Raw genomic sequence first — 72,089 nt, forward strand, 5'->3', positions numbered from 1 at the left:
CAACCAATGAATTAAATTCTTCCAGCTGCTGTGATTGGTTCAGGGAAGGTCTATGCTCCAAAATGTTCCAGTGAAACTAAATCTGGGGAGTTTTACAGAACTATGGGTAAAAGAAAAAAATTATCTTGACCAGGAACTGCTGGGGTTACTATACAGAGATAATATCTAAAAGGAAAGTAGAGCTGAAATATGGCAGGGGGTGGGAGGAAGAGAGTACTGGAGTGAGACAGAGAGAGAGCAGACCTGGTGTTGGGTATTTTAATTACACGAGCCAATAATTTTATTCTTTGTTTAAGTCAGTATGAGTTGGATTTTTCTGTCACTTGCACTGAATGAGTCATAAGACAAAAATCTATCCAGATGTGATCATGTTCAAAATGGGACAGTTTACCAAATGTGAGGCCCTCCTATGTGCCAGGTATTCTGCTGGTCCCTGGGGACATGCACAGACCAATAAGATAGGGCTTCTCTATAAAACGATGCTGCTCCAAACACTTGAACTTATTTCCACCCTTCTAGTGACACTTATGGAATCTATTTTTTTTTCTAAAGCAAAATATACTTTTATAAAGATTTTTGCACATAAGGGGAAAAGACAGGAGGAGAGAATCCTGATTGTGTATTGTTACTATAAGGCAAACATATTTCTTAACTCCTCAAAAAATAGCTAGCACTTCAATAAAATTTTCTTTCTGGACAGACAAAAAAAAGAGGGGCCATTATTATTTAAATCACAGCCTTAGGCAGCAATCCTTGAAGAGAAAGGAACATCCAGGGCCAAAGACTATTCACAGAACTACTCAGCTGAAGCTGTAGTTACATATTCATTCTGATGGAATATTAGATAATCAAAAATATTAGATTGCACTGCTAGGTGCACATAGATTGTATACACACACACACACATACATACATATATATAATATACGAAGGAGTAAATATTTTGGATTATTGCTGGCTTGTACATGAAGAGGTTTATCTGCTTAAGATTTCTCTTGACCGTTTCAATAAGATACACATACATACACACACCCCACACCGATGAAAAAGCATGGTTATCCTCAAGCTCTATTTAATAGAAATTTTATATTTTAAAGCCCCTCAAAACCACCGCAAAGGATGACTCAAATATTTTTAATAAAACAGATCATTTTCTCTTTTTCCGGAAGAAAGGGAGCAGCAGAGATTGCCAGTAATGAGTAGTACTCAATGGGTCCAATGAGTTCACGCACACAGAAGTATGGGTAGTGCAGTGTGGTGAGGAAATACTGTCATTTAGAGAATTATAATGAGCAGAGCTTCTCATTGTTCCAAGTCAGAGGTCATCAAGATCTATGTCCATCTATGAGAGGTGGTCTTATGACTGATTTTCTTCATCCCCACCACCCCTCAACCCTTCTAGTAGGTACTCTCCACTCCCTCACTCCCTGACAGAAAGTCAAGTGGACAGGGAAGTCCATTGTATTCACTGTTATTGCCTCTTTTCTATGCAGAGTTCCCTGGGTTCCTCGAGCAATGGGTGATACCACTTCCTCCACAGACTCAGCCATGGGTGTCCCACTATAGATTATGTCCTGAACTTCAAGTCCTTTAGGAATCAGCTGTTTCTAATCATGCCTTGAGCCATTTCCACCCAGGACACACCTACAGGGGCAGGGGAGGTTACTGGTACAGAGGTTCTTATACTGGTCATGCATGGTGTCCCGAATTAGTGTTCCACTAGGCTGATTAAGGCCATGGCATTGAATCACTGTCACCAGTGTAAGCTCTCATCCCTTATAGTCAACTGTACCTTGGGATTTAATTATCCTTGCTGGCCATCTGGCCTCCCTCAGGGCTTTTGAGGCCCAGCAGGCCATTTGACAACTTTGAATCTGAAAGTAAAGGAATCTGAGCTGGACACTGACAGATTTGGGGAGTGCTATGAGACCCCGTCTATCCACAGAACCAGAGCTTAACCGCACAAAACCCCAGTTATCTCCTCCTCTTAGCACATGGGAGTCTACTTCCTTTACATTTATATCACACAGGGGCTATTCTGGGATTTTGTTGCCCCTATCCCCCCAAAGAAGCCAGCTCCAAAGGTGAACTGACATTTTCATCACTAGAAAAATTCCAACAATTTTTAAGTAACCTGTTTCCAGTTTAAAAGAAAATAGCACAATATATGTATTGTACATTTTTTAAAGAATCAGATAGAATCAAAAACATTTAATATTGAAACTATGATGAATGCAGGTTTTAGACAATTAAGAAATAAATCTCAACAGTTCCTGAAATCCATAATATAAATACGAGGCCCAATTAACAAAGCATTACAATTAACAGAAGCCAGAGTACAAGATCATTTGTTCCATTTATGATGTATTCACATGCACATTGCAGGATCTTAAGAATTTTACAGTAGCCATAACCTTTGCCTCTGGGAACCTCTAATATTAAATTGAAAGAATGCCGTTGTCATGACCACCACAGTGTAAATCTGACACTCCTCACTATTAACATTTTCTCAGATAATGTTTGCATTCCTTGCCTCTTTCATTGTGGGTATTGGGGGAAGGGGAGTATTAATGCAGAAAAGAACAAGTTGGGGAATACAAAAGCATGGGATTGAAATTTGTGAACCACATTCAGGAAACAATGACTTTGGTTGGAGCAGTGGTTTCCATAGGCTGTGACTAGGTGTCTGACTCTTTAAACTTCCCACTGACACACAAGAAGTGGGCATCAAGTGCATAGGCCATGATCTTCTTAGATACTACTATTTGTGTTTTAGGTTTCTTGCTGGCCATCCTCATAATTTGGCATCTTCTTTTTTAGTTATAGGTATATTAGCATCACCTACTAGGGAGCTATCAACTTTGGGTCTCGTTTTTAAGGTGACCTTGAATATTTCCTTTTATCTGTAAGGATTTCTATAATAAGTTAGGACATATGGGCTTTGTAACAAGACCGGTGGGTTCAAATCCCTGCCCTGTCACTTACTTGCTCTATGACCTTGGGTCACGTAACTAACCCCTCTATGCCTTAGTTTTCTCAACAGTAACAGTTAATAGAATTTCCCTCATAAGCTTACTTTGAGGATTAAATGCACTAATACAGGTATTGGTAAGCTTCTTCTATAAAGAGCCAGATAATCAACAGTTTAGGGTTTGCAGGACATATGGTCTCTGCTGCAAACACTCAAATATGCCACTGTAGAGTGAAAAATAGCCCTAGACAGTACATAAATGATTTGGTGTGGTTATCGTCTAATAAAACTTGATTTATGAAAATAGGCAGTGGGATGATTGGCTTGCAGGACATAGTTTGCTAATCTCTGGAATACTTGTGCACCAATACTTGGTTTGGTCCGTTATAAGAATGGTAAATATTACCTTTTTGAAATTGTCATCCTCCTCCTCATTCTATGTATACCCTCATTCCACAAAGGACTAAAAACCTTATTATGGCTAATTTTACAGTATAGCTCTCAGAGTGTTATGTAGGCTCTGCTGTCACATATATGCATTTCCTAACTCAGCGTCTCTAACCTTCCATTAAAGTCCTTCTAAATGCAGAGGGCAGTCAATTCCCATGTCATTGTTCTTAAGCTGGCAATAACTCTAAAAGTAGAGCGTGTCTTTCAAGTGTCATATTTAATCTAAAAAATTCCTGTGAATTTTGCATTTTACTCCATAGTATGTGTTTCCTTTCAAACAAAAAATGGTGGTTTAAATCATTTGTCATTGAGTAAGATGCTTACCAAGTATCTGGTTTTTCATGACATGTACATTTATACCAGTTTGAGAAACGTGGCCTGTGATGACAGGAACTTAAAATGTGAGGCAGGGACGCCTGGGTGGCTCAGTGGGTTGAGCGTCCGACTCTTGACTCTGATGTCGGCTTGGGCCGAGCAAGGAGGCTGCTTGAGATTCTCTCTCTCTCCCTCTCTCAGCCCCTTCCCTCTGCCCCTGCTTGAAAATAAACAAACAAATATTTAGGAAATAAGATAAAATGCGAGGCAGTTATCTCCTTAGAGATGAATAGCCTTGGAGTTCTATGTGGCTGTTAGATCTTTCTCAAACACAGAGATGGATTAAAGTTAGGAGATAGGGACACGAAAGAATTCATGGAAATTTCAGAGAACTCCATTTATTTCCTCCCACCTGGTAGGTGACTAAGTGCATGTCTTGGCTCCTGCAGCCACAGAAATCTGCACATGCCCACCAGGCTGTGACTGACAGAAACTGTTTGTGGTTGATTTAAGAAATAAAGTCATGAGAAGTAAAATAAACAGAGTAATTTTTGTGTAAGAGATCACTGTTAAGTTGAAGTATATAAAATGTTTAATATTTGTCCGTTTTTGAAATATAAAAGTAGCAGTTTCTATGGTTCAACCTAATATTTCCCCAAAGCTTATTAACCAACAATGTGCATAGCAGTTTTTTTAAGTGAAATATTATAACTGTAAATCATAAGAAAAACACTTTCAGATTCTTTAAAAAAAAGTACACGCAGGATGAAGAATGTGGAAATAGAAAGTAAAAGTTAGTGGATAATGCTAAAGACAATTTTATTTTTTGTAGCCTATGGGGTTGCATTGTGATCATGGTTGATAGAATCCTTTCAGACAATTCTGAGAAGCAATCCTGTGGGTGCTTGTTGATCCAGCAGGTGTTAAGAAATAAAACATCAGGACCAGAAGAATAAACCTTGAGCGCTGCACAAAAGTACTTGGAAAGAAGACGTCCCCTGTGCTCTTTATGGCCATAAGCAAAGTGCATTTATTTAACCACTTTATCAGTATGAGATGGAAAGAAAGCAGATGTTGTTTTACTCCTCTTCTGCTATCATCAATTGCCAGATGATTCTCTGCAGCTATATGATGAATTTCTCTTAGCATCACCATTTCCCTTGGTAGGCAGCTTAGTGTCCATGGCAGAGTTTTCAGATTCCTTTCTTTAAGACAAGATGTACTCTTTACTAACACTCATTTAAAGCCCAGTCTTTATCTCAAATCTTAAGTCATATGCATGGGTGGAACCACCCAGAGACAGAGAGAGTGACCAAACTCAACAACATCAATGATCTATGAAGAACACAAGCATGATTTAGGCTTTGAACTCTGAAAGTTATGTTGCAAGTCAAGACTTTTGTCATGAGTCATCCCTACCTGCTTCTTTACATTTTAAATTCCCAGATCTGGATCTGGATTGTGAGGAAAAGAGAAACGGAAGCTCAGACGTATGTGTTTGGGTAACTGAGGAAAGCAGAATGTTCCCAAGCACACATGAGTGTTTCTGCACTTAGTTTGGTATACCTTATATAGCCTTGAATTTCAGATTTGCTGCCTTCATTCTGTCTTAAATTTTATAACTTGAAGTTTCAACTGACTAGGCAGAGAAAAACAAAACAACCAAACCAAGTTCAGAAGGACATATGAACATTAAAGTTTTTCTAAGGGAAACCTAACTGTCAAGCTTACAAGTAGTTTGGCTTCACATGTCATCAGAAATTTGATCCAAATGGAAAACATTTTCTAACTTAAAATATTAAGCATACACAGAAATTGAGAGAATAGTAAACTACCTAGATTCGACAATTTTCAAAAACCTTCCATCCTTGCTTTACCTTTTTATATTTTTATATTTTATATTTAAAATATATTAAAATATAAAATATAAAATTATAAAAATATTAAAATATTTATATTTTTATATTTTGAATATTTCATGTATTTTTGAGAGAGACAGACACAGAGCTTGAGTGAGGGAGGGGCAGACAGAGAGGAAGACACAGAATCTGAAGCAGGCTCCAGGCTCCAAGTTCTCAGCACAGAGCCCGATGTGGGGCTCAAACCCATGGACGGTGAGATCATGACCTGAGCCGAAGATGGACGCCCAATCAACTGAGCCACCCAGGTGCCCCTTGTTGAAGTATTTTAAAGCAAATCACAGTCCCATGTCATTCTACTTCATATATACTTCAGTATGCATCTCCTAAGAATTAAAGATAGTTTCATAACTAAAGTGCTACTTGGGCAAAATTTTAAATGACAATTTATCTCTAAAAAATAAAACTTGTATTTACTGTTTAAATTTATTTTTTTACTATTTCTTTTTGAGAAGTGGGGGGAGGGCAGAGAAAGAGGGAGACACAGAATCCAAATCAGACTCCAGGCTCTGAGCTGTCAGCACAGAGCCCAACGCGGGGCTCAAACTCACCAACTGTGAGATCATGACCTGAGTTGAAGTAGGACACTTAACCCACTGAGCCACCCAGGCACCCCTGTGAGTAAGTTTAAAATTTGCTACATTGCAAATATGAATATGATTATTCATTCAGTATGAATATGAAGTGCTAAAACTAAAAAGAAGATAAAGGTAAAATAAAATAAGGTATATGGAAGGTCCTATCCTAATCATAAATTCAACCCCTGCTTCACAGGGGCCAGCAGGAGGGAAACTCTAACAGTCACCAGATTCAGGGTACATAATGGGGAAATATCACTATTGCTCTGGAGAACCTAGTTTTTCCTCTTTCTAAGGTTTGTGAGGAAATTCTCCTGGTTATCTTCATGAAGAAGGCAGTATGAGATTTATCGGACAATATAGTTTGCAAAATCCCCACAATAAACACAAAAGAGGTTCTGTGCTGCCCCTTATTAGAGTGCCCTTGTTGCAGCTAAGGCACAATGCTCAAGTCCAGGTGAGTAAAAGCCATCCAACAAGGCCCCAGAGCCGTGCGCCCGGTCCATCTGGTGGCCCCCACCCCAAGGTACAGCATAAAAACCATTCATTTCAAATAAGCTTTTGATCTCCTTCAGATTCCCATCGTCTCAGTTCCTCATTAATAATACAGCCCTAATTTTAAAAACTCAAATCCAGCTGTTACTACTTTTAAGTGCTGTTATCCACAGCAAGTCAATGTGACACCAAATGTGTCTTCCACGTTCATTCATTATGTGTGAATTTGGCCCATCCACTGGATATTTTTTCCTCCTGTTATTCAAGGGGGTTGCAAATGCCAAAAGCAATCAATCTATGAAGCAAATCGATGTGAACAGCTTTCAGGGAGAAGAGCTAACCCTGCAGCGATCTGCGATCAGTGATCTGTAATTCTTTTTGAAATAGCAGCTGAGCCCGTCTATGGATCTAATAACTAAGGTACCGATGCACTAAAGGATCTGTCGCCCTTCAGCTTTAAAAAAAAAAAAAAAAATTCTCTTACTTGAGGCTAGCTTCAGGGTTTCCAAGCTGCAGGAACAGCTTTGAGGCTCGGGCGGCGGTCCTGCTTGGTCAGCCGTAGGGACCGGCAGGTCCCAGACTCCTCGGCTCCCTCTCACTTGCATGCTGCCGCATTGATCCCAGTAAGCACTCTGGCTCCTCAACATCCTACTATCTACCATCAATAGCTCCTTGGAGGGGGCAAAAATGCAGTTTCTTTGTGTCTTTAGTATATAGCTCATCATGCTTTTCAAGATTTCCTCCTGGCTTCCGCTAACAGCCTTTGCTTGCTTCCTACAGTTCTGTTCATCCGCAGCTAAATCAACCTGTTTGATGTCGCCATGTCTCAGGAATCCAACCAGAAAACATGTGGAAATCATACATGTAGGTGAGCCAACATCAAGGAACAATAAGAGAAAAACCATCTCAATAAACAGGAAGGAATTTTGAATGCACAAAATATTTTCTTGTCAAACTAAAAAAAAACAAACAAAAATATTTTGGGATATTTAAACATAACCACAATGGTAAAATATGTCCCGCTCCCACATTGCTTATTTTCCTGGGTATAACATTCCTATTTTAAAATTGTAGGAACAGATCCAAGAAACAAATGTCTTTGAAAATTCCATTTTACAGAAGCATCACTGTATACATTTAAGCTTTTTCTTCCTACTGAAAATTATTGCAAACAGCATGAAAAATGTCAACGCAGGAAACAGAATAAAAGTAATGGATGGTCTTTAAAAAACAGAGGGATAAAAATGTTCCTGAAATACTATGCTCAAGTGACTAATGTTAATAGTTAAGTGAAATTATTCCCTACAGGCAAGAAAATAAGTAAGATGCCTATGGAGTAACATATAAAATAACAGGAGCAGGGAAAATAAAGTTAGAAAAGTCAGTAATATTTCTAGATGATTTTAGGAAGTTGGCAGAGAAAATATCTAACAGTAGGATAAATTTTGTTAATATTGCCCAGGAATGGAAGATTTCTGTTTCTTTTTCCAATATACTGAAAATAATTGTTAGGTGTTTTGTTGTTCTTGGCCTAAAATATTCAGGTTATTATCTCTTTCCTGTGTCACTTTGCAGAAATGTTAATTCCTATTCTCTTACTCTCTTTCCGACATATACTCATCTGAACTTCTTTTTAGATTTCTACTGGTGATTAACAGTATTTTAAGTTTCCTAAATTCCGTCCTTTATTTGGAGTCCTTATCATTAAAAAATCTAAATGCTGAATCCTACTTTCCTACATTTGCTTTCCTAAATTCAAAACAGCAAGCATCTCACACATGCCTCACCATTACTCCATTTAATTGAAGGCTCCTTGTTAGTATCGTGTTCAGTACCCAGGGAGTCCCAGTACCATACAATCAAGGAATTCACAATTAAATTACAAAAAAATTTGAGGCTAACATGCAGATACTTGCCTGGAGGCGGTGACCTTCAAGCTCCCTGTTAAAGAACAGGAGAGATTTAGGTGTAGAGGACAGAGGAGGCTATTCCAAATAGAAAGTTTGATAGGTAGACCACTCAGCTGCAGAGGGGACACTAGAGGGATGCCTGGCAGAGAGAGAAGGAGAAGCAAATTTTCTTTGCTTAGGATCGATGACCATAAATGCCATCTTGCTGACAAAGTCCAGTGCAAGCTCTAGGAGGTGTTGTATTCGACACACCTTCTTTAGTTCCACCTGGGGAAAGCAGTGTCACTTCCTCACCTAAGGCACCCAAAACCACACAGAATAAACAGGCCCCAGAGACCAGGGTGCATGAGGAGCCACTCCAGGGAAGGTCTAGGCATGATTAAAACGTTTGGTAATAAAATGCTCCACACCACTTTAGATACTACATTGCCCTGACTACCTAGCTCTTCCAATACAGAGAGCACTTCTGGAACTCATCAGCATTTCCATCCACCATGGCAGAGTCTTTTTTATCCTAATTAAGGGCTTCCAATTCTTAATTACCTAAATCTCTCTGGGGAAGTCTCAATATACAAATCACAGATTGATTTGTTTGTGGTGGGACAAAATGACTGTGCATTCCCTTTAGTTTAAAGTTTTCTTCTAAATACCTATAAGAATCTATGATTGGGGTCATACTTTATATCAAATAGTAGCATATTACAGGAGGAGAAATTCTCAATGACCCAATCCATGCTCATATGGACATGGTACCAAGTTTTACAATCAGGTTCCAAGATTGGAATAGAGAGGAATAAGGATTAGAGAAGAGCCTTTAATTTACTACTTGGTACTCTAATTTGGAGTAATAAATGAGTGTGAATATTCACTCTACCTTAAAAATTAAGCCCCAAATCCCACATATATTGGGGGGGTGTTCTCAAGCTATAATTGACATATAAAATCATGTAAATTTGAAGTGTATAATGTACCCTAGGGTAGCAACTGTCAAACATACAAAACAGTATATATTGTTAGCTCTAGTCACCATGTACAGACATTAGCTCTCCAGACTTACTCATCTTACAACTCAAAGTTGTACCCTTTGACCAATATCTCTCTATTCCCTCCTGCCACTCAGCCCTGGCAACCACCATTCTATTCTCTGTTTCTATCAATTCCATGTTTTTAGATTCCACATTTAAGTGAGATCACATTTAAGTGAGTCAGTATTTCTTTCTCTGACTTATTTCACTTAGCATAATGCCCTTAAGGTCCATCCATGTTGTCACCAATGGCAGTATTTTCATCTTTATGAATATTACATTTTATTCATATGTATATGATATATATATATATATATATATATATATATATACACACACACATATATACACACCACATTTTCTTTTTTAAAAATTTTTAGTAATCTTTATTTTTCAGAGAGAGACAGAGTGTGAGTAGGGGAGGAACAGAGAGGGAGGTATATATCACATTTTCTTTATCCATCCATCTGTTGGTAGACACTTAGGTTGTTTCCACATCTTAGCTATGTGAATAATGCTGCTGTGCACAAAAGGGTACAGGTATCTCTTCCAAGTAATTTCATTTCCTTCAGTATATACCCAGAAGTGGGATTACTGGATCATATTACAGTTTTATTTTTAATTTTTTGAGGAACCTCCATATTGTTTTCTATAATGGCTGCACCAGTTTACATTCCCACCAACAGTGCACCATGGTTTCCTTTTCTCCACATCCTCCCCAGAATTTATTATCTCTTATCTTTTTTACAATAGTCATTCTAACAGGTGTGAGTTGATATTTCATTATGGTTTTGGTTTGTATTTCCCTAATGATTAGTGATGTTGAGTACCTTTTTCTATACTTGTTGGTCATTTGTATGTCTTCTTTGGAAAAATGTCTATTCAAGTTTTCTGCCAATTTTTAAATTGGATTGAGTTTTTTTTGTTGTTGTTGTTGCTATTGGTTAGAAGTTCTTCATATATTGTTGATAATAACCAACTCAGGTATATAGTTTTGCAAATATTTTCTTCCATTCCACAGATTGCCTTTTAATTCAGTTAATTGTTTATTTTGTTGTGCAGAAGCCTGTAGTTTGATGTAATCTCACTTTTTGATTGCTGCTTTTGTTGCCTGTGCTTTTGTCATATCCAAAAATCATAGCCAAGACTGTTGTCGAGGAGATTTTTCTTTAGCTTTTGTTCTAGGAGTTTTATGGTTTCAAGTCTTACATTTAAGTCCTTAATCCATTTTGAGTTAATTTTTAGTAGTTGTGTAAGATAGGGTTCCAATTTCATTCTTTGCATGTGGATATTCAGTTTTCCCAATACCATTTATCGAAGAGACTGTCTTTTCCCTATTGAGTATTCTTGGCTTCCTTATCAAATATTATTTGACCATATATATATGGATTTATTTCTGGGATCTCTGTTCTGTTCCATTGGTATATGTATCTGTATGCTATCACCATACTGTTTCAATTACTGTAGCTTTGTAACATAGCTTGAAATTAGGAAGTGTGATCCCTCCAACTTTGTTCTTTCTCAAGATTTCTTTGGCTACTCAGGATTGTTTATGATTCCATACAAATTTTAGGATTTTTTTCTCTTTCTGTGAAAAATGCCATTGGAATTTTGATAGGAGTTTCATTGGATCTATAGACCACTTTGGGTAAAATGGACATTTTATTTTTTTATTTTATTTATTTTAATTTTTAATATATGAAATTTATTGTCAGATTGGTTTCCATACAACATCCAGTGCTCATCCCAAAAGATGTCCTCTTCAGTACCCATCAGCCACCCTTCCCTCCCTCCCACCCCCCATCAACCCTCAGTTTTTTCTCAGTTTTTAAGAGTCTCTTATGCTTTGGCTGTCTCCCACTCTAACCTCTTTTTTTTTTCTTCCTCTCCCCCATGGACTTCTGTTAAGTTTCTCAGGATCCACATAAGAGTGAAAACATATAGTATCTGTCTTTCTCTGTATGGCTTATTTCACTTAGCATCACACTCTCCAGTTCCATCCACGTTACTACAAAGGGCCATATTTCATTCTTTCTCATTGCCACGTAGTACTCCATTGTGTACATAAACCACAATTTCTTTATCCATTCATCAGTTGATGGACATTTAGGCTCTTTCCATAATTTGGCTATTGTTGAGAGTGCTGCTATAAACATTGGGGTACAAGTGCCCCTATGCATCAGTACTCCTGTATCCCTTGGGTAAATTCCTAGCAGTGCTACTGCTGGGTCAGAGGGTAGATCTATTTTTAATTTTTTGAGGAAACTCCACACTGTTTTCCAGAGTGGCTGTACCAGTTTGCATTCCCACCAACAGTGCAAGAGGGTTCCTGTTTCTCCACATCCTCTCCAGCATCTATAGTCTACTGATTTGTTCATTTTGGCCACTCTAACTGGCGTGAGGTGTGGTTTTGATTTGTATTTCCCTGATGAGGAGCGACGTTGAGCATCTTTTCATGTGCCTGTTGGCCATCTGGATGTCTTCTTTAGAGAAGTGTCTATTCATGTTTTCTGCCCATTTCTTCACTGGATTGTTTTTCGGGTGTGGCGTTTGGTGAGTTCTTTATAGATTTTGGATACTAGCCCTTTTTCCAATATGTCATTTGCAAATATCTTTTCCCATTCTGTTGGTTGCCTTTTAGTTTTGTTGATTGTTTCCTTTGCTGTGCAGAAGGTTTTTATCTTCACAAGGTCCCAATAGTTCATTTTTGCTTTTAATTCCCTTGCCTTTGGGGATGTGTCGAGTAAGAAATTGCTGAGGCTGAGGTCAGAGAGGTCTTTTCCTGCTTTCTCCTCTAGGGTTTTGATGGTTTCCTGTCTCACATTCAGGTCCTTTATCCATAAAATGGACATTTTAATATGAACTCTTCTGATCCATGAACATGGGTTATCTATGGGATATAAACTTATGTCAATCTCTTTAATTGACGTCTTATAGTTTTATGTATAGATCTTTCATTTCCTTGGTTAAATTTATTGCTACGTATTTTATTTTTTTGCATGCTATTGTAAATGGGCTCATCCACTCATTTTTTTTTCAAGATAGTTAATTGTTAGTATAGAAATGCAACTGATTTTTGTATGTTGATTTTGTATCCTAAAACTTTACCCAATTCATTTATTAGGTCTAATCGTTTTTTGAGAGTCCTTAGGATTTTTTATATACAAAATCGTGTCATCAGCAGAGATAATTTTAATGTTTTCTTTCTGATCTGGTTGCCTTTTATTTCTTTTTCTTGCCTAATTGCTCTGGCTAGGACTTACAGTATTATGTTGAATAAGAGTGATGAGAGTGGGCACCTTTGTCTTGTTCTTGACTTTAGAGGGAAGCCTTTTAACCTTTTAAACTGAATATGTTAGTTGTGAGATCATATATGGCCTTTATTATGTTGAGCTATGTTCCTTATATACCCAAGTTTGTTGAGAATTTTCATCATGAAAGGATGTTGAATTTTGTCAAATGCTTTTTCTGCATCTGTTGAGATGATTATATGATTTTTGTCCATAATTTTGTTAATCTGGGGTATCACATTTACTGACTTCCATATGTTGAATCATCCTTGCAATCTCAGGGATAAATCTCACTTGATCATGATGTATGATCCTTTCAATGTGCTGCTGAATTTGGTTTCCTAATATTTTTTTTTAAGTTTTGCATCTATATTCCTCAAGGATATTGGCTTATAGTTTTCTTTTCTCTTAGTACCCTTATCTGGCTTTGGTATCAAGGTAATTCTGTCCTCATAAAATAAATTTGGGAGGGCTTTCTTCCCTTCAATTTTTGGAAGAGTTTGAGAATAACTGGCATACATTCTTTTTTAAATGTTCAGTAGGATTCAACTGAAGGCATCTGTCCTGAGCTTTTCCTTGTTGGGAGGTTTTTGATTACTGAGTCAATCTCCTTATTTATTATTGGTATATTCAAACTTTCTGTTTCTTCATGATTCAGACTTGGTAGATTTATGTTTCTAGAAATTTATTATTTCTTCTACATTGTCCAATTGGCAGGCATATCATTTTTTTTAATGTTTATTTATTCAGAGAAAGGGTATACACAAACAAGGGAAAAGCAGAGAGAGGGGAGGAGAGAGAGAATCCCAAGCAGGCTTCAGGCTGTCAGTGTAGAGCCTGATGCAGGGCTCAGTCCCACAAACTATGAGCTGAGCTGAAATCAAGAGTTGGACACTTAACCAACTGAGCCACCCAGACACCCCTTTAGTAGTCTATTATTATCCTCTATATTTCTGTGATATCAGTTGCAATGCCTCCTCCATTTATAATTGTATTTGAATCCTCTTTTTCTGTTGGAAAGTCTAGTTAACGATTTGTCAATTTTGTTTATATTAAAGAAAATCAACTCAGTTTGTTGACCTTTTCTTCAAAAAAATTTTTTTAATGTTTATTTTTGAGAGAGAGATAGAGTGAGAGAGAGAGAAAGAAAGAGCATGAGTGGGGGAGGGGAAGAGAGAGAGGGAGACACAGGATCTGAAGCAGGCGCTAGGCTCCGAGCTGTCAGCACAGAGCCCGATGTGGGGCTTGAACTCACAAACTGCGAGATCATGACCTGAGCCAAATTTGGATGCTAAACCAACTGAGCCATCCAGGGGCCCTAATCTTTCTATCATTATTCTATTCTCTATCTTATTTCTTCTCTGGTCTTTATTATCTTCTTCCTTCTGCTAACTTCGTTGTGTATTTGAGATATTTGTTGTTTTTTTTCTTAACGTAGTTATTTATCACTATAACCTTCCCTCAGCATTGCTCTTGCTATATAAGTTTTGGTATGCTGTGTTTCCATTTTTGTTTTTTTTAATGTGTTGATTTCCCTTTTAATTTAATCTTTGACTCATTGGTTGTTCAGGAGTGAGTTTAATTTCCACATATTTATGATTTTTTCGTCTTTTCCCCTGTTACTAATTTCTAGCTTCATACCACTGTGGTTGAAATTATACCAAATATCTTTTCCAATTTTTAAAAATTTGCTAAGACTTGTTATGTGTCCAAATATGTGATCTATCCTGGAGAATATTCTGTGTGTTCTTGAAAAGAATATATATTCTGCTGCTATTTTATGGAATAGTCTATATATGTCTTTTAGGTCCATTTGTTTTATAGTGTTGTTCAATTTAGTTGTTTCCTTATCGATTTTCTGTCTAGATGATCTATCCACTGTTGAAAGTGGAGTATTAAAGTCCCTACTATTACTGTATTGTTGTCTATTACTCCTTTCAGATCTATTAGTATTTGTTCAATGTATTTATGTGCTCTGATGTTCAGTGTATATATATTTACAATTGTTTTCTCTTTTTGATGAATTGACCCCTTTATCATTACAAAATGACCTAGGACTCTTGTTACGGGTGTTAACAAAGCCTTTTTTACCTAATAAAAGTATGGCTACCCTGCTCCTTTTTGGTTTCCCTTTGCATGGAATAGATTTTTCATCTGTTCACTTTGAGCTTATGTGTGTCCTTGAAGCTGAAGTGAGTCTGTTGTAAGCAGCATATAGATGAATCTTTTTTTTTTAAACCATTCATCGACTCTATGCCATTTGATTGGAGAACTTTACCCATGTACATTTTAAATAATTATGGGTAGATAAGAACTCACTATTGCCATCTTGTTAATTGTTTTCTGGCTGGTTTGTAGTTCTTTTGTTCCTTTCTTCTGTGATTGCTGTGTTCCTTTATGAAATAACGCTTTTTCTATAGTGGTATACTTAGATTCCCTTTTTATTTTGTGTTTATTTACTATAGGTTTTTATTCTGTGATTACCCTTCAGCTTACTTGAGACGTCTTAAACTGATAACAGTTTAACTTTGAGCACATACAAAAACTCTTTTATTTCCTTCCCCACATTTTGTGTTGATGTCACACTTCACATCTTTTTATATTATGTATCCATTAATAATTGTAATTATATCTGTTCCTAATACTTTTGTGCTTAAGCCTTTATACTAAAGTGGTTAAGACATCACCATATAACATTAGATAACATTAGAGTAACTGAATCTATATACTTGCCTTTGCCAGTGCTTTTAAAAATTTTTATGTTTTCACATTACTATTGGTGCCCTTTTGTTTCAACTTGAAGAACTTCTTTCAGCATTTCTTAGGCAGATTTAGTGATGATGAATTCCTTCAACCCTTGTTTGGAAAGTCTTTCTCTCACCCTTATTTCTGAAGGACAAATTTGATGGATAACATATTCTTGGTTGGAAATTTCTTCCTTTCAACACTTTGAATATATCATTCCATTCTCTTCTGGCCTGCAAAGGCTCAGCTGAGAAATCTGCTTATGGGCGTCCCCATGTATAAGATAATTTTGTTTTCTCCTGCTGCTTTTAAAATTATTTCTTTTCTTTGATTTTAAATGGTTTTGTTATAATGTATCTTGGAAAAAATTTTGATTTGAAACTTTGAGGTGACTTAATAGCTTCATGAACTTGGATGTCCAAATCTCTCCTCAAGTTTATATTCTTAGCCATTAATTCTTTTTTTAAAAAATATTTATTTATTTGAGAGAGACAGTGGGGGGTGCACAGAATCTGAAGCAGGCTCCAGGAACTGAGCTGTTAGCACAGAGCCCGACATGGGACTCAAACTCACAGAGTGTGAGATCGTGACCAGAGCTGGCCAGAAGCTTAACCGACTGAGTCACCCATGTGCCCCTTAGCCATTAATTCTTTAAATAAGCTTTTCATCTCTTTCTCCAACTCTTTTTCTGGACTCCAATGATATGTAGATTGTTTTTTCTTAATAGTGTCTATAAGACCTGTAGGCTTTCTTCATTCCTTTTCATTCTTTTCTCTTCTTTGATTAGATAATTTCAAATGACTTGTCTTTGAGCTCAGTGGTTCTTCTGCTTAATCTAGTAGTCTGCTGCTGAGGCTTTCAATTGAATAATTTAGTTCAGTGACTGTATTCTTCAGCTCCAAAGTTTGTTTCGTTCTGTTCTCTCTCTTTGTTGAAATTCCCATTTTGTTCTTATATTGTTTTCTTAACATCATTAAGTTGTTTATGTTTTCTCTTGTAACTTTCTGAATATCTTTAGAACAATTATTTTGAATTCTTTGTTGGGAAATTCCTGTATCTCCATTTCCTTGGGGCCAGTTATTGGAGGTTTACTGTATTCCTTTGGTGGAGTCATTTTTACCTGATTCTTCATGATCCCAGTAGTCTTGTATAGGTGTCTGTGTATTTGAAAAAGCAGTCACTCCTTCTAGGCTTTCTGGACTAAGTTTGGTAAGGAATGACTTTTACCGATAGGTTGGGGCATGTTGGAGCATTCTGTGACCCTGGGTCTACTGATGCAGGCCACCAAGAGCTGGGGTGTGTTGTAGCACCAGATTGGGGAGGATATATTGACCAGCCTTTTGTGGTCCACAACAATTAGATGGTCTTTATTGAGCACTTTAGTAGTGGGGGCTGTCAGGATCCTCAGCAGTGCCTCCAGGTATAGTGGCTAGGAATGAGGGCAAGCAGGAGTAGTACCTGGAGCTGGAGCTTTGCATATGTTTGGTAGTAGGGGCCATCTACAGGTGCCTGTGTAGTGGTAGGGGCTAAGAGCAAACACATGTAGTGATGAGGGCCAGAGCAACTAGCAAGGGTCAGGGCCAACTATAAACACACTGGTAGCTGTGGTGGTACTGGCTGTTGGTAGGTACTACTGTGACTTCAGTCCTCCCTGGGTGAGCCCATCACAGCGGAAGCCAGTGACAGTTGCCAGGCTGGTGGCAAGCAAATGCATAGCTGGAGGGATCAGCCCTGGGTATGCACACTGTTGTGAAAGTCAGCTGTGGAGGTGTAGTATAATGTCCTACACTCACATAGCCACAGAGGCCTGGGCTTCCAGTGTGGTTCCCAGTCTCTGATGAGAATGGGAATGGGGAGGGAGCAGGGTGGACTCAGGTGGCTGGTGTCAGCCAACACAAATACCTGTGGGGTAAAAGCTCATGAAATCTGCAGGGGGTCTATGGCAGCTTTGTGGACTGTTGAGTTTCTTCGGTGGCAAAAGATGCTGAGGTCATTTGCAGAGCACATCACTGTGAAACTCAGTTATTCCCTCAGTATGGTCAATACTGGTAGATCCTGCTTTTCTTCATTCCTAGCTGTCTCTGTTTCAGCTTTGCTAATCTCTGGTTGGAGTGAAACTGAAGTGGGACCTTCATGTAGTATCTTGAAAATCTGGGGAAACTGGTTGCTCATCATGTTCTTCCTTTCCACAAAAGAGGAAATCTTTCTCATTAGGGAGTTCCTCTTGGTGCTCATCAAGGCTGGCTTGGTGGCTGAGATGATGCAGGCAAAATGAAGCTATTCGTCCTTCTCTTCGTGTGCTGTTATTTTCAAGGTTTTTGCTCTACTATGTTGCCAAAGTTTCTTAAGTTGAATCCAGAGCTCTCCCAAAGCTGGATTTTGAGATATAGCTTTTTAATTGGTCTTTGTTGGGAAGATGGAGTCTGGGGTATCCTATTCTGCCATGTTGGTGACAGCATTCTGGAACTTGGTCATTTCTTCTTCTCAGGGAGAACAGAGTCCTTCCATGTAGAATCTGACACCCAGAAGCCTACATATTTTTTCAGTTGTTGCAGAGTATGGTGAATATCCTGGAAAATCTGTTTTTCTAAGGGGCACTTTCTAAGTTCTCATGAGGACAAAAAGATCTTCCGTAAGCCCAGAACTGCAGTTCCAACTGCTTCACCAACAATTCTCTCCATTCTGGCATAGCTTGAGGTCTATTGGACTATTTGTCTTACAGTGAAAACTTTATCAGTCTTTTTGCCATTTTTCCAGCTAGCCAATATCAAGGACATTTGCCTTCTGAGTTAAAATGAGTAGCAAGACACAAGACTATTTTCAATTCTGGGCACTATTCCAAAAACATAGAAATTGGGAATGATTCTCTTGAGAGATTTCTAAGTATTGCAGGTATCATTTGGACATCAGCTATATATCCTGATACTTATTTCTAGTTGAAATAGTAAGACATTATATACCAACTCCTCTTAAACTTGGCCTACCAAGGGCCTCACTTCTAGATACTATCATTTTGGGTAGCAGTTCCTTTTAAAAAATTGACTGTAAGACACTCAGTAATGATAACCAACATCAGTTATCTGCATGATAACTTTAGTCATAGTATCACATATTTTAGTACTAGATGTGTTGGAGCTGCATACAGTTATTATGATTCAGTCATCCTAATAATCCGTTATTCATTTTTTCCAGCTCTCATTTAATGGTCACTAATGAAAACATAATAAACACAGAGCTCCTAGCAATAAATATGTCCTGGGGAACTCAGTTCCTTGGCTTTTGCCTTGGCTTACCATCTAAAAATGCCTGTGACTCAGATAGTCTTCCACTAATACTGGTTTTCAGCTCTGTTTCTATTGTGTGATCAAGACATTGGATGTGTCCAGATCCAAGGGCCTTTCTCTCTCCAGTCTAATCAGTATGAAAAACATCCAACGTAGTAAATGCCACTTTAATTATAAGCTTGTTCCAACTGGATTAGAATCAAAATAAGCATGCTTAAGACAAAAACTGTATCTGAAAGGCAAAATTAGTAATTGAACTTCTGAGATAAAAATGGACTTCTATTTAATGATTAGTGATTTTCTTTTCTAATTCTTATTTTAATACTCTCGCTTCCACCATAAACCTATACTACCCTCCAATCCCATACGTTATGTATTAAGTAATTCAGTTCCCTTTTTAATTGTCTTTTATTTACCTTTCTCACATCACTTTGGGTTTACTGACTCCCCACTTCAGGGCATCCCAAGTTTTAGATGCAGATGCTAAGCACTGCAGAGAAGCCCTAACTGTAGAGGTTAGTACGTAGAAACTAGTACGTGGTGACTTTAGAGTTAGACTTAGTTTCAAATTCTGACTCCAACACTTAGTAATAGTATAGCTTGCACACAGTATTTACGTCTCTAAGCTTCCATTTCCTAAGTCACAAAACAGGAAGAAATCACATTTATTTCACAGGCTGGTTTTAAGAATAAATAAACTAATATAGGTCATGCCCTTGGCAAAAGACTGCCAAATTCTATAAGGTCACCTGACAAATGCTACTTATTGATGGGAGTAAAAGCATGCTCATCAGATCTATCTGTACATCTGGAATCAGCATGACTTGAGTTCAAATTCAGATCTGGCTCCTGAGAGTTACAAGACCTTGGTCAAATTGATTAATTTCTCTTTGCTCTGTTGTCTCTTTTGCAAAAGGGGAATAAAAACACCTGTCTCATAGGAATAATTTCTAGGATCTATGTTGATTAATACAAGCTTCTCACTAAAAGATCAGTATCAGGCTATACAGTATCAGGCTTTGTACATACAGAATAAAGTGACCATCATACATCTTCCTCTGAAATACCCTGATAATGAGAATGAAACATGACTGTCATCTTGTAAAGGTTTCCAGGGGCAGTTACTCTTGTATCCCATGGCCATAACTATCACCTTCTTTTCAAATCATTCAGTAACAGATTTTTTTACTTTACATGAGGTTCTCTGTGATTAGAATAGGTAGAGTTTTCTCGCTTTGTATTCACTCTACAGATGCAGATTATAATAGGAAGGAAACCAGTATAGCTGAGCTTAGGTTGAGGCTGATAACAGATTCCAGAAACCACAGTGGCCTATTGTTGATAATGTTGAAGAACTAGATGCTTCAGATGCTTCAGGATTCCTTTTTCTATGTAGATATAAAAATACTACTTAGGAACCAACTACATTTTAACAGGCTATGTAAAAAAGAACAAGTAAGCTATTTATTTTACCATTAGCAAAGGGCCTTGTCGTAGGTTGTATGACTGTCCCCATTTGCTGCTGCTCTCAGTGAGGTGACTATACGTTTGCATTTCCATTAATATCAGGTTTCATTTAGCTTGATCTGGCCAATGAAATGTGAGCAGTACGCCCCTTCCAAACAGAAGCTTTAAGAGCCACTGCTAATTCTTTGCTCTTGAGAATTCCTTCAAAGAATCCTAATGGTTCCTTTATGTGGGTCAGAAGTACGTGATGGTCACTGGACTTGACTGGTCTCTTCTAAGCAATGCTGCAAAGATCAGTACAGTAGATCTAGCACTTCACTTTAGAATGAAGAAACACTCTGTTTTCAGTCAACACAAACTTGTACACAAGTGTATGTGTACACACACATATGCCTCATATACATTTATTTTTTCTAGACCATTGAGTAAATTTCCCTGCCTTTTGTTACCTTATGTGAGATAATTTAACTTCTTAATGCAGTTGGAAAATGTGGTGCAAATGATACTGTAGTAAATGAAAGAACTTCATCAACTTCTAATTAGAAATTGAATCACTATGTGAATAGCATAATAAAATAGCCTGCTTTTAGTAATCTACAACAGAAATTGGTTCACAGAAGACTTTACTGAAAGGATAAGATTTAAAAGCTCTAATTAAATTTATTTTAAGATCTATCTCCTTAACTGCCAGACCAGCACTGTCCGATAGAACTTTTCATAATGACAGAAGAATCCTCTATTTCTACTGCCCAATATGGTATCCACTAGCCACATGTGGCAGTTGAGCATTGGAAATATGCTAGTACAACTGAGGAACTGAACTTTAATTAAACTTATACTTAAATTTAAATAATCACTTATAGTTAATAGCTACTGGATTGGGCGTTCCACCCTAGACCTTACATTGGAACATTATCTTTTCCTAATAATTGAAAAACTCTTTCATGTTACTATATTTGGCACTAAGAAACATGTATGTGTATATATGTGTGCATGTGTATATGTATGTACATATCTGTATCTTTCTAGTTATCTCTCTATGCAAGTATACCCTTTTATATTCAGGCACTCATATCACCGTAGATGCAAGAAAATATTGCCTGATCTGTTTCAGACTCAAATGGGTACTCTCAATTCAGAGCTAATCAGCTTCATGGAGCAAATATTATAATAAGGCTTTTCCCGATAGTCCTAATATGCAAGCAGATAGTCCCACATCCTAGAATCGTAAGTCAAAGACATTCTTATTTGGTTCATCAATTGACCTAGAAAGAAATACTCCCAAATTATCCTGACAACTTCCAATATTGTACTTCTAAATCTCTATACTTTAGCTTTTTATCTTTATACTGGAAATTAGATTTCCAATTTCCTCAAACAAGCAGATTTGGTTTGCCCCAGTCGCTGAATTGAAACTGAACTATAGTTCCATCTCACTATACAATTAAATAAGAAGCTTGTGCCCCATTTTCAAAAGATTCACCTCACTGCAAAGGTATAATACTCTGGGGTCTACTGTAATGGTTAAGACCATGGGGTTTGGAATAGTAATTCTTGATATAATTATTTGTGAAGACTGGAGGCTCATGTATTATTAGGGACACTTGGACACTGATTCTTTTCACTTTCTATGGCTTTGCCTTACTTGGTGAACTCTCTTAGGGGCTAGAGGTAAGGAAATCCTCTTCAAGACAGGCCGTGCTGGTCACTGCCTGGAGAGGTTCTTTATCCTTGGCTAATTAACTAAGACATTTAATCTATCCTTAATGAGGGTGTGGTGTGTTCTTTCCCTTTTAATTATAGAGCACCAGAAAGACCTGGCTCTACTTCTTAATCACAATATGAGAATTAATTCATCTATAGGACTTAGCATAGCAAATAACTAATATCATTCTCCCAATAATTGGTGATTGATGTTGTTTTGTTTTTATTGAATTTTAAAATTAAATGTAATTTTACTCAAAGAACAACGACAAAACTTCTAAGGAGCATAATATCTTTCGGAATAAAGTAAAAGACTATTAGATAGAAAGAGATAAAGCTACACCAAGCATATTGATACCAAAAGTATTACCAAATGTAAAGTTTTATAGTTTTCTATTAAAAAACAAAATATGATGTGGGACATCTGGGTGTTTGAATTGGTTGAGCATCCCACTCTTGACTTTGGCTCAGATTATGACCTCACGTTTTGTGATTTTGAGCCCCATGTTGGGCTCTCTGCTGACAGTGCTGAGTCAGCTTGGGATTCTCTCTCCCTCTCTCTGCTCCTCCCCCACTCAAGCTCGCTCATGTGTGCTCTCTCTCTCTCTCTCTCTCAAAATAAATAAATAAAAACGTAAAAAGAAATATGAAATGACTAAGTTAATCAGGATCCCTTCTACAGACAAGCCAGGCATTACCAACCTTGACTTTTATCCATCTGAGGATAGGAAATTAATGAAAGAATATAAAGAAGGAAAGTTGAGGCACTGAGGTTTCCATATGTTTGTGGTTGTTCATGTGGCAGAACATAAAATTTCTCCCAGATTATGTCTCGAGTTCCCTCAGCTAAATTAGGGTATATTCATAAACCTCTAAGGTACTTGCCCCCATGAGCAGTGGGTCCCACAGGGAGCTCCCTGTGTGGTCTCAGAGATCCTCTCTGAAGACCAGAGGCAGAGAGTGCTAGTCATCAAGTCTTCTCACAATAGAGAAGTCATGCCACCAGTAGGATTAGCCTCAAATATACCAGATAACACATTTGAGTCAGATTTTCTTAACTTGGAAACTAAGACAGTATTAAAAATGTATTAACTCTATCCTGAAAAAGATATCCAAAGTGGCTGACCAGCATCAGCACCTGACTTAAGCAATGAAGAATTCAAATTTATAGCAAGACAATACTAAAACATGGGAGTAGATATTTTGCAATATTTAATGTAAACTATCAATCTTATATTACTCGTTTTTAATATAGCATACAAATCCAGATTATTTATTTCTTGGGGCACCTGGCTGGCTCAGTGGGTAGAGCATGCAACTTGGTCTGAGTGTCATGAGGTTGAACTCTATGTTGGGCATAAACTTTACTTTAAAAAAAGATTATTTCTCAAGATATAAATGGAGCAGAAATCAGAACATGGATTTATCAGGAATAGGTTACATATTGGTTGTATCTTTATTCCCCAGGGAAAAAATGTAAAACTGTGCAGCTAAAGCATCAACTTGATTGCTTAATGATGGTTAACATTTAAGAATTTGCTCTGGGGGAAATAAAGTGGAAATTTAAATAGTGTTGCAACTTGCCATTACTGCAGTGTTTCTCTATTTCCAAATGAGGACACAAGCGGAAAATGATGGGGGGGCACCTGCTCGTACATATTATATTCAGTCAAATCCTCTTCCCTTATTGCTTCCGTAGATACATGCTGCTTTAACTGCATAGATGGCTTTGTTATTAAGCTGTTAGTCTAAATTTTTCCTATTTAGCAAATATTTCTGTAGTTCTTGGAAACAAAATGTCTACATGTGCATTTAGATACAAAGATATTTTTACCAATCAGGATAGCAATTTATTCCAAGCTGCAGAGTCACCCCCTCTAAGGAAATATTGACTCCTCTCATTATTGATAATGTACACACTTCCTCTCTTGCCAGATGACATTCTGGTCTAGCCCTTTACTTCTGAACCCCAGCAAAGGGTCTACAATCCTGTGAGATGAGTCTAATTATGTTTTAGGGCATATTCGAGTGCCAGCAATAAACAAAATAAGAGCCCACCCATAATAACAACAGCAATCGTCAGAACAGCCATTTAAATTAACACCTTTAATCAAGCAACCTAAACATCATAATGCAAAAGTAGAATAGAATTTAAATTTAAATCAACATTCTACCCCATGAAAATCAGGGAGGTGGGAGTGAAATTGACAAAAATACTTTTACTTTACCCATGTAAACATCAGACTGTTTTTCTCCCTAGGCTTGCTTTTCTTTCTTTGGCATGACAGTTCTGATTCTTCAGCCTCCCCATGAAGAAGAGAAAAATTCCCTTGAAGCTGAACTAAATTCATCAGCAAATGAAATTACATTCATTTGATAAAATGCTAAATGGAAAAAGGCAGGTTTATTTTAAGCCGTCAACAGGCTGTTGTAGTTAATCATGCACAGTGCAGAAGACAGGAGTTTGGTTGCTAAGAAAATGGTTGGCATGTTTCCACGAGATCCATGTGATGTGAAATGCATCTGCTCGCTTTAACAGTGAAATAGAAAAAAATAAAATAAACACTGCAGGGTATATTTGGTGAGTCACTATGGAACACAAGGCCAAAATAACTTCTGTGTTGTCAGTTTATTTTATACAACCTTATTATGATGTTAGCCTTTTCTTATAATTCAAAAAATTTCAATTTAATAGTGATATTTTGTTAGAAAATTGATAAATATTGATTGTAGAGAAATTAGAAAATATGAAATCTGCCACATCACATGTAAATACAAATATCAATATCTAATGCCTGGTGCATGCATCGTAGGGGCTCAATATTTATTTGGTGAATGTATATTTTATTTACATATACGGGATCATAATGTATACACTTTTACAACCTGTTTTTTGTTCATTAATTTATCATATTTTTATGTTATTAAATATTCTTTAACATTATTTTAATAGTTTCATTATTATAGGACACATAGTTGTTGCCTTGTAAAACTTTTGTAATATTCAGGAACCAAAAACAAGCATCTCCCCAGATGAGAATAACATTATGGTGCTGATGAAATCTGAATATGTTCAAGATTTGCTGCTTGGATGTCACACATTTCTCTGATTATTATGACAGTAGGGTCTCAGCTATTTGGATCCTGTGTAATTCTACCATTTTTACCACCATATACAGACCTTTGCTACTTAGACACTACTTCCTGTAAGCATGCAGGCATAATAATTTGAGAGAGAATAGCCAAAGATAGCAATATTCTTGGCATCGTCCTGCACATCATAATGGTCCTCAGAGTGAAGTAACCATGGACATCTATGTCCACAGCATCTTCAAGATAGCTATAGGGGCGCCTGGGTGGCTCAGTCTGTTGGGCGTCCGACTTCGGCTCAGGTCATGATCTCGCAGTTCATGGGTTTGAGCCCCGCATCAGGCTCTGTGCTGACAGCTCAGAGCCTGGAGCCTGTTTCATATTCTGTGTCTCCCTCTCTCTCTCTGACCCACCCCTGTTCATGCTCTCTGTCTCAAAAATCAATAAACGTTAAAAAAAATTAAAAAAAAAAAAGATAGCTACAGTGGACAAAGAAGACAGGCCAAAAGAACAGTATTCATGTACAATGTAGAAAAATATATTAGTTAAGAAAACTATTGGTGACTTGGTACACAAGGCTGAGAAGTTCAAAACAGAAAAATGAGAAGCAGAGAAACGTAATTGACATCTGAGAACTCACTTAAATCCACTGCCTTCACTAAGGACAAAATGGAAAACAGGAAAATTAAAGGCAAAAACAATAATAGAGGACAAACAGAAAAGGTTCTTGAAGACTCAGTAAAATGATCAACTGGCTAAACAAGAACTAGCCTGCTGAGAAAAAAGAATTTGAGTATCAGCAGGAATATTGGAGAATTCCAATATTGTGCAAGTTCATCATCACAAGGAACAGGGCTCCTCTGTCAAAATGTGCCTCATCTGAACCCACTATCAAAAAGTGTGACTGTGCTGACCAGAAAGAAAGCATGTTCTACAGATTTGTTGCAAAACTTAAATATGTGGCAAGTCAGTTCAGTGGCAGTTTAAAACACTAGTTAAATACAATACAGAGCTACAACAAATAATCCTAAAATTTGTATGGAACCACAAAAGACCTTGAATAGGCAAAACAATCTTGAGAAAGCACGAAGCTGGAGATACCATCTTCCCTGATTTTAAATATACTGCAAAGCTATAGTAATCAAAACAGTAATCAAAATGGTACTGGCACATAAATAGACAAAATAAATCAATAGAAGAGGATAGAGAGACCTATGGTCAATCTATGACAAAGGAGGCAAGAATATACAATGGGAAAAAGAGTCTCTTTAGTAAAAAATGTCAGAAAAACTTGACATTACGTGCAAAAGAAGGAAACTGACATTTTCTTTTTTTTTTTAATATGAAACTTATTGTCAAATTGGTTTCCATACAACACCCAGTGCTCATCCCAACAGGTGCCCTCCTCAATTCCCATCACCCACTTTCCCCTCCCTCCCACCACCCATCAACCCTCAGTTTATTCTCAGTTTTTAAGAGTCTTGTATGGTTTGCCTCCCTCCCTCTTTTTTTTTTCCTTCCCCTCCCCCATGGTCTTCTGTTAAGTTTCTCAGGATCCACATAAGAGTGTAAACATATGGTATCTATCTTTCTTTGCCTGACTTATTTCACTTAGCATAACACTCTCTAGTTCCATCCACGTTGCTACGAAAGGCCACATTTCATTCTTTCTCATTGCCAAGTAGTATTCCATTGTATATGTAAAGCACAACTTCTTTATCCATTCATCAGTTGATGGACATTTAGGCTCTTTCCATAGTTTGGCTATTGTTGAAAGTGCTGCTATAAACTGACATTTTCTTATACCACATACAAAATAAATTCAAATGCACTAAAGGCTTAATACAAGACCAGAAAACATAAAACTATTAGAAGGAAACATAGGCAATAGCTTTTTGACATTGGTTTTAGCAATATTTTTTTGGATATGTCTCCTCATGCAGGGACAACAAAAGTGAAAATAAACAAATGAGATTATATTAAAGTAAAAAGCTTTTGCAAAACAAAAGAAATCATCACAAAAAGAAAAGGCAACCTACCAAATGAGAGAAGATATTTGCAAATGATATATCTGATAAGAACTTAACATCCAAAATATATAATTAACTCATACAATTCAACACAAAAAACAAGCCAATTATCAGGCAGAGGACCTGAATAGCCGATTCTCCATAGAAGACCTGCAGATGGCCAATAGGCACATGAAAAGATGTTCCACATCACCAACCATGAGGGAAATACAAGTCAAAACCACAATGAGATATCACCTCATACCAGTCAGGATGGCTATTATCAAAAGAGAGAAAAAATAACAAGTGTTGGCAGGATGTGAAGAAAAGGGAACCCTCATGTACTGTTGGTGGGAATGTATATTGGCGCAACCACTGTGGAAAACAGTGCGAGGTTCATCCAAAAATTAAAAATACAACTATCATATGATTCAGTAATTCTACTTCTGGGTATTTATCTGAAAAAAATGAAAACATTAATTCAAAAAGATATATGCACAACTATGTTTATTGCAGTATTATTCATAGTAGACAAGATATGGAAACAAACTAAATGCCCACTGATAGATAAATGGTATGTATGGAATATTACTAAGTCATAAAAAATTGAAATATTTTGTGACAACATGAATGGACCTAGAGAGTACTATGCTAGGTGAAATAAGTCAGAGAAAGACAATAACCACATGACTTCACTTATATGTGAAATCTAAAAAGCAAAACAAAACAAAACAACACAGACTCATAAATACAGAGAAGTGATGGTTGCCCAAAGGGAGGTGGTAGGGAGGAGGTACGAAATAGGTGAAGGGGATTAAGCAGCAGCCTTCCAGTTATAAACAAGATAAAGGGATGTGATGTATAGCACAGGGACTATAGTCAGTAATATTGTAACAACTTGTGAGGTTTTTAAAATTTATTTTTAATGAACCCCATTTTTTTAGTATATTTGACACACAAAGTTACATTAGTTTCAAGTGTACAACTTAGTGATTGGACCAGTTTATACATTATGCTATGTTCACCACAAGTGTAAGCTACCATCTGTCTCATGGAACAACTTTGTATGACAGATGGTGCCTAACCTTACTGTGATGCCACCTTGTAATGCATGTAAATATCGAATCACACTATGTACACCTGAAACTAATACAATATTGTATGTCAATTATTCAATAAAATGTTTTAATAAACCTTAAGTAACATATTGTATTTAAACTGTGAATTTTGGGGCGCCTGGGTGGCGCAGTTGGTTAAGCGTCTGACTTCAGCCAGGTCACGATCTCGCGGTCCGTGAGTTCAAGCCCCGCGTCAGGCTCTGGGCTGATGGCTCGGAGCCTGGAGCCTGTTTCCGATTCTGTGTCTCCCTCTCTCTCTGCCCCTCCCCCGTTCATGCTCTGTCTCTCTCTGTCCCAAAAATAAATAAACGTTGAAAAAAAATTTTTTTTTAAATAAAAAAAAAACTGTGAATTAAGCAGTAAAGATAAAAAGATTTAGACATATAACATAGCGCAAACAAAATAGAAGTTTGCTTAACTGTCTAAGGCAGAGTTCCTGGTTGGTAGATGGTTCTCCATACAGTGACTCAGGGACCTATGCTCATTTTGTCTTTCTTCCACCAGTGTTTCTTACTCCTCCTCCTCTGCCTCCAATCAATGGAGGAAAAATTAGAGGATAGAGGGAGCACACCTGCTTCTTTAAAGCCTTGTCTCAAAAGGATATTCATCACTAGAATTCAGTCATGTGATCTAACTTTAGGGAGGCTGGCACAGGCAGTTCAGCTGTGTGCCCAAAATGAGAAAATGTACCTGTGGGAAGAAGAGGGACTAGCCAAGCATAGCTTGCAGTTGTTTAAATTTGGTCACATTTTGAACACTTGAGTGAGTTCTCATTGCGCTCTAGTTGTGCTGGAAATGAGCGAAAAATAAAATTCATGTCTCAATGAATAAAGATTCACTTCAAATTGGTGACATAAAAACAAGTAGGGAGCCCCTGGGTGGCTAAGTCAATTAAGCACCCAACTCTTGATTTCGGCTCACGTCATGATCTCACAGTTCCTGGGATAGAGCCCTGCGTCTAGCTCTGTGCCAACAGCATGGAGTCAGTTTGAGATTCCCTCTCTCTGCCCTGCTTCCCTACTGGTGCTCTCTCTCTCTCAAAATAAATAAATAAGTGTTTTAAAAAAATAGAATATCTGGGTCAAATGACATACAAAATTCTGAAGTTTTTCATTAAATAGCATTAAATAGCATTAAATTGACCTTGAGAAATCATCCAGTTTATTCACTCACCTCCATGCTTCCATATCTACAGCATTGCTAACACTGTACACGGCATTAACATCTTAAAGCTTTCGTATATAGAAGTATTCAAACAACAGAGAAAAGATGACTGAGCTATTATATATATATATATATATATATATATATATATATATATATATATATAGCTATATATATATAAATCACCAGAGGTAATCACCACTAATCTTTTGTTGACTGTTTTTTCATATAACTCTCTATACAGATATAGTCCACAAAAAAAGATTACACTTGTTTTAAAAATTGTGAATATTCCTCTTCTCTTGTTCTGTTTCTTTTTGTGTTGTTTTTGTTTGTTTCTTTAGCTCCTCCTTCCCTTTTCCCTTCCTTCTTTCTTCCCTCCCTGCATTCCAGGGTCTCATGCTTTCCTGTTGATGGCCCTAATTGCATTACTTTACTCAGGCCTGACTTGAGAAGGAACTACAGCATGATAATTGAAAACACGGACCCTAGAGCCACACTGATTTGGTCTGAATTTCACTTTGTCCATGTATTTGCTATTTTGACCTATCTTTGTCTCAGTTTCCTTACCTGTAAAATGGGATAATAATAGTACCTACCTCACTAAGTACTATTAATTCCTGTGAGAATTAAAGGAGTTAACCCATGCAGTGTCTTGGAACAGCATGTGGTATGTAGTATAATGATTTGCTATTATTAATCTATCATATGTTATGAATATTTTCTCCTGCCTATTTGTCTTCTGGTTTTATTTATGGTACTGTTTTCCATACAGACTTTGAAATGTTTTTATGCAGTAAAACATGTCTAACCTTTCCTTTATAGCTTCTGTATTTCCAGATGTGTCTTATGAGGTCTATCTCCTTAATTTCTTTCATGTCATCCATGTCACATATATATTTTTCTAATTTATGTTTTCTTTCGATTGAGAGTAAAGTTTTTGGTGATTGTTTGGCTAAAGTAAAAGTTATTCTTTTTCATCAAATTTTCTACATTGGTTTTGCTTAGAAAAGGCTTTGCCATCCATTTACAGTTTATTAATCAAGAATTGATACAGGTAGAGAGAGAATTTTTTTCTAATTGTTTGCTAGGTATCCAACACCATTTATTCTTTTCTATGGTCTGATTAAAGAGATCCATTGAGGATTGGTATGTGCCACACTGAAGCTGACTGGACTGAAGCCACGCCCCTTCTTGTTATAAAGCCACTTAAGAGAAAGAGGTCTGTGTATACAGTCAACTCTTAATTACCATTTCATACATATGCAGCTTAGGAGATCAATAAAAAACAAGCCAAAAAACAAGCCAAAAAACAAAAACGAAACACTGAAAAACAAATCTCAGCCTGGGCTCCACACACTGCTTTCCTTTGGGCTTCGCTCAGAAATGACAGCTAACATTACCTTAGTCAGCTTGGAAGAACTTTTTTTTTTTTTTTTTTTTTTTAAAGGCATATAAACAGGGGCGCCTGGGTGGCTCAGTCAGTTAAGTGTGAGACCTCGGCTCAGGTCATGATCTCTCTGCTCATGGGTTCGAGCTCTGCATTGGGCTCTGTGCTGACAGCTCAGAGCTTGGAGCCTGCTTCACATTCTATGTCTCGCTCTCTCTGCCCCTCCCCTGCTCTCTCTCACTTTGTCTCTCTCAAAATTAAGTAAACATTACAAAAAATAAAAATAAAAGTATATAAACATCTTACAAAGCTAATTACAAGTGACTCTTGAAATTTCCACTATCTAGTTATCTATGCATCATGCTCTTGAACGATTACAAGTAATGGAAAGCTAAATAGTATATTTGAAAAAAAAAATGAAATCCACATGTTTTTTCTCTGAATCGGGGACTCTGATATGATTTTATAGAATAGGAATCAGAAGACAAAGGGAATTAAAGGAAGTTTGGCAGAGGTAAGTCATCCAGGGTAGGCAAAAGATTTTTGACTTAGCGATTTAGGATTAGTCAATCAACAGCTCACAAAACTTTTTCCCACAAAAATTTTTCTTGCCATGGAGGGCTTGAGCCTTAGCATTCTATGAGTGAGGAGCTTAAAGAACCTCAGATGCCACCATGTCTTTTTTTAATTCAAAAAATCTTGTTAACAGAGCTAAAGACCTAGCACTTTAATACTTAATTCTTAAAAAATATGGCACAGTGATGGTGTGTGCCAATGCTCCTCAGACTCTATGGTAAAAACCCACTTTTTTTTTCTAATCTGCAAAGGAACATTTTTGAAAATATAAAAATGAATTACTAGAAAAATTAAATGAAAATGAAAAGTATATACAAAAATAGAAGCCAAATTTTTTATTAGATTTAACAGATACAAAATTACTATGCCAAATTGCTATAGAAGTTTCTAAATGCTAACTTTAATTTCTGTGCTTACTTCACTGCAGGCTAGTAATGGTTTTTGGATTTGTATGCGTCCATGTGTCTGCCCCATCCCACTTCTGGCCCCTAAATGAATACATTTTTCAAAGCCAAAGACTCCTACATCCGCAAAGGGTAAAGAGAGGACCAATACACAAAATTGAGCTGTTATCTATGAAACTGCAGCAAATGTTAGGATCTCTTCATTTCTGTGATTTGGCTAAAGTTCCCAAAGCATGTTCTTTGGCCTAATATTTAGTTCTAAACTGCTAAGTCATGATCCATTTAGAATCTCTGATTTTGTAAGTAATGTTCAAATCCTAAAGGTTGCATAGCATATTCTGCTTTCCACATGTAATTTTTTCAGTGTTTGTTTTCCATACTTAAGGATCTGTTGGTTTTGTTTTGTTCTGTTTTAATCAATGCCTATGAATTTAGTGCTACATGGAATGGGGCTCCTCATAGCACAGAACGTCACATTCTGGTTTTACTCCAAATAAGGATCTCCAGAATCGATGTTTCCTTATACTGGGAACTCTTGGCCTTTCTTTCAGGCACTGGCTCTGCCTTTCTCTTCAACATTGAAAGGAAGGACCCGTTGCATCATGGGATTTTATAGATTTCCTTTCCTCTACTTCTACAACTCCTCTTACACGTCTAGCACTTGTAGCATCCTGTGTTTTGCTTGTGATATACACCATTCAGTGCGGCTAGACTGGAAAAGTGTACTAATAACCCCAATTTGTTGGACCATAAGGAAATCCATTCCATGATGGTCCTTTCTCTCTGAAAAATGTGAATTTAATCTCCCAGAGTGAAAAAAAAATTGATTTTTATGCAGTTTACTTAGCAGCATGATATCTCCATTTTACTGTTTATACCAGGTAGAAATTTTCTTTAGCAGTACTGCTTCATGCAAAAGAATATTGGTCTTTAGAATACCTTTAAACCTTTCTAGATATGAGAAGAAAAAATAAACCATTTATTCACCTTCCACAGTACAATTCTTTCAGTGACTTTTGATCAGCATGTGTTTAGAAAAAGTCAGTTTGTGGTGAACAGAGGGGGTACAAGAAATAAGCAAAATTTTAGTGTCAATTTCCCAGTGAAATGTCATTGCATAATGTTAATTTTATCACAATCTATCTTAGCCCATTAACCTTACTGACAGCTTTATCTTAGCATTAACACAGTAGCTGACCTCTTTTTTGTTGTTGTTGTTAATTGCCATCTTCTTTCATCCCTTAAATTTGCTATATTATCATTTTAAGAAAGAAAAATCTGCTAATGTAAAGATTCACATTCACCAAACAGACACAACTCTGAAAATATTTATACACCAATTAAAACATATACTATTAATGGTTATATATATTAATTAGCAATTATAAATGAGGATAATTTATAAACAGGGATAATTTCTAGCTCCATTCTAGATATGTTTTTCATTCCCTGGAAAGATGAAGTCCATTAATAGTCTTAAAAGTCTCTGAATCTGCTTCAGAGAGAGAAAAGGCCTATCACAGTTTCAAAAAAAAAAAAACAAAAACAAAAGGGGTACTGAATATCCAGAAACCAGGCACTTGCCTCAGGGACAGGGAGAGAAGGTGAGAAGACCACAATGGGTTAGTCACAGATCCCAGAGCCACTAATGACTAAAATTTGGAAAGGCTTAAGGCAAATCAGATTTCATGTCCAATCATTCAGGCATCCTCCTCTTGTCCAGGACTTGACTTACTATTTCCATTCTGGATCCTATCTCTTCCTCCTTTGGGACCTTATTCCACTTGTCCTGGACTATGGCTACATAAAAATTAAGCCTAGGGAGCTTCATTCACCACATTCTTTTATCTTGTTCATACAAAGTTGAGAATACTTCTAAATCATTTCTAACTAATCTGCACATCTCTGATACCTGGCATTACACAAATGAAAACCAACTTCTGACATTCATTAGGCTAATTAGCAAAACCTCCGGTGTTAGAGGTAAAAAAGAGCTAAGGCATCTGTAACTGTCTCTGAAGTTTGCTACCAGTAACCACCATAGAGTATGTATTTCCAATTGCCATAACTGCCTGCCCTAGGATCTGGGTGAAAACAAACTAAAACACATATTTGCACACATCATGTCTGCTGAAGGATTTTAAAGTAAATCACCGACCACATAACATTGTTCCTTTAAAAAGTCAAGCTACTGGAAACAGGACTATATTTCGCATGTCCTCTTGGTCTCCTATTCATTCTTCTTTTAAAATTTATTTTAAAGAGAGAGCTGAGTGGGGGAGGCAGAGGGAGAGAGGGAGAGGGAGTGGGAGAGAGAGAGAGAGAATGAGTATCTTAGGGCTAGATCCCATGACCCTGGGATTATAACCTGAGCTAAAATCAAGAGTCAGACACTCAACCCATTGAGCCACCCAGGCACCCCATTTTCTAGTCATTCTTACCCCATAGCTATCCAGCTCCCATCCTTAACATTATATTAAAACTGTTCCTGCCAAGGTTGTTTACCACCAAGATGCTAAATCCAACGTGGTGTTCTAGGTCCAAGCCCAGTTCCTGAAATGTAGTTTTAAAGTATCAATATTCAGTTCTATAATTTTAGGAGTTAAACATGTCTCAATCCTATTTTCCCCCTTGCCATATACTCTGAATGTTTTAAATACACTTCTGAAAAAATGTGATTCAGGAGTGAGATAGGAGAGTCAGGAAAAATAATTAAGTGGAATCGGACATGTTTGTTATTCAGTAAATGAATTCCCACCTCCATGAAATGGTAAATTAAAATTTAAAAAGTTTATTTCATTAAGTCCCCAAGCTCTCCTGAAAATGCTCAGCCTGAGAGCTGAAATGTGTACAAATATCTGAATGATATTTTTGATAACTAAACGCCTTTGGAAAAAAGCACAGCTAGTAAAGATTCTCTCATGGACAAGTTAGGTCCCACATTTTTCTAGCAAAATTAGTAGTCTACTAATTGCTGACAAGACTCCTTTTTGTATTAAATATACACTATTTCCCTGTACATATCAGTTTTAACTTCTCTTCAAAGACTCCAGACTAAATAAAGGAATTAGAAGTAGATTAAATGTTCACAGGGGCATTTTTAGACATGCAATGGTTATATTAAAATATATCCTGTTCTGAAGCTGCCTGAATCTTAATTCAATACAAACAGGAAATGCATGTTTTCCACTCAGTGTATTTAAGTGCTTTCCCTCCCACAGAATGGAATGTTGGGTGTGCCTTTATTTTCATTCAAGTGGGTAATATATATGTGCATAAAATGTGGGAGATGCCACTAGTAATAACTGAAAATTTAGCTTGAGAAAAGATTCAACTGCAGAAAAAATAAGAACAGATTCAAAATGGGTTTGAGGCAGGGCCAAATCATGAGTAGAAAAACACGTTAAAAAAATCCTTCTCTGATTTTTTTCAGACTCTAAGAATTTGGATAGCTCCTCTGATTATCTTTTAAACAGCCCCATCATTCCCAGCTAGCCATATGAGTAAAAGTCATCCTTTAGAAGGGAGAAACATTTAGATTCTAATTCAACTAACGGTTAGGGTGCACCTGATAAGTTCCAGATATAATGGTTGGTGCTTTCTCAAAGAGTAACATACTACTGTGTACTGTTACATAGTTTACTTGTGTTCAAAATATAATCTCAGGGAGGGAAGAGAGAAAATGTGTAAGTACAGATAAATTTTTTTCTTTTAATCGTATATGTATTTTATAATTATGTATAGTTATGTATGTAAACTATATATGTATATCCATAAATATTTATGTATATATTAATTTAACAATTCCAGTGGTTCACCCATCATTTTAATGAACAAGTAAATGCTCCTACAGAGATTATGTCTGTAATAGGCTTAGTATAGATGAGTCCTACCTTGGCTACTCAGTTCCCAAATACCTCTCATAGTTGATCATCTCACGATGGACAAGGTGATCCTGGTTTTAAAGAAAAACATTTTGGGGGAGCCTGGGTGGCTCAGTCGGTTAAGTGTCCCACTTGGGCTCAGGTCAGGATCTTGCAGTTTGTGAGTTCGAGCCCCGCATTGGGCTCTGTGCTGACAGCTCAGAGCCTGGAGCCTGTTTCAGGTTCTGTGTCTCCCTCTCTCTGCCTCTTCCCCACTCATGCTCTGTCTCTCTCTGTCTCTCAAAAATGAATAAAGGTTAAAAAAAATTTTTTTAAAGAAAAACATTTTGTCATGTAAAATAATGCCTCAACACCAGCTAAATTCCCCTCATATTCTTTACTAAAGAATTAGTAATTACTAAAGAATTAGTGAAGATGGCAGAGTGGGAGGATCCTGAGCCTACCTTGTCCAACAGACACATGGAGAGAACAGTTACAACTATAAAAAGAACTTTTAGAATGACCTGAAGACTGGCAGAATGGACTTTCCACAGCTAATCACAGAGAGAAGGCTACATCGAAAGGGGAAGAAAGGGGATTTTGGGAACCAAATCCCCAGCATGATTAGCCACAAATGGGAGAAATATTACAAGCATAAAAAAGTGAGAGGGTCACATCCCACGGTGGGCATCCCTGGCACTGAGGATCTGCACTGGGAAGATTAGTCCACATAATATCTGGCTTTGAAAACCAACAGGATTTAACTCTTAGAGCTTTAAAGTCAGATGCTTAACTCTGGGAGAGCTAGAGAGTTCTAGGAAATGGAGTCTCTACCCTTAAAGATCCAGCATACTAATAACTCACTGGGGACCCATTAGAGAAGCAATAGTTGGAAAAGCACCTGGGGTGTACATGGAAGATTTACTGACTAACCCTAGAATTCACCAGAGCACAGGGATTGGCAGGAGATTTCTCCTGGAACAAAAATGCTTGCAGGTGCCACTTCTCTTCCCCTCCTCCAGCCTAGATAGCCAGTAGCTTGTGAGAGGGAATGTTAACACTATCCATTTATTTTGCTCTAACACGCCTGCCCCATCCAAGCAGGCTGCCTCAGCAGGCATGCTTCCAAGGCAAGTCCTGCCCCACGACACCTGGTAGGCAGACCTAGTCATTCCAAAGTGACTCCTGCCCTGAGGAAGGGAGGAGATAAGGCCACACACCATTGCACCCACATTTCCTGCAGCGGAGCCCCTTAGCTGGCTGCACAAGGAGCCTGCCCCGCCCTTTGATGCACCTGCAACTATGGCAGAGGGGTAACTGCAATTAGCTAGGGTGACAGCCAGCCCACCCACAACTGAGCCTATGGACACTATAGACAGACCTCTCAACAGTGCAGGGAGCAAATCCTGCTTGTACACTCATAGCAGGCCAAGTGGGTGATTGCAACCAGCTGGGCTGAAGGCAATCATGGCTCAGCCACAACAGGAGGGCAAGCAGTCCCCACAGGGAAAACCCCTAGAGCGGCTGGTTCTGGTGACCAGGTGGGGGGCGGGGAGGGGGATTATACACAGCACCTCATTTAACAATGCCATTACTTTCAAGACCAGAAGATGTAGCTGACATACCTAATACATAGGAATAAATGCAGAGCATTAGACAAAATGAGGAGAAGGAGGAATATGTCCCAAGTGAAAGAACAAGACAAAACCACAGAAAAATAACTAAATGAAACATAGATAAGCAATATGCCTGATAAAGAGTTCAAAGTAATGGTCATAAAGATATTCACTGGACTTGAGAAAAGAGTGGATAAACTCCATGAAAACTTCAACAAAAAGATAGAAAACATAAAAACCAGAGTGGAGAATTCAATAACTGAAGTACAAACTACTCTAGAGGAAATCAGCAGTAGATAAAATTGCAGAAGAATCAGTAACTAGAAGACAGAAAGTAACAAAGTTGAATAGTAAAAAAAAAAAAAAAAAGAATTTAAAAAGATGAGAATAAGCTAAGGGAACTCTGACATCACCAAGCATAATAACATTCATATTATAGGGGATTCTAGTAGAAAAGAAGAAGGCAGAAAACTTTGAAGACATCATAGCTGAAAACTTCCCTAATCTGGAGAAAGACATAGACATCCAGATCCAGGAAGCACAAAGAACTCCTAACAAGATGAACCTAAGAGGTCCACATCAAGACACACAATAATTAAAATGGCAAAAAGTAATGATAGAGAATTTTAAAAACAGCAAGGGAAAATAACACAGTTACATATGAGGGAAACATATAGATATCAGCTGATTTTTCATCACAAACTTTGCAGGTCCAAAGGGAGTGACATGATACAACCAAAGTGATGAATGGGAAAGACCTAAACCAGTAATATTTTACCCAGCAAGGTTGTCATCCAGTAAGGTTTCCATTCAAAAGGAGATAAAAAGAGTTTCCCAGACAAACAAAAGTTAAAGGAATTCATTATCACTAAACCAGCCCTACAAGAAATGTTAAAGGGAATTCTTTAACTGGAAAGAAAAGCCAGTCAGTCACCCTATGTCTTTTGATTGGACCCGTTAGTCTATTTACATTTAGAGTAATTATTGACAGATATTTACTAATTAGTATTTTTGTTTGTTTTCTGGTTGCTTTTATAATTCTTCTATGTTCCTTCTTCTTAAAGGGCCATCAACTTAATACAGACTACTATATACTTAGGATGTTTTAAATGAACCTTATAGTAACCACAAACCAAAACCTATAATAGATACACGAAAATAAAGCCAAAAATAGCAGTAAAGAAAGTCACTCACACGGAAAGAGTAAAAGAAGAAAAGAACAGAGAAATGGGTGGATAAAAAAGACCCATCTATATGCTGCCTACTAGAGACTGACTTCAGACCTAAAGACACATACAGACCGAAAGTGATGGTAAAACATATACCATGCCAATTGACATGAAAAAAAAAAAAATTAAATCCAGGCTGGCATTACTTATACTGGGCAAAATAGACTTTACTTTTTTTCTTTCGTAATTGAGTTTTTATTGGTTGTTCTGAGGATCAATATAGATATTTCAATTTGTACACAATTCTTAACCTATATACCAAAAATCTAAAAAATCATGTAATTGTGATTCTTTTCTAAAAGTTATTCCAGTGAACTTCTAGTTTAAAATTTGGATACAAATTTTTCTTAACAGTATATCAAGTACCAATACCTTCAAATGTTGATATGCTGTAACATTGTTAAGTCCTATTAATTCACAATTTAATACCATATACCGTACATACTCAAATTTTCAATCTTGCACAGCACATTCACAAATTTACTAGGAAAACTTGACTACTATTACCAAGATGTTACAGAATGCACAAAATTCTGACGTGAAGAGCCAAGATCAAGGAATAGTTTTCTTTAGGCAACAATTCTACCAAAAATAACATGGGAATAAAAGTAATTTAAAATGTTCAAGACATATCAAATGCATGACTGACTCCAAATCACCATTTGCTTGGTATTATATGATACAAAATCTACCTCATCTATGGAATGTTTATCTGACACCCAAGATAGTCAAAGCCTCCCATATTCAATACCCCACTATTTTCTGGTTGTACCTAAAAACAAACAACAAGCAAATGATTTCACCTCTTAATAAAAGCTTTTACACTTAAAAAATGGGATGAAGTGGGATTCTCTCCTTCTTAAAAATGTTTCTAGAGCTACTAAAAAACTTGCATTTACAAAATAGTTGATAAAAATATTCCTGTGGATTGTACAAGAAGGAAGACAGTGACCACTGATAAGACATGTTATTTGATATTAATCAGACGTGGCTTCTTTCTTTCCTGCTTCACCAGGGGCTGTATTCTCCTCATGTTTAGTTTCTTCATTTTCTGCAGGTAAGTCTTCTTTTGTTTCCTGGTTAGTCACTCCAGCCTATTTTCCTCCAGCCTATTTGCTCCCCTTTTCCCTTTTGTTTGCACTTTTTTGTTTGAGAAGTTATCCTTTCCTGTTACCTTTTTTGGCTTCATTTCCACTTTTGCAGGAGCAGATTTAACTAACAACCTTGCTGACCTCCCCTTAGGCTCCTCCTTCACCACTTCCTTGGCAGAACTGACCTTACTTTTGGGTTTCATGGAAGAGGGGCACGTTTGTACCAGGTGCCTACGTGCCATGGTGAAACAAGAGCCTTCATGAAGCTGGGCTGCTTCACTGTTGCCACTACTGCTGCTGCCCAAGCTCCAAAACAGACTTTAAAACAAAGACTGTAGCAAGAGGCAAAGAAGGGCACCACACAATGATAAAGGGATCAATCCAACAAGAGAATATAACAATTGTAAATATCTATGAACCCAACATAGGCACACTTTAATACATAAAACAAATATTAACAGACATAAGGGAGAAAGCGACAGTAATACGATAATAGTATGGGACATTAACACACTACTTACATCAATGGATAGATCATCCAGACAGAAAATCAATAAGGAAACCGTTATTTGAACCACATATTAGACCACAAGGGCATAACAGATATATACAGAATATTCCATCCCAAAATATCAGTATACACATTTTTTTTTGCAAGTACACATGGAGCATTTTTCAGGATAAATCACATGTTAGGCCACAAAACAAGTCTCAATAAATTCAAGAAAACTAAAATCTTATCAAGCATCTTTTCTGACAACAGTATAAACCTAGAAATCAATCACAAGAAAAAAAAAACATGAAAAAATGCACACACACGAAGTCCAAACAAACACTACTAAACAACCAATGAGTCAAGAAATCAAGAGAAAAATTTTAAAAATACATGGAAATAAATGAAAATGAAAACATAATGGTCCAAAATCTTTGGGAGGCAACCAAAGCATCCCTTCTAAGAAGGGAAGTTTATAGCAATGCAGATCTTCCTCAAGAAATATCTCAAACAACCTAAGCTTATACCTAAAGGAGCTAGAAAAAAGAGGGACAAAGCCCAAAGCCAGTAGAAGGAAATAAGATGAGTGAAGAAATAAATAAAATAGAGACTAAAAAAAACAATGGAAAAGATCAATAAAATTAAAAGCTGGTTCTTTGAAAAGATAAACAAAATTGATAAATCTTTAGCCAGACCCATCAAGAAAAAGAGAACTCAAAATCAGAAACGAAGGAGGAGATATAACAACTAATACCACAGAAATATAAAGAATTATAGGAGAATATTATGAAAAATTATATGCCAACTAATTGGAAAGCTAGGAGAAATTAATAAATTCCTAGAAACATACAACCTTCCAAAACCGAATAAGAAATGGAAAATTTGAACAGACCAATTACTAGTAGTGACACTGAATTCATAATAAAAAAAAAAACCCCAACAACCAAAAGTCCAGAATCAGAAGGAATCACAGGTGAATTCTACCAAACTTTTTTATTAAGTTTATTTATTTATCTTGAGAGAGAGAAAGCATGTGAGCAGGGGAGGGGGCGGGGCAAAGACAGAGTGTGTGAGCAGGGGAGGGTGGGGGGGGAAGAGAGAGAGAGAGAGAGAGAGAATCCCAAGCAGGCTCTGTGCTAACATTACAGAGCCCAACACAGTTCTCACACATGAACTGTGAGATCATGACCTGAACCTAAATCAAGAGTCCGATGCTTAACTGACAGCCACCCAGGCGCCCCTCCACCAAACCTTTAAATAGGAGTTAATGTCTATTCTTCTCAAGCTATTCTAAAACATCAAGGAAAAAGGAAAACTTTTAAATTCACTACAAGGTCAGCATTACTTTGATACAAAAACCAGAAAAAGGCACTACCAAAAAAGAAAACTACAGGCCAGTATCCCTGAGGAATATAGATGCAAAGACACTCTCTAAAGTATTAGCAAACCAAATTCAACAATACATTAAAATAATCATTCAACACAATCAAGTGGGATTTATTCCGGTATACAAGGGTGGTTCAATATTTGCAATCAACCAAGGCAATAAATCACATTAACAAGAGGAAGAATAAAAACCATAAGATCACCCCAACAGATGCTGAAAAGGCATTTGACAAAATACAACATCTGTTCATGATACAAATTCTCAACAAAATGGTTTAGAGGGAACATAACAAAATAAAGGTCACATATGAAAAACCCACACCTAATATCCTCAGTGGTGAAAAACAGAAAACTTTTCCTTTAAGATCAGAAAAAAAAGACAAAGATGTCCACTCTCATCACTTTTAGTCAACATAGTATTGAAGTCCTACCCATAGCAATCAGGGAGGAAAAAGAAATAAAAGGCATTTGAATTGGTAAGGAAGAAGGAAAACTGTCACTATTTGCTGATGACATATTATATTTAGAAAACCCTAAAGACTCAACCAAAAAACTATTATAAGTGATAAATGAGTTCAGTAAAGTTACAGAGTAAAAAATTAATATACACCAATATTTGCATTTCTATCACCAATAATGAAGTAGTAGAGAGATAAATTAAGAAAATAATCCCATTTATAATTACACTGAAAAGCATAAAATACCTAGGAATAAATTTAACCAAAGAGATGAAAGACCTATACTCTGAAAATTATAAGACCCTGATAAAAGAAACTGAAAATGACACAAATGGAAAGATATTCTGTGCTTACAGATTGGAAATATTAATACCGTTAAAATGTCCATACTACCCAAAGCAATCTACAGATTCAATGCATTCCCTACCAAAATACCAACATTTTTCACAGAACTAGAATAGTCCTAAGGGTTATATGGAACCACAAAGCACCCCAAAGAGCCAAAGCAAACTTGAAAAAGAACAAAGCTGGAGGTATCACAGTCCCAGATTTCAAACTATACTACAAAGCTATAGTAATCAAAACAGTATGATACTGGCACAAAATAGACACATAGATCAACAGAATAGAATAGAGAGTCCAGAAACAAATCCATGTTTACATGATCAATTAATCTCTAACAGAGGAGTCAAGAATATACAATGGGGAAAAGACAGTCTCTTCAATAAATAATGCTGGGAAAACTGGACAGCTACATACAAAAGAATGAAACTGGACCACTTTATTACACCATACACAAAAGTAAATTAAAAATGCATTAAAGACCTAAATGTGAGACTTGAAACCATAAAACTCCTAAAACATAGTCAGTAGTCTCTTGAACAAGCCTTAGCAGCATATTGATGGATATATCTCTTTAGACAAGGGAAACGAAAGCAAAAATAAACTATTGGGACTACACTAAAATACAAAACTTTTGCACAGCAAAGGAAACCATTACAAGAGGCAACCTAGTGAGTGGCAGAAGATATTTGCAAATGGTATATACAATTAGGGTTTAATATTCAAAATATATAAAGAATTATACAACTCAACACTAATCATAATCATCATCATCTGACTAAAAATGGACAGTGGACCTGAATAGATCTTTTGTTCAAAGACTACATACTGATGGCCAACAGACACATGAGAAGATGCTCAACATCACTTATCCGTCAGGAAAATGCAAGTCAAAACCACAATGAGATATAACCTGACACCAGTTAGAATGGCTAGATTCAAAAAGACAAAAAAATTCAAAAAGACAACCTCAAATGTTGGTGAGGAAGTGGAGAAAAGTGAACATTTGTGCACTGTTGGTGGGAATGCAAACTAGTGCAGCCACGGTGGAAAATATATAGAGATTCCTCAAAAAATTAAATATGGAAATACCACATGATCTAATAATTCCACTACTGGCTATTTCCCCAAGGAACCCAAAAACACTAAATCAAAAAGGCATGCTCCCCTATGTTTATTGTAGCACTATTTACAATAGCCAAAATATGGAAACCCAAGTGTCCATGGGATAAATGGAGAAAGAGGATGTGTCTGCAATGGATGTATACAATGGAATATTACTCAGCCATAAGAAAGAATGATCCTACCAATTTGATAAGGATGGACTTAGATGGTATAATGCTAAGAGAGAAAAGTCAGACAGAAAGACAAACACATGATTTCACTTATATGAAGAAGGACAAAACAAATGAAGACACAAACCAAAAATAGACTTCTAAATATAGAGAACTGGTGGTTGCCAGAGGGGAGGTGGATGGAGGGATGGGCAAAATAAATAAAGGGAACTATGAAGTACAAACTTGCAGTTATAAAATAAGTAAGTCACGTAGATGAAGAGTACAGCATGTGGAACATAGTCAATAACATTGTAATAACATTGTATGGTGACAGACGGTGATTACACTTACAGAGAACGCTGAGGGGGAAGAAAAGAATAATTCATTCTGGTGCTGGAATTAGGACTTCCCAGTAGGCTGGGTTCTAACTAAGAGGGCATTTTGAATTCAGAACCTAATCCTGATACAAAATGTTTCTCCACTGAATATCTTTTAGTTGTATTCTCCCAAGAAACTTGGATTAACAAGTATTTATTAACAGTGTTCCCCCACCCCCACCCCAGTAATAGCCTTGTCTATTCTTTGGAGAACTGTGCCACCCTGACTCCAATCCAGGTAGAGAGAGGGCTTATCAGGTCAGGGTCTCCTTCGTCCCTGACCACGAGAAAAGTCATGTGACTCAGGATGACCTATTAACCTGGTCATAGTGATTGGTTCGGAGATACATACATGAGACCGAAACAAGGCCCCTCAGTGTCGTCCCCCAGAATTCTTCTGCTAGAATTAACAGGATGGCCTAATGACAATAATGGACAACAGCTCTTGAGTCTATGTGTCAGGTCCTAATGTTAAGAGTTTGACATTAATATACATTACAACTTTATCTGAAACAGCAGCCCTATCACTCCATCTCCTCATTCTCTAACCATGCTTTATGTTTCTTCATAGCATTACATGCTATGAATTACATATATTTTTTTAATTTCCTGACACCTTGTATTGAAAAAAACAGTCTTTCCCTCCTACACGTCTCCTTTAGTTTTACGCAGAACACTTCACTTCTGACAATTCTGATCACATGTGTAGGGGTTTTTCCCCACCAAGCAGTTCTTTGTGGCACCAGCTAGGGATGCTATATTTTAACTCAATGCTGACACGGTCTACTTGGAGTAAGCATCAGATCCCATAAGTTAAGTGCTCAGTGCCACAAGACCATCCCCACTTCAGATGCCAATGGCAACTAGTAGGTCCCCAAGTTACCCACAACTTCTGGTTGACTTGGCTGCAAACTGGAGGTGCCCATCTCCTCCCCTTGGATTTGATTATTTGCTACAGCAGCTCACAGAACCCAGGGAAACACTTACATTTATCAATGTATTATAAAAGAATATGATGAAGGATGCAGAGGAACATCCAGATGGAAGAGATGCATAGGGCAAGGTATGTGGGAAGAGTAACACCACTTTCCCAGCACTGCCACCCGTTCACCTACCTAAAAGCTCTACAAACATCCTTTTGGGTTTTTATGGCTTCATTACATTGGCATGATTGATTAAATCTTTTGCCATTGGAGGTTGAACCCAAACTCTAGTCCCCCTCCCAGGTCCCCAGAGGTCAGAGGAGGATAGAAAGGAGACTAAAATTACTAATCTCCTAATCATGTGGTTGGCTCCAAAGGCAACCAGCCCCCATCCTTAGGTGCCTTCCAAAAGTTACCTCATTAAGATACCAAAACGTACCTTTGTCATGCTAATAACTTGGGCCACTGGGGGCGGGGGAAGGGGTTAAGGGCTCTGTGCCAGAAACAGATGAAGACCCAATATATATTTATTATTAACCATAACATCACACTACCAAACTAAACTTTCAGCTGTGAGGATAGAACTCTGTCAGTAGCCTGTACCTAGATTGCTGGAAGGCCATGAGTTTTCAGCTAAAATTTGAATGAATGATAGTGCTGTCTAATTTCATCACAAGATCCTTATGGGAAAAAGGTTGATTGATTTGAAAGAAATTTCATTTGGCTGCCTCCATTTTGGCCTCGAACTTTCTGGTTGGGTTCTTCTTTCCAGTTTCCCTCTTGGCTCTGGGGGAAGATCCCTAGAACAAAGCGTCCCCTGATGGGAACTGAAACTATGCCCTCATGCAATAAGGACTGCAAGACAATGATCGATTTGACCTTCATGGATCACCTGCAAGTACCCCACCCACCTTTGCCCCATGTTTTCCTTATATAAACCTGGAAGTATTTTCAGCATTTTGGAGACAGTCTTTGAGATGTGAGTCTGCTGTCTTCCTGGTGTTGGCCTCACTAAAATAAATTTCTTGTTTCATCACCACTCCTCTCTCTGCCTTTGGATTTTGTCAGTGATGAGTGGCCAAACCTGGTCTGTGTGGGATCCCCAGAGCCAGGTGCTCTTGCACCCGGCTACAGGTTAAGTCAGTTGCACAAGACAACAAGCAAGGAACAGCAAAACGTGCAGCAAGTAATAGAATAGGGATGTGAATCCAGCTGTATGTGACTCACTTTGAGCCACCAAGTTATACCAGTTATACAGAAGGAGGGGCTGCCCTGAAACATTTGTCAGTAAACAACAGGAGACAAAGAAGAGGGAGGACTTTGCCCAATTCACCTCTCCGTCAGGGTTTGGCCTGTCACCGGTATCTGCTAAAGCTAAAGCGTTTGAAGTTAAATCTGTTAAATCTACCACTCCTCACTCAAATGACCTCGAGTCCACCGAATTTCTCACAATCTCTGTTTCTTCATTTGCTGTGTCCTAAGTGTTACAAGATTTAAATGAAATAATGGCAAAGAATTAATGGCAAAGAATTTAGAACAATTGCTGACTCCTGGTGAATTTGAAATAAACAGTAGTAGTGATCCCGAGGAGAGAAATTAGTCATAACACAAGGAAACAGCTAGACTCCCCTCTGCCTCCAGACTGCTTTAGGCTGGCTTTGAGCCAGGGTTGTTGGTCAGCCATTTGCTGATACCGGGAGCCAGGATGCAACAGGAAGTCACTCAAATAAGAGGGCTGAAAGCTATTGGAAGAAGGGAGGAGGCGAAGGGACAAAAGCAGGGAAGGAATGTGTTTTGTTTTGCAGAACCAGCAGTTCCCACCTAGAAGACATCCAGCTAAGAGTTTCACCTGACAGCCCCTTAGGTGAACCAGTTTGAGCTGGTTTGAAGCTGAGGACCCTGCTGAAGCCCCATCCCGCACCCCTCCCCTCATGCCCCAGTTACCTTTTTAGCTCCTTTCCTTTCCTTTCCTTTTCTTTCCTTTCTCTTTTTTTTTTTGAAAGGGATTCTCCCTTTTAACCATTGTTTTAGAGATGCACATTTAATGTGGCATTAAATTTAAACATCTCTATGAGAAATTTAATAATCGCATGTATTTTTTCCTTTGAATATATTTTTTTAATGCATTTATCATAGGTTCTTTATAGTCTTTGTCTGCTGAAGTCTACATCTGGGTCATCTAGGAGTTAGTTTCCACATTTAGCTCATTTTCATGCTCAGATCTTCTCCTATGGGTGGGGTTTCCCATCATTTTTTGAACATACAGTGTATGCACTAGCACGTTGACATACCAGGCAAATGCAGTTGTGCAGAAGTGCTCAATAGAAAATGTACAAGTCCCTTCATGTATACGCCAGCTCCCTGCCCCTGCCCCCCTAATACAATGAGTAACAGCTTCCTGTACTAACCCCACAGGAAGACAGTGCTTTGAGAGCTATCTGCCCATCTCCTTACTTATAACAATAAAAGTTCTTTGCTTTCAACACTTCCTTGTGTTCAACTAAATACACCCCAAGTGGTGAACCCCTTGAGTTCAGTTACAACACCACGGTGCACTTCTATTCTATGTCAAAATACTTCTTGTTCCTTGCCAATGTTCCTAGATGTACAGTGAGATCTCAAATGTCAATGCCTGAAACGGCTTTGCTAGCCATGAAGAATTCAATCACAACTGCCCAGAGGAAGGATGCACAGCTTTGTGGTGGATTATTGGGCCTGTGCACCTTCCTTTTTGTGGGAGCACAACCCCTCAAACATAAGAGGGTTTAAAACATATTTTCCAAATTGTCTGGCAATACATTTGAAGCTTGAGATATGTTGAAATAATTTTCTAGGCCCAAGATGAAGGCCTAAGACGCCCTGTATCCAGTCAGCCAATCTGCAAACGCCTAGCCACCTCTGGACCTTCTCACCCCAAACAAGGTTGACTGTGTGGCCTCAGCCAACCTGATAGTTACTATTTTTCTCTTCTTTGTTCTTTATTCTTTATCCTATAAAAGCCCCTGGTCCTTCTGCCCCCATTTTGCAGTTCTCTGAAAGGAGACGGTCTACTTCATGAAGTGTTAAATAAAGTTTCTTTGTTTTACCTAAATTGTATTATTTTTTGTGTTAACATATCTGGGGTTATTTGCCCAGGGCTATCATTATGAGCTGAGAGAAGCATAGATCTCTGACAATTAGTTGGGTAGGTGTTTATTTCTGTCTTTATATATTTTTGTCAATACAGATGACCATTGGCATGGCTATTTTCTCTAGTTATGTATCTGCTCTAATATTTTTAAATGTTTATTTTTGAGCGAGAGAGACAGAGTGTGAGCAGGGGAGGGGGCAGAGAGAGAAGGAAATACAGAATCCCAAGCAGAATCCAGGCTCTGAGCTGTCAGCACAGAGACCCATGCGGGGCTTGAACCCATGCACCGTGAGATCATGACCTGAGCTGAAGTCGGACACTCAACTGGCTGAGCCACCCAGGAGCCACTGCTCTAATTTTTAACCAAAGACTTCTTAATTTTAAGAAATATTACCTAATACTATCCTTCCCCCAAAGCCAATTGCCCATTGACAGAGGAGATATATTACGAAAAACAGTTATAGTGACTTAGCTAATGAATTGGAGTTGTATGAATCACATTAACATCTAGCACATACGTTTGGAAGCTGGTAGCACATTTATGTGTGTAACATCTAAACTATTCCGTGAACAGCCATCTAGGAAGCTGAGAAGCCCTTGCAGTAACATCCTGGAACCTCAGAGACTGACATCCTGTAGCTTGGGAACCAATGCCTGAAGATATTTAGCTGAGAATTTGGAAAAGAAAGTATCACGAAGTTCATTTGAACTTCATCTCTCTGAGCGGTCTATAATTCTACTGACGACTTGCTCAACTACAAAAACCATTTTTTTTTAGGTTTACTGTAAATAGAATTTTATTTTGAAACAGGAAAAACATGGATTTCTAGTTGCTTTGGAATCTGATTTTTAACTACGGCACAACGATCTAAGTCTTGGCAGGATGCTGGACATAATTTGAAACCACGAAGGCATAAATCCAGGGAACAATGTGTATAATGCTTGAGTTATGTTCAAACTGATTGGGGGGATAGCTAGGGGGATTTCTTTATTAAAACTATTGAGCAGAAAAGTGCCCTTAACCATAACAAAAAAGGCAATTCACAATTACTGTTCTAGTTTTTGTCTACTTTCCATTCTTATTTTAGTGCACAGTTTGTAGCAAAACCTGCTTTTGCATCTCCTGAATTTTTTATATTTTTACAGAAAAGAAATGCCACCGTATAACAAATTGCCCTAAATTAAAATGAATTAGTCTCATTTCTGGCCTCCCTGTATCCACTAGTATTAAAGGGAGTTTCAGATTTATATAGAATGAAGAGCAAATTCTCTTCTATTGTTAAATAATCAGGCAGTTGACATTGTCACTATTTTAAACACTCTAGGGGTAAAATTTAACTGTATGTTACATTATAAAAGTAAAAATTTGCCTTTTTAAGGCAAATAAGTATTTTAAAAGTGGAATCAGGGGTGCCTGGTTGGGTCAGTTGGTTAAGCGTCCAACTTCAGCTCAGGTCATGATCTCATAGTCCGGTTCCTGGGTTTGAGCTCCGTGTCGGGCTCTGTGCTGACAGCTCAGACAGAGCCTGGAGACTGCTTCGATTTCTGTGTCTCCCTCTCTCACTGCTTCTCTCTCTCTTTCTCTCCTCCCTCCTCTCTCTCTCTCTCTCTCTCAAAAATAAATAAACATTCAGAAAAAAGTGGAATCAAATAAAATTTATATATTTTAATCACTTCAGATAATTTAGCTGCTGGGCTATCTAAAGATGAATTTCTTAATATAAGCAATATAGCTATTTAAAATAAAACCATGAATTTGGAACTTATCAACCTAAGGATCCTAAAATATAGGCACACACAAAAATGATCATTTTTCATGGGTTTGGATGAAAATGTTATTTTTTCTTAGTATTTTATTTTTTACTTATAGACTCTTGTTTTAAGTTAAAATGAAAAGTTAAGGTGTACAGAAAAAATTTCACAAATAAGCAAGTAAATCAATGTGTGAAAACACTTCATAAATTCATAAACACTTCATAAATTGTGAATACTAGACCCGGGGCACCTGGGTGGCTCAATCGGTTAAGCATCCGATTCTTTGTTTTGGCTCAGGTCATGATCTCACAGTTTTGTGAGTGTGAGCCCCACATCAGGCTCTGCATTGGCAGCACAGAGCCTGCTTGGAATCCTTTCTCTCTCCCTCTCTCTGCCCCTTCCCCACTCAAGCTGTGTCTGTCTCTTTCAAAATAAATAAACAAACTTAAAAAAAAAGCTTAAAAAATGGGGCACCTGGGTGGCTCAGTTGGTTAAGCAACTGACTTCAGCTCAGGTTATGATCTCACAGTTCGTGGGTTTGAGTCCTGTGTTGGGCTCTCTGCTGACAGCTCAAAGCCTGGAACCCGATTCAAATTCTGAGTGTCTTTCTCTCGCTCTCTGCCCCTCCCCCGCGCGAGTGTGCGCACACGTGCATGCTCTGTCTCTCAAAAATGAATATTTTTAAAAAAACTAAAAGAAGAATACTAGACCCACATCCATCAATAGTTTAATTGAACACCTATTTCACAAAGAGTTGTTGTCATTTACTTATTTCTTCATTTACCTGTCCAACAGGTTATTTGTTGAGTAACAGGGATTCTGCAGTGTGTTTAGGATTAAAATCTGCCCTGTACAGGCTGTAACCTTGCAGATGGATTTTGGCCCATCATAACTTTCCCCATAGCAATAAAATGTGTGTAATTATCCTAGAAGAATACGAAAGAACTATATTCTTTAGATTGAGTCACAATTTTTAAGGAAGAGCCAAAGAACCTGATTTATTCTTTTTCTTGCAATGAGTGATTGCTTGATCCAAGTGGGCACTATTTCACAGGTTATTCCACCTGAGAAGAAATTTACCAAGGATTCAATGACAATTTGTGTGGACAATGTGGTCTGTGACCAAGTTCAGAATGCCACCATGGCAAACATCACCAATGCTGATGCAAAACCCCTATTTTGGCACCAAGAACCTTTCTTGGGTCTTCTCTGACACAGAAGAAATTGCAAAAAACATGCCATGTGCTCTGATGACACCGATGCCTGGGGGACAGAAACAGGCCGTGAGGAAATTAGGAATGCAAAGTCCTCTGTGCAATTCCCAAGAGCTACAGGTTCAGAAACACAAATGTCTCACAAAGTCCAAGACAAGGCTGGTGCAGCTCAGAAGGAAATGGCTGCATCTTGGGCTCTGAACAAAGCCTCAGTGGTCAGTACCTGATTCCCTAGCACTTTTGTATGAGAAACAGCCAGGCACCAACCACCAAAGATGCTGAAAAGAATTCTATGATTGTCTTTCTCTATTCACAGATTTGTGGTGAGGCATTAAATTAGTTTTCTATGACCGTTGTTTCAAATTACCATAAGCTTAGTGGCTTAACACAACACAAATTTGTTCTCTTATAGTTCTAGAAGTCAGAAGTCACCAAAGGGGTCTTATGGGCTAAAATCAAGGTATTGGCATGGCCACATTCTATCTAGAAACTTTAGAGGAGAATCCATTTCCTTGCCTTTTCCAGCTCCTAGAACCTGCTTGCACTCCTGGGCTTGTGACCCTCTTCCTATCTTCCAAGCCAGGAATTGCATCACCCAGACCTCTGCTTCCAATGTCACGTATCTTTGTCTGACTCTCCTGCCTCCCTCTATTCCTTTTAAGGGCCTTCATGTTTACACTACACCCACCCTGATATTCCAGGATATTCTCCATAAAAAAATCCTTAACTTTATTACACCTGCCAAGTCCCTTCTGCTGTGTTAGGTATATACTCACAGGTTCTGGGGATTCAGATCTTTGGGGAGCCATTATTCTGTCTACCACACACATCATGGAACAAAATATTGAACTGGAAAGGCCAAAGAAATTAACTTTCAACAATGAAGGAAGAATAGGGAAGGGTGACTGGAATCTCCCCCTTTCCTCCTCTTTGCCCCACATTGACTTTGGCATGCCTAGAACACATAGCAGTTGAAAAGAATTGTTAGCCTGGAAATACCAAGAGACATGCAGCTTGGTAATTTATGTAAGAAAATCTCTTCGTTCAATAATATTCAATAGTTCCTTTTTTTTAATCATTCAGAAGAAGGTTAAATTCTTCCTCTCTGTGGCTTCTACAGTGTCATTATGCACCGTGCAAGCTAGGGCAAAGTCCAATGTGTAGGTTAGAACTTTCTCTCATTCTTCTGCTCACTCTTGCAGAAACTCTATTTGAAGAAAATTCCCCAATACCTGTTTGGTTTCTGAACCCAAACTCTATTGCAAAATCATCCTCACCTCAGAATACACATTTCCTTGCCTGTGTCTGCCAGCACAGATGATGAAGATTCCCAACCCTTCTACCACTTTAAATCTACCACTTTAGAAATGAGAAACAGCGCTGGCTTATTGTAACAGTTTTGAGCCTTCTTTATGAGTGCATAATTCCTTTGTGGGTTGTCTTTTGAACCAGGTAAATACTGTTCTGTAAGAACCTATTTTCAAACATCAGATTTGAAATCCCTCTGTTTTGCTTTTTAAATGAAATTTTCTCTACTGAGCCATAGCAGTCGAGGCAGAACAGCAATTTGAACTAGCTCTTCCAACTATTTGAGTAGCTTCAGGACTAATGTGCTTTTTCTAATGTCTTTAGGAAAACAGTGTCTCACACCCTGCTTGTGGTATGCTATTGTGCACTGTGAAGGCCTGGATTAAGATGCCTGGTTCTTACAGTGCACAATGATACCTATCTGCACACTGGAATACATCACTTGTAGGGCAGAAAATGGCCGATGAAGCTGGGAAGATGCAATCAAACTTGTGAAACAAAGAGAAAAACGATTCCCTGCCTACCTTTTGTCCATTTGCTTCCCACCACTCCCAACCCCCATCACATAAATGAGCCTGATAGAGACAGCTGTCCCCTTGGATCTCTGTTTCCTCATATGTAACATTAGGAAGCACCCTCCAACTCTTAAAAATCCATGAATTTATGTGCATGGCCCTCCTTCTCTTTGGTCTAGGAAGCCAGCTATTCATTTATATCATTTCTTCTTTGAGGCTCCGAGTTCACCCTGAAAAGCCCAGAGGTTAGGCCAGCCTTTCCCAGAGCCAGTTTTGGCCTCTGTCCTTGGATTGACAAGACTTGTTAGTCCTAGCTTCAAGAGTAAGCCCTTCACCCCATCTCTGAGCTTGGTTCTACGTTCCGACTTCCCACACCCAGGCTCCTAGCCAAGCTTACTGAACACGAACACAAAACTTAAGTTTTCTAACGTAGAATTCAAGTTGCATTCCCTTACCAAAATTTAAAGTTTGATTTTATCTGCATTCTCAGAAATATAACCCCATCCTGGTTGAAAAATCGCTTATCTGACTTAGAATAACATTTTAAAAATTAATGGAAACCAATGAAACAGAAAATGTGGTGTGCTGTCAAACATGGCTTCTTAGAAACCTTGGAACCTGGAACTTGCTTCTACCAGCTCTGCTCTGCTTTTCCTTAGCAATTTCCTAGCCCAGAGAGGCATGTGCACACATACCTGCCCCTGTGTCTGGTGCAACAAAATGGAGTGGTGTTTTATGGGGCAGTATTTCAATGAATGACTGAAACCTTGATGTCTGGTTCCCCGGGGTACAATTCCCACATTAGACAACGTGTCTGAGTGGAAGGAACAAGGCTGGGTTGAGGCCTCTGCGTGATGCTCAGTGTTCTGTTATTCTGCTACTGCTAAAAAGGAAAGCACCCACTCAGGACATGCAGCCTTCTGGGCTACAGAATCTGCAGGGTCTTTGCAAAACCACAGTTGCAGAAAGAGACAGTGCTTGAAGAGCTGACTGCATTCTTTGATTTTAATAGAGGTCTTGGCCTAATGCCAGGAATCAAATGGGACAGAAATGTCATCCAATTTATTTGACAGCCTCTGTTTTACAAAAGGTTTGTAAAATATTTTTTTAAGCATAAATCTTTTTAAAGGCATTGATGGTAACCATGCCTGCATGGCTAAAAATCCCAGGGCAAAAGTGAGTTGCTGACCAGCTGTTAACAGCCGAGGAAAGACCAGAGTATAATAAATAGGTGTAACAGATCAACACCCAAATGCTATCATAAAACTTAAAGGATGGCTTGTTAAAACTACTTAACCTCAACTTGAACCTGTCTTTAATTCCTAATGTAACTATATCAAATATTTATAATCATATTTTTGCTCTAATTATTTTTCCCCCATTCTCCCACTTTTCCCAGTAGGAATCAGTTCAGTTCTATGACCAAAATTTAAAATTTGAGGTACTATATGTAATTAGTGCATAAAAAGAATACCTTTAAGATCCAGACATGGCACTTTTAGGAAATCATTACATATGATTTCAAAATAAAATTCAGGCCCTCCAGGAAAACTAGTACCATTATAAAACTATGCCATTATAACCAATAAGTGCCTTTTTTTTAAGCATCATTACTATTATATGATTTTTACCCAAGTTGAAAGGAAAAGTTAATATTAGGGTAGAAAACTGGAAGCGAAGACAAACATTTCTGTAACATCTGCATTCTGGCCACCAGAAAGAAAACTAGATTCAAAACAATGATTTCTAGGAAAATGAAATTCAAGGTCCTCAGGAAAAATTTAATGATGGTTTTGTATGGAAGTCATTATTGCATCTTTGAATAAAAATACAGGTGTTCTTTAAGGTCTATTAGAAGTAATTAAGGCAGTGAGTTATTAGAGGAAAAAAACTAAAACTATTGCTAAGAAAGTAACACAGAACAATCCTATGTGAGGTGATGGGATTCATTTCCCAGTTAGGAGTTGTGCTTCACACTCGTGAACCTCCACGTTCAACTGTTGTTTTATGTCACTCAATTCCTTATTTGGTCATTTTTATGGGGCTAGAATGAATGATGCTATCTGATTATTTAGCACCAACGAGAGCCATTCATTTGTAGAGGAATAGTTTTCTAAGTGCAAACCACTAGAAGACACTTTGTGTGCATACGTGCATTGAGGGTATGCATCTGGGTAATTTAAAAGAATTCTCTCAGTTGGAAGGTGGGTGAGGAAAGAGTAAGGAGAATAATATAAGCACTTGAATAATTCGCAAGGATTTAAATCATTCAAAAGAGAGACCATGAGGTCCCTTAACTGTGGTGATAGAATTCAGTGTACTTGAAAAAGTCAGTAAAAGACTGTGTAGCTGTGACCTAGCACCCAGAGCGCCACAATAGTCCATTAAGTTCTTCAAAAAATGATGTTTTATGCTCCTTTACTTTAAAAAGATTTTTTTCTCAATTACATTATCATTGTAGTATAAAAACTTTGCATTTCCATTTTACAAGGTTCAGTAAGAGCTACCTCGTGTCAGACATATTTTTGTGGCTTCCAAATAACTTGTGAAATGCCAGTCACGTTTCTTACATGGTCTCAGCCATAGGTGATCAGAATCGCAGTTTATGAGGTCAGACCTCAGAATGCATAGTACTATGTGGTTGTAATCATTCTTTAACCCAAATTGTGTTCTCTTGTCCACACTACAGCTTCTTCCAAATTCTTTCAGTCTTCTACCTCCTCACAAGGTCAGGGATGACATTGGAAATACATGCTGCAAACAAACCACACAAGGGCAGACTCATCAGTGGTTCTAAAAGTAGTGTCGGGAGAAACAGCTGAGATTCTAATGGAATAAAAAGCCCTGCCTCTCAGCCTGGTGCTGGAACCTCTTCTTCAAGCTGGATCAATGTGGTAGGAGAGCTCGCTGCCTATCTAGGTCATGTCGCCTTCAATTAAGATGTAATTACTATCCTGGCAGTCTACCCCTTACCAAGGATAAACAGGTGGGTGCAGTTGGCAGTAACTGATCTCTTTTTCTGACTCAGAAAGAACCTGGCACACTCCCCACAATGGCTGGCAAGTCCCAGAAGCCCCAACATCAGATAATTGCTTGATTGTGACTGGATTAGTCCTGGGGGCTAGAAGTGACAGATAGGAAAAGGGATATAGAAATTGGAATATTTTCCTGTTATATTTGGCATTTTAGTAGAAATAAAACTGGAATCACATTAGAATTTTAATGAAGAGATTTTTCAGCTGAGTCTTAATTAGAATATCAGGTTCTACTCTCTTATCGCCTTTCTTTTGCTATATAGCTCTTACCTAGAAATTGGTGCGTATTCACTGTGTGGTGAGGACAATACATGCTCACAAAAGAGAGCCTGCGAGTTAAACCTGCTGGGTCAGGAAAACAAGCAATTATCTGAAAAATTCTGACCCCTAATCTTTTGTGTTCTGCACTGCTCAGATAACTCAGGTGGAGATGGGGGCTTCCAAATTGTCTCAAAATTGCTTCAATTTCCTTCTTTGCTAGGGGAGATTTTGTTGTATTGTGCTTTTTCAGCTGAAAGGTGTTTCAGGCAAAAAGGAGGCTAGACAGACATCGTCCTGGTATCATAGAGAGGGCATGGGTTTTCTGAGAGATTAGCATAATTGCATGTGTTTCTCTTTACTGGTCATTGCTGTCAACACTCCAGAATGCTAATCTGAGGACTCTGGGCTAGTACAGCTTGAGCCTCATGCAAAACTGTTACAGAGGAAGAGAGCCCGCTGAGAAGAGCATAGAACCTGTGGTCAGCTCGACCTGGGCTCCTATCTTGGCTCTTCCATCTGTTTCCCTATACATGTAATCCTTCTAGCTCTAGTTCCTGGTCTGAGAGAGGCCAAGCTTGGTAGGATTGTTGTGATGATCAGACAAGATGGCCTATATTTACACAGCTAACAGTGCCTGGGAAATACAAGCAGTTAATATCTCATTTCCCTTCTTGACCACATAGGAAGGATGGCTGTACATTCTGGTTTCCTGTTTTGTCAGTATAATTATTAACAGCACCCCAAGTGTCCCAGTTAGGATGATAAATTACATAGTAACTCTATACCCAAGTAAAGGAGGTTTGATCACATCCCTCTGCCTTTGTCGGGGAACTTTAGTGGCAAAGAATGAAAACCGCTCTAGCCAGCTTAAGCAAGGAGGGGAATTGACAGGTATGGTACAAGGTAGTTCACCAAATGGCCGGACTTTATCAGGGGCCAGAACTCCGATATTGAGTCTCTGCTTTTCTCTTTCCAGAGGTGCACGTTCCCTTGATTGCTTCTCCTTACACATCTGGTTTTGTCTTTTCTCTTTGGCGCACTGGCTTTCCTGGCTTTAGCACGCATATGGCTACCATTATCTCCAGTTTTATATCATCTTCAGCTCACACTGACTAAAGTCAGATCTTGAACCCTGACTTCCATATTCCTGAATAAAAGGATCCCTGGCTTTTTTTCATATACACAAATACATTCCAAGTGCATTGCTTTGGGTCTAGTATCTGCCTATAGCCAAGTCAGCTGTGACTGCAGAGGAAAGAGTGTGTCACATGGTCAGCCCCCCTATTTAACAGGTCTCTGTGAACATTCTCTCTGCAAAGGGAGCCCGGGAAGGTTCTCTAACAAAGAGTGTGGGATGGAGAATAAATGGTTGATGGAGGAAAAGTTGACCTCTCCAGTAACTCCATCCCTTACATATATTATTCTGACATCCCACCAAGGCACATACCTACTCTTGCTCAACAGAAATTATTTCTGTGCTTCCAGAATTCAATCAAACTTATGTTTCTGGGGTCTCATTACTTCAAGTATTTTCTTTGGCCTGGTGAATTTAAAATAATAAATTCGTCTGTCCTCAAGTGCTCATATTTGGCAGGGAATGTTAATGTTCCCTTACCACTACCAGTCAGCATGTTTTCGTTTTCCCAGAGACAAGGTACCTTCAACTAGTGCACCTCAGTCTTTTCCAACAGAGTAGTAGCCTATAAGGACTCATAGGAAGAATTCATACGCTTGGACTTCTGGGATTATAATGTAAAGCAAACATGAAGTTTCTCACATTTTAGCTTTTAAACTCAGTTCAAATTTGCATTTTATAAAATATCGATGTTTGTTCTGGTAAAACTTTTCCCTCATAATTTGGCACGAAACCACTGTTCTTGAACAACATACCATGATTCTCCTGTAACTATGTCCAAGCACACTGCCACATGCTATGTATAACCTAGTTGGACAAATGTGGATTTAGCTCAGTAAAAGGGAAACATAATAGTAGAAATCTAGGCATTAAGATAATTGAGTAGAAGATAGATTTTGGACTAGAAGACCTTTGCTTTGGTCTCTCAGATCACATAACATTTGAACATCGGTGTGTAGGGTTGAGTCTGAATGATATTCGTCCTTTGTTCCACTTTCTAGATGTGCATATAGCTTCTAATCCTAGCTCTACGTGGGTTCTTTTCCCAACTCTCCAACTAGCTGTGGTATCTTGAGCACATTACTAGACTTCTCTTTGTCTCAGTTTCCTTATTTCTATGTCAGAGAGGTTAATAAAGGACTACTATAAGAAGAGAGTGAGAAACCATATGTCAACTACCGGGTATGGTGTCTGGCAAATATTCTGTTCTTCTTTCTTTCCTGTCTTCCTTATGCACATAGTTTGCACTCTCTCTCTCATTTCCCATTAACTCACACCCTTCATTACTCTTGTAAGCATACTTGTTTCTTTTGTGAAAATACCTTATTCTGGAGACTTGGGAGGGAAAAAACAAGGCAGTGCTAAAAAATCAGGCTGGATTCCTGCACAGCTGAGGGTGGCCACTTGTTTCTTCTGTCCAAATGTAAAGGAAATGTTTCTTGTACTGTCACTCACATCCACCCTTTCTTTCCTCTTCTTCTTTCACATACCATATGGAACCCAGAAATGAAAGGTTACCAAAGAAAACTGGCACAAGCAGTTTCAGAATTTAAGGCTTTAAAGGAAAAGTATCTGAAAGGACCATCCAGTTCTGGAAAGGCTACAGATAACATAGAGAAAGCACCAGCGACTACCTTTGGGGATCTCTCTGGGCTTACCTCCTGTTTTGTGCCTAGTTTCTAGCTTTCTACCAAGCCCATGCTCCAGTATCTCTCCCCTTGATCCTCCTATGCCAGCTCTGGCTCTTAGAAGCCCGGGCTGGTTTCCACTTGTCCAGAAGGCAGGTTGAGGGCAGAAGTGGATTTCACCTTCCTGTTAAATTCTTCCTGAATGAGTTCTCAGAGAACAATATAACATGGACTCAAAACTTAGGGCCCAGGAAAGGAAGAAGCCCATTCCATAATTGGATAGATTTACCCAAGTGCTATTACCTAAGTAAGGATAGAGCAAGATGGTATAAGACTACTGGCAGACCACAAAGAGAAGGGCAGAGTACAGGACTATAGCACAGTTCTGTTGTTTCAAGGACGTGGAAAATAAACCAACTTGGTAGTTCCTTGAAGGCCCTTCGCCTCAAGGCTATGTTATATTGTAAACTCCAGCACTCACTCACCTTCCTTCTCTGCCCCTATACAACTATACAAGGTGGAATCCCAAGGCGGGAGAGTGGCAAGGAGAACCACTACCTGTAAAGGGCCTGATAAAAGGATTGTCTCAGTTTAGGGAGAACCAGGTATTTGCAAGTCAGCTTTTGTCATAAAATCCTGAGTAAACCACAGCTCAGTGGCTTACAGTAAGAAGCATTTATTCTCACACTCATGGATCTGGAGATCAGTTGGGGTCTGCTGATCTTGGCTGCAGGCTGGGTTCAGGCCTGTTCTACATGTGTTGAGTCTAGAGCCAAGGCTAAAGATGCTACTAGAAGCATCTCATAGTGGATCACAGGGGCTCAAGAGCCAAGCAGAACTGAAGCAAGTACATAAAGACTCTACTTGAGCCACATCCAACATTTTGCTGACCAAAGCAAGTCACATGGCCAAGCCTAGAGTCAATGGGACTAAGGGATTATACTCTACCCCAAGCAGAGGGAGTCAAAGGACTATCTGCTCACCAATAATCTATTCTATTACATCAGATTTAGCCAAGTGAGTTTCCCACTACCAATTTGTTGAATCCTAGCAGCTTAGAATTGGGAGTTAATTGTCATCTAGCACAAACTCCCTTCCCCAATACAGGGATACCCTCCACAGCATTTCTGAGAGGTGGTGGTGGAGCCCCAGTTTAACATGTCACTCAACCTAGACCTTTTTTTTTTTTTTATTTTGAGAAAGCATTTTATAAAGTTCTCCTGTCGGAAAACTCTTAAATTACACACAAATCTGCTTACTTTGTCATATATCTTGGATTTGGATCTTGGAGTCAACACATAAAGCATGTAGTCTCTTGTCCAGATAGGTCTTTGATAAGCATATGCTTAATGGGGCTGTGGCCTCCATAGAGGGCCTCAGAGCAAGTTCTAGAGCAGGCTTCCTCCATCAAATCCTGGCTCTACCACTTCTAGCTATTTATACTGTGTCTCACTTTCATTTATGTATAAAATGGGATAATAATATCCATACTACACTATTAGGCTTGATCAAGGTAATGCCTATAGCACACTGTAGTAAGTGCTGGATAAATACTGGCTATTATAGGCCTGAAGAAAATAATTGTTAACTCACATTGTCTTCAGATTAAATATCCTGTATTCTTTCTACTGTATTGTAATCAACGGTCTAGTTTAACACTATTTGTCAGCTGTGATCTCAACAGGGACAAGGGAGATCATCCATATTCCCCCTGACTTTCAGGACAGCTGGCCTGTTAGTGCAGCCCAGGATGGAATCAAGCGTTCTACAGGTCCAGTACATTGTTAACTCCCCCGAGGATGCACTCTCCCACCCTGGCTTAGTTGTGTCCAAACGTACTGTTATCTAGTAGTCTTCCTGATACTATATTTCTTCAGGAGACTTTTCTTAAAATTTAATACATAGTTGTATCATATCCTTATTAAAGCTTGCTGCTTACTAGGATTATTTTATGCTTTTAAGATATTTTGGAATCCTGAGTTTGTTGCACTTGTCCCAGTTTTTTTTTCTTAACCTCTATAATTTTTTACACCAAATTGTTAACTACAGGTACTATGTTAGACAGCAGATCTCTAGAACGTGTTCATCTTGTATAACTGTAACTTTATACCCACTGAATAACAGCTCACCACTTCCCCTCTTCTCCCCATCTTTTGGAAAGCACCACTCTTTTCTGCTTCTATTAGACTATCTTATATATCTTGTATAAGTGGAATCAGGTAGTATTTGTCCTTCTGTGACTGACTTATTTCACTTAATGTAATTTCTTTTCAGGTCTATCCATGTTGTTGCAAATGATAGGATTTCCTTCTTTTTAAAGGCTGAATACTATTTCATTATATGTACCTACCACACTTTCTTTACCCATTTATCTTTCAGGGGATCCTCGGGTTGTTTCCATATTTTGGCTACTGTGAATAATGTTTCAATGAACATGAGAGGGCAGATCTATCTTAAAGTTCCTGATTTAAATTCTTTTGGATATACATCCAGTGGTATTACTGGATTATATGGTAACTCTATTTTTAATTTTTTGAAATTTTACCTCCATAATTTTGATCTGTTTATCTTTATGATTTCATCCAAATCACTAATAGCTATGTTGAACAGGGCTCTGGATTCTTTAACTCAGTTGTCAACAACATATTAAGCATACACTAAATTTCAGGCTACTTGCAAGGTAGCAGGAATACAGTGAGTAAGAGAAACAGCCATGGTCCCTACCCTCATGGGGCTTACAGTTTAGTGGAGAAAATAGACATAGATTATACAGTCATATACATAAATTATTATAAGAGATGATAAATATTGGGAGGAAAAATAGAAGGTGTGAATCCCCACCTGACCTGGTGTAAGGATTCAAGAGAGTTCCTTGAGCAGGTGCTATTTGAGTTGGAAAGCCACAAGGTGAAGAGGGGAGGGCACTGCAGGCAAAGGGCTAGTGATAGAGCCTGCACGGTCAAGAGATAAGAGAAGGCATGGGAGTGGCATGAAGCAAGGGCCAGTTTAGAAGTTGAGTCTTTATTGAGGGATCAGTGGAAAGCTTTGAAAGTTTCAAAGCAGGGAAAAAGCACAGTAAGATTTTCTTATATTTTTAAGTTTATTTATTTATTTTGAAAGAGAGAGAAAGAGAGAATCCCAAGAGAGAATCCCAACATGGCGCTGGAACTCATGAACCATGAGATCATGACCGGAGCTGAAATCAAGAGTTGGACGCTTAACCGACTGAGCCACCCAGATGACCCAGAGCTTCATTCTTAAAAGATCACTCCATGGAGTGAGGTTTAGAGAAGGCAAGAGGGTTTATGGGGAGACCATTCAGGAGGCTACTGTAGTAACTCAGGTGAGAAATGAAAGCTGTTTGGACTAGGGTGTCAGTAGTAGAGATGGAGAGAAATGTATAGATTTAAGAATCCAATCCAATTATAATCCTATTTTTCCTATTTAGGAATAAAATAAGTAGGCCTTATTGATAATTTGTATATGAGGAATAAGGAGAAGAGGTATAAAGGACAGCCCTTACCTTTTCATTTTTGTAACTATGTGAATAGTAGTGCTCTTGATTATGACAGGGAGTACTGGAGGTACAGCAGGTTTGGGAAGTAAATATGTTTGATTTCAGACATGTAGGGTTTGGGTACCACTGAAACAACCAAATAAAGACGTTGAGACTAGAAACAGCAAACACATGTCATGTTACATGTCAGGTGCTGTTCAAAGCACTTTATACATATGAACTGATTTAGTAACCCTATGTGGTGGGTAGTGTTATTATCTCACTTTATAGAAGAGGCAACAGAAGCACAGAGAGGTTAAGTAGTCTTCCCAGAGCCATGCAGTCAGGAGAGAGTATAATACATAAGTTTGGGCCTGAGGTAGAAGGTCTGGACTGAAATTATAGATTTGAGAATCACTGGCAAGCCATAGGTATGGAGGAAATTGCTCCAGGAAGATTGCATGGAGTAAAAGGAGCTGAACGTTGAGATAGGAAAACTATCCACGATCTGTAAATAAGGCCACTATGATGGCTGCACATTCTTTTGAGGCATCCTGAGTCACTGTTTACAGGCCCACCCATGGATTATTTAATTTTCTAGGAAAATATACCATAGCTTAACTTTGCATCTTTTCATTATCAATTAAGGGCTTACTCTGTGAAGTTCCATTTACTTGTATGTTTGTGGCTGGTAGATAATGCAAATTTGTGAAAGAGTCCCATTTTAACTTCCGAGAATTTGCCTATGATAGAAGTGGGTCTTGAATTCTTCAACAATTTTGGGGACATTTTAGCAGCCACAAATCCACCCACTATACCTGAGCCCGTATTTCTCCTCCTTTTCATTTATTCTTTCTTTAAAAAGTATTACTGGAGAAGTACTTACCACAAGGCATTGTATAAAGCTCAGAACATGGGAAAGAGAAATTGAAATATGAAATGATAGCTTTCAGGTGCTTATGGTCTATGGGGGAAAAACAGACAAATCAGCAGGAAGCCATAATATGAAAAATGTCATACAAGAAGAATGCTATGAATTGTAAGACTTGCAATAGCCCTAAAATGATGAAGGAGACTTTGTCAGGTAGAAATGAGAAGGATGGAATAACATGAACAAAAGCAACACAGAGCAAAAGAAGATATCATGTTAATGTTTGGGTGGCATTCACGTACCCTTTGCTTTGGCAGTCAGCGCTGTGCCAGTGTAGATTTGGGGGGAATCACTTAACCAGAAACCCAAGCTGGCTCTCAGCACTTACTGCCTGCCTTCCCAAAGGCCCACAAATGGTTCATGGCCACAGAATCCCCTGACGTGTGACTCCTCATCTTGAATGCAGAGGGACATTATATTCATTCCAATTGTTACATATGCCCTTTTCATTGCTTTGGGCATGACATCCATATGGGATTTTTGAGTCAAGAACCAAAGTTTGCCTTTAACTATAGAAAAGAATCTATAAAAACAGGGAAGTAAAAAATAGTTACATGGATTTCTGGATTTATTTTCCTGAGGAGGCAGTTTTGAAACTCATGCAAAGAATTGACAAAACAACTATCCAAACGTAGATCTTCAGGAACAATTTTCCTAAGCAAGTCCTGTGTATTTACTGGAGGCAGTCCTTTCCTGTGCCCTGGAAGGCGGCACGCAGCATGAGAAGGCTGTTACTACATAGTGGGCACTGTGCAAGCTTCCTTCACTTGATCATTCTTAATCCTCACAAAAACCCCGAGGATTGTTCTTTCCATTTTACAGAAAAGCAAGGGGACTTTCAAAAAGAGTAAGCAGAGTGCCAAAGGTCATGGAACTGGGGTTTAACCCCCATCTTCTAACTTCAAGTGCACAAATGTAAAAGCAATTAGACATCAGGTACCATTTCCGGTTTGGGCTTCCTAGCTCGATTGGCAGATTACTATGAACCCATGTCCTTCTTGTACACTTGGGATTACCAGCCACATTCTGTTGGTGCCAAGAGGAGGCCCCAGACCACTAGGTCTTTGCATTTTACTGGTCCAGGGGCTTTACTCTCAGAACTTCCCGTTAACTCCTCAGAAAATCTTATCTAAGATCTTCATTATAACAAGACATCTAAGTAGACTATGCCATTAATTAAAAACTGAACACTTAGGTAGGGGCTAGAAATAGGATCTCAATCTATAGGAGCCAGATCAGAGAGCTTCCACAAAGAATAAATAGCACCTTCCTTGCCTCCAGAAGAAACCTGGTGTTTTACATCTATGCAGTTCATTTTGTGTCTGCAAATATTTGTCAAATTTATATTATGTGCCAAGCACTACTCTGTGACAGAGGTCACCTAGAATGTAAAACATAAAAGGTGTAGTCCCTGACCAAAGAAAATTATGTTTTCAGTGACTAAGGGAGATCAAATTTGTGCAAGGTGCCATTAAATGAGGGTCTGAGGACTCTTTGTGGGAATTTAAACTGGGATAGCCTATTTGGATGACAATTTTGCAGTATCTACCAATATTTTATATATGTACATTCTTTGATACAGGAATTTCACATCAATAAGTTTATCCACAGAAGTGCTCACATACATATGCAAAGATATATTTAAATGTAGCAGGATTTTTTTTAACAATAGAATGTCAGAAAATAAATGGCCATCTTAAGTATTGCATTGAAAACAAATTACATTTTTATGTACTGATATGAACAGTCCATATGTTCATATCTTCATATGCAATTCCCAAAACAATGCAGAATAAGATTTAATTTATGAAAAATATTACCTTCAATTACATGTGTTTGCCTGCATACACGTGCACACATGTATGTAAATGCCAAGCAAAAGTTCTGGGTGGACACAACAAATTTCTGATAGGACTTCCTTCTGGAGGCAGGAATGGGACAGAGAGTGGGGGTAAAGATGTTCTTCCATTTTTTGCTATACATAGTTCTATGTAATTTAAATTGCTTTTTATCACCTTGGATATTCATTTAAAATAGCTTGAGGGAAAAAAATAAAATACATAAAATAGCTTGAGGGGACGCCTGGGTGGCTCGGTCAGTTAAGCATCTGACTCTTGGTTTCAGCTCAGGTCGTGATCTCATGGTTCGTGGGTTTGAGCCCTGCATCAGGCTCTGTGCTGGCAGTGCTAAGCCTGCTTGGGATTCTCTCTCTCTTCTCTCTCTTCCCCTGCCCTGCTACCTGCCCCCTTTCTCTCTCTCTCTCTCTCTCTCTCTCTCTCTCTCTCTCTCTCACACACACACACAAAATAAAGAAATAAACTTAAAAATAAAATAATAAAATAAAATAAAATAGCTTCAAAGTTGTGACACTGGAAAAGCACAGTGTGCTGTAGGAATTCAGAAAGGTAATAAATGGATTCCTTCTGTCCTAGGGAAATCACAGAGGATGAAGAGATACATTTAGATGTTAGGCCTTGAAGGATCAGAGGTGTTTTAAAACAAGAAAGTATTCCAGATGAGGAAATGGAGTGAAAAGAAAGCATGCTGTGCCTTCTACAAGGAGCATTTTGACAACTAGCAGAGGGCCTGGGCGTTCAGGGGTTCAAAGGACTGAACTGAAGCATTAGCAACTCTGAGAAACTTTCCATGATCCTCCTCCTTTAATTTGGATCCTTTCTGTGTTTGCCCATTGCTTGTATTGTCCTAGGTGTTTGATGAGTATTTTAGACAAAGTAAATTAAATTACCACTAATTGTCATTAATTATTTAATGCACACTATTCACGTGCACACCTCCGCGGCAGCACTTATTAAGTTCCACTGTGATTGTCTCCCTTATTCGATGATCAGTCTTTGGGAAATAAATATCTTTTCTCTTTTTATCTACTAGGGCTAGTACTCAAAACAAAATAGACAATTCAAAAATTTTGTTGAATAGATGAATATGCCAATAAACAATCAAGCATGAGATTAAAAAAAAATAGTACATATAGAAATGAAAAGGCGAGGGGAGGCTGGTGCTCAACTATAGACAGCTGTGAATGCCAGACCAAGGCACTTTGGCTTATTCCGATGGCAGGGGGAAACCACTACAATTTTTGTGCAAGTAATGGTATCATCAGAGTTGGCTGAAGGATGGAAGGGAAGAACAACTGTTAAGCTCTTCAAATAGTCAAGATATATAAAACTACCCAAATCAGATCAGACTTGGTTCAGTTGGAAAAAAAGTATCACAGTGAGAACAAATAGAGGGAACACAACTTAACATATTTTTATCACCATCTGTATATCATGGAGAACAGTTCAGCATTTTCTTTAGGGGAGACAGAGAGACCAGGAGAGTACCATAGAAAGGGAAGCAGCAAGAATCAACAGATGACTCTGTAGCTAACGGCAAAGATCACCCTGTTCCCTATTTTCCAGGACAGCTTCTTAATTTCATCCATGCACAAAATACAGCTGATCTGTATGATCTGTCTGCTCACATTTGCTCCTTAGCAAGGAGCCTGGTTCAAGAAAACTTTGAAACAGCAAAAGACCTTTGCTCATTTGTTTTAAGATAAGAAAGCAAGAAATAGGGGCAGCCTTTGTTATTCTAACAAACAATGTTGTAGGTACAATGAGAAATGGAGAATGTAAAAAGGTAAGGAGAATTCTGAGTTACTGAAGCAGAAAGTTCCTAGGGCCTCTTGTAGCTTTCTTTACTACATGTTGCAGAAAGGAAATAAAATTGATGTCAGATGAAATATTTACTGTTTTGACTGAAGAAACATGAAGAATTGGAAGCTCTTTATACTAATAAACTCCAGGGACCATTTTCTGCTGTCAAATTCTAGTGGCAGCATTTGGCAAAGCAATGCATGAAACTCTGGCGGCAAACTCTTCAGTCACACGCAGAGACATCATGGAGGTAGCCAAGGGAGGAAGGAGTGACTTGGTGGACCTCTTACAGAGCAACAATTTTCTTCTCAAAATGAGAAAACAAACTTAAAAAAAGTTGTAACGCATATGACTTTAGAAGCAGCTTAATTTGTGTCTGATTTCCTCAGAGTCCAGATATAAAACACGAAAGTTTTCTCCTTTTACCTCTGAAAAGACACATTACTTGGGTTCGGTTTAGCTCAAAGTGGAAAACTGGGTAAGTGGAATTATAAAATAATGAGGCAGACTTTTCAAGCGAACGTTAGAATCTATATGCAACTGGTATTTAGCTGGGCAGCCAGAGGAGCTCCTCATTTGGTACAGTCTACCCCTCCAAAGCAATTCCAATGAGGAGGCCACTGTCCAGGCCAGGAAGGGAATTTCTCTAGGAACTGACTCTAGACTGAGCTTATCAAAAATGCCAGGAAAGCATGTCTGTAGCTTTGCAATCCACCCTGTTTTCTCCTATGAGATGGCCATTGCTATATTAGCCCCCTGTGAGTTTCAATACGGATTTCCCTCTGTAAAGCTCTCGTCCTGCTTCCGCAGGCAAAAAGGGCAGGGAAGGGAAGGAAAAGAGTGCTCAAGGAGTGTATATACATTTTCTTTGTTCACTGATGGACATTTAAAATCTTTCCATATCTTGACTATTGTAAATAATGCTATAATGAACATGGAGGTGTTCAAGGTGCTAAAATGTAAAACCTTGGGACAAAAATAGCAAGCCAAATGACATGTTTAAAAGGAGCCTACTGGGGTCCTTTACCTGTGATTCCTTACAGTATGATAAACTTAGAAATAGCAGTCAGCTAGGCAGTCTCCGTGGAGCAGGCTTCTGAGTTTTGTATCTGCAGAAAACAGTTAACATAGCAGGTTTGAAACTTCTATCCTTAGAAAAGCATGCTAGCAATGTTGGCTCTTGGCTGGCATCTGAGAATTTGAATTTGGGAAGTGTTTCCTTAACTGATAAAGGTGGTTTAATGGGGCTAAATTGTTTGTACTAACAATGTCATTTCTACTGAACAATGACTTACTTTCTGGGAGTCCAGAAGTTTGGTATGTGCTAGGCAAAGGGTGCCTATATGACCAAGGCACAATGAAAACATTGAGCATTAAGTCTCTAATGAGCTTCTCTAGTAGCCATTTCATGTATTTTTATATCTTTTTGCTGGATTAATTATATCCTGTGTGTCTCTACTGGGAGAGAACTCTTGGAAAGGCAACTACAACCTGGCTTCCTCCAGATTTTTCCCCACGTGCCTTCTTCCTTTTGCTGATTTTGTTTTGTATCCTTGTGCTGTAATAAATAATAGCTATGAGACAATGATATACAGAGTCCAGTCTGTAATTTTAGCCAATCACCAAACCTAGGAGTGATCTGTGGGCACCCCTGCTCCATCTTTACTGTACCCTATACCTATGATCAAGTTACCTATATAAGTTCTTAATTAGTGCCATTTTCAGGAGCTCATTCAGTGGGACTTGATGGAAACAGAGCGTCAGGGTGATTTCTAAATAGACAAAAGATAACAAAGGGGATAATGCAGTTTATCCAGATCCCATTGACTCCTTTGGAGTTTCATATATGAGGTTTTCATTATTTTTGTGTTCTATTTAGTATTCGTTATTATTATTACAGTTACTGTTTGGTGTGTGCTTTTTATAGTGTCATACTCAAAAAAATTCATATAAGGAACTCGTTACAAAAAAAATCCAATCTGATTAAAAACTGGGCAGGAGATATGAATAGACATTTTTCTAAAGAAGACATAGAAATGGCCAACAGATACATGAAAAGATTCTCATCATCAAAAATCATCAAAAAAATGCAAGTCAAAACCACAATGAGATATCATCTCACATCCATTAGAATGGCTATTATCAAAAAGACAAGACATAAGTGTTGGTAAACACTTCCATGTTCATTGTAGCATTATTTACAATAGCCAAGGTATGGAAAAATTTAAATGTCCATCAATGAATAAAGAAAATGTATGAAATATCATTCAACCATGAAAAAGAATAATATCTTGCCATTTGCAACAACGTGGATGGACCTTGAGGGCATTATGCTAAATAAAATACATCAGATAAAGACAAATACCATATAATCTCACTTATATGTGGAATCTAAAACCAAAAACAAAATCAAACTCATAGATACAGAGAACAAATTGGTGGTTGCATGTCTGTAGCTTTATAGCTTTACAACAACTGGTGGCTGCCAGAGGGGAGGGGTGGGTGAAATGGGTGAGGGGGGTCAAAAGGTACAAATTTCCAGTTATAAAATGCATAAGTCATGGAGATGCAATGTGCAACATGGTGAATGTAGTTAATAATACTGTATTGCATATTTGAAAGTTGCTAACAGACTAATCTTAAATGTTCTCATCATAAAAAAAGAAAAATTTTATAATTATGTATGGTGACTAATGTTAACAAGGTATTGTGGTGACCTTTTTGCAATCCTAATCCTCAGTGTCTCAGAATGTGATTGTATTTGGAGATAGGCTCTTTAAATAGGTACAGATATGTCATGTTTTACTCCATTTCAGATACTGCATTTTTCACAAATTGGAGGTTTGTCACAACCCTGCATCAGGTCTATTGGTGCCATTGTTTCAACATTTGTTCACTTTGTGTCTTTGTGTCACATTTTGGTAATTTTTGTCATATTTCAAATTTTTCATTATTATTGTGTTTGTTATGATGATCTATGATCAATGATCTTTGATGTTACTATTGTAATTGTTTTGGGGCAGCACAAATCATGCCCATATAAGACAGTAAACTTAATCGATATATGTTGTGTGACTGCTTCACTGACCACTGTTCTCCCAACTATCTCTCTATGCCCAGGCTTCCTATTTCCTGAGGCACAACTGCATTGAAATTAGGCCAATTAATAACCCTACAGTGGCCTCTAAGTGTCCAAGTGAAAGAAAGAGTCACACGTCTCTCACTTTAAGTCAAAAGCTAGAAATGATTAAGCTTAGTGAGGAAGACATGTTGAAAGTTGAGATAGGATGAAAGCTAGACCTCTTGGTCCAAATGGGTAGCCAAGTTGTGAATGCAAAGGAAAAGTTCTTGAAGGAAATTAAACGTGTTTCTTCAATGAACACACACACATAGTGAAGTATAATAGTCCTATCGCTTATATGGAAAAGGTTTTAGCAGTCTGGATAGAAGATCAAACCGGCCACAACATTCCCTTAACCCAAAGCCCAATTCAAATCAAGACCCTAACTCTCTTCAGTTCTATGAAGGCTAAGAGAGGTGAGGAAGCTGCAGAAGAAAAGTACTACACTAGCAGAGGTTAGTTCATGAGGTTTAAGGAAAGAAGCTATGTCTGTAACATAAAAGTATAAGGCAAAGCAGCAAGTGCTGGTGTAGCTGCACCAAGTTATCCAGAAGTTCTAGCTAATGAAGGGGGCTGCACTAAACAGCAGATTTTTAATGGAGACGAAAAAGTCCTCTATTGGAAAAAAAGATGCCATCTAGGACTTTCATAGCTAGAGAGGAGAAGTTAGTGTCTGGCTTCAAAGGACAGGTGACTCTCTTGTTACGGGCTAAGGCAGCTGGTGACTTGAAGTTGAAATCAATACTCATTTACCACTCTGAAAAGGCTACAATCCTTAAGAATTATGTTAAATCTACCCTGCCTGTGCTCTACAAATGGAACAACAAAGCCTGGATGACAGCACATGTTTATAGCATGATTTACTGAATATTCGAAGCTTCCAAATGAGACCTACTCCTTAGGAAAAAAAGACATCTTTTAAATTCTGACTACTCATTGACAATGTACCTGATCACCCAAGAGCTCTGATAGAGATATGCAATGAGATTAATGTTGTTTTCATGCCTGCTAACACATTCTTCAGCCCATGAATCAAGAAATAATTTCAACTTTCATGTCTTACTTAAGAAATACATTTTTAAGGCTAGAGTTGCCATAGATAGTGATTCCTCTGATGGAACTGGCCACAGTAAATTGAAAACCCTCTGGAAAGGATTCACCATTCCCAATGCCATTAAGAGAATTTGTGATTCATGGGAAGAGGTCAAAATATCAACATTAACAGAAGTTTGGAAGATGTTGATTCCAACCCTCATTGATGACTTTGAGGGGCTCAAGACTTTAGTGGAGGAAATAACTACAGATGGAAATGGCAAATGGTGGAAATGGCAAAACAACAAAAACAACAACTAGACGGGGCGCCTGGGTGGCACAGTCGGTTAAGCGTCCGACTTCAGCCAGGTCACGATCTCGCGGTCCGTGAGTTCGAGCCCCACGTCAGGCTCTGGGCTGATGGCTCAGAGCCTGGAGCCTGTTTCCGATTCTGTGTCTCCCTCTCTCTCTGCCCCTCCCCCGTTCATGCTCTGTCTCTCTCTGTCCCAAAAATAAATAAACGTTGAAAAAAAATTAAAAAAAAAAAAAACAACGACTAGAATTAGAAGTGGAGCTTGAAGATGTGACTGAATTTCTGTAATTTCAGGATAAAACTTGAATGGACAAGAGATTGCTTCTCATGGATGATTAAAGAAAGTGGTTTCTTGAGATGGAATCTCCTCCTGAAGATGCTGTGAAGATCGTTGAAATGATAAAGGATTTATAATATTACATAAATTTAATTGATAAATCAGCAGTGTTTGAGAGAACTGCCTCCAATTTTGAAAGAAGTTGTGCTGGGGGTAAAATGCTATCACACAGCATCAAATGCTACTAAGAAAGAGCATCAATTAACTCTTCATGAAAAGAAGAGTTCATTGATGTGGCAAACTTCACTGTTGTCTTATTT

At 38.1% G+C, this 72,089-nt stretch overlaps 2 pseudogenes; one reads left to right on the forward strand and one right to left on the reverse strand.

Annotated features, from left to right (window-relative positions):
* Positions 1–32,525: 32,525 nt before the first annotated feature.
* LOC128315591 (non-histone chromosomal protein HMG-14-like) lies at positions 32,526–41,192 on the reverse strand (annotated as a pseudogene).
* A 29,017-nt stretch (positions 41,193–70,209) lies between these two features.
* The window catches only part of LOC106976564 (tigger transposable element-derived protein 1-like), a 3,985-nt pseudogene continuing 2,105 nt past the window's right edge, over positions 70,210–72,089 (forward strand).

This window comes from Acinonyx jubatus, chromosome B2 (genome assembly GCF_027475565.1).
Source record: "Acinonyx jubatus isolate Ajub_Pintada_27869175 chromosome B2, VMU_Ajub_asm_v1.0, whole genome shotgun sequence".
In the NCBI taxonomy this organism is placed as follows: Eukaryota; Metazoa; Chordata; class Mammalia; order Carnivora; family Felidae; genus Acinonyx; species Acinonyx jubatus.